Source organism: Ammospiza caudacuta, chromosome 18 (assembly GCF_027887145.1).
Source record: "Ammospiza caudacuta isolate bAmmCau1 chromosome 18, bAmmCau1.pri, whole genome shotgun sequence".
In the NCBI taxonomy this organism is placed as follows: Eukaryota; Metazoa; Chordata; class Aves; order Passeriformes; family Passerellidae; genus Ammospiza; species Ammospiza caudacuta.
This window is the reverse complement of record NC_080610.1, coordinates 15,894,368-15,966,456: the sequence shown is the minus strand read 5'-3', so window position 1 is coordinate 15,966,456 and position 72,089 is coordinate 15,894,368. Positions and strand designations below refer to the sequence as shown.

At 47.7% G+C, this 72,089-nt stretch overlaps 3 long non-coding RNA genes across 5 annotated transcripts; all 3 read right to left on the bottom strand.

The window, feature by feature from the left end:
- Window positions 1-17,498: 17,498 nt before the first annotated feature.
- On the bottom strand, window positions 17,499-21,080 carry LOC131565778 (uncharacterized). Of its 3 annotated transcripts, XR_009275473.1 has the most exons (5): window positions 20,839-21,080; window positions 20,151-20,214; window positions 19,378-19,453; window positions 18,492-19,259; window positions 17,499-17,897 (listed from the first exon to the last, which is right to left on the bottom strand). It is a non-coding gene; the product is annotated as an uncharacterized LOC131565778 (long non-coding RNA). The 3 variants fall into 3 exon arrangements; XR_009275472.1 differs by having other exon boundaries at window positions 18,492-19,453; XR_009275474.1 differs by having other exon boundaries at window positions 17,499-17,808; window positions 18,492-19,453.
- A 19,340-nt stretch (window positions 21,081-40,420) lies between these two features.
- On the bottom strand, window positions 40,421-43,840 carry LOC131565802 (uncharacterized). Its single transcript, XR_009275478.1, has 4 exons — window positions 43,599-43,840; window positions 42,911-42,974; window positions 42,138-42,213; window positions 40,421-42,020 (listed from the first exon to the last, which is right to left on the bottom strand). It is a non-coding gene; the product is annotated as an uncharacterized LOC131565802 (long non-coding RNA).
- Window positions 43,841-63,558: 19,718 nt separating this feature from the next.
- LOC131565801 (uncharacterized) lies at window positions 63,559-66,978 on the bottom strand. The gene is made up of 4 exons (XR_009275477.1): window positions 66,737-66,978; window positions 66,049-66,112; window positions 65,276-65,351; window positions 63,559-65,158 (listed from the first exon to the last, which is right to left on the bottom strand). It is a non-coding gene; the product is annotated as an uncharacterized LOC131565801 (long non-coding RNA).
- Window positions 66,979-72,089: the final 5,111 nt, after the last annotated feature.

Below are 72,089 nucleotides of genomic sequence, written 5' to 3'. Positions count from 1 at the left end.
TTTTACAAATTAACTAAAAGCATAAAAATAAAAAAAAATCTAAACTATTAAAATACTACAAAATATCACTAACTAAATTTAAAAAATATTGCCTATAAAAACCCACCATATCAATGCCCCTCTCCCCAACAATAAAACTAAAAACACCTAACGAACCAGAAAGAAATCGGAACTTAGGAACACTAAAACCATAGCGTTCAAGAAGTCACACCACATCCCTTATCATACACCAACTACAAACAACATAAAACAATACAGTGAATTCTTAAAAACCACCTTAAAACCACTACATTGAAAAACATTTCAAAAATGAAAAACTGCATTTAACAAAAGCCATCTAATAAATTCACACCCAAAACTCCAGCAGCCCAGCTGGCCCTACCAAAGCTGTATGTTTATACATAAATTAAACAAAACCAAAATGCCAGTAATACCTATCAGAAGTCTATGAAAGAAACCTCTTGAAATTAATCCTAGCTCAAATACAAACCAACCCATCCAGAAAGTCAGCTTCACCCAAAAAACAACTTACACAGAGTTAATAATACCAAGAAATAAAACAACACACCATATACCACCAATGAATATAATAGTGTAGGAAAAAAAATACTCCACTTTTTTTTTTTTTTTTTTTTTTATTTAAACTAACTTATTTTATTAGCTAGAACAGAAGCTTTTGCCAAGACTGTAACAACAACTTCTTTTTCTTCTTCTCCTTCTGAAATATCCCTTCTCACTCCCAAATTCCTCACAACTTCTGAGTTTAAATCCAAGCCAAAAGCAAAATTCGTGCACTTGTGCGTTCGATGCTCCTGCCAGATTCTCTGTTTCCCTCCACATCTTCTTACACTTTCAGTCTTCAGGCTGTCCTGCCGTGAAGAATGGGTAAAGAGAGGATTTCCCTGCCTCCCCCCCAGAGCTGGTTTCCTCAGCCATTTCACTCAATCCCAAACCGGCAATGATGCACGCTCACCTGAAGCAGGGGAATAAATCTCTAAATGTCACTAAATACATAAAATGTACACAAAAATACATAAATGTCACTAAATACATAAAAGCGCATCCCCATTGTTCCAACACTCGGCAGCCCATGCGGCCAAGGTCAGAACTCTCTGCCCCCCGAGGACACGGCAATCAGCGGGGCCCTTTGTCCCTCTCTCCAGCACGGACCTATGAAGCCAGAGAGGAGTTTACAGAGACCGGGAGGCAGCGGGACGGGGCGGGCGCCCGGCCCGACCTTCCAAAGCTGGCGGCAGCGAGGGCGGGGAGCGCCACGGCCCCGCTCCGCCGCCTGCCCGCCGCCCCGGGGCCGCCCCGCCGGGATTGTCCGGCCCGCGGTCGCTCCCAGCGCCTGGAGCGGGGCGGGCGCGGGCTCGGGAGCTGCCGCCCTGTTCCGACGCCGCTCGCCCGCCCCCGCCCGCTGCCCCGGCCCGCGGAGCGCTGCGACCGCACCTCCGCCGCCCGCCGAAACCGGCCCCGCCCGGCCGCCCCCGCCGCGGCCGTTCTCCTCGGCCATCGCATCCCTTTGCATGACCGAATGTCCTTCACCCGCCCCCGCCATTTACAGACCCTGGCCCGACCGCCGCTGGCTCCAGCGCCCTTCCCTCGCTCGGCAGCCGCGTCCTTGCCCCGCCCCCGGCACTCAGCGGCGAGGGGCAGGGCGCTGGCTCGGGGGGGTGCGATCCCGCTCTGTGGCCACAGGGGGAGGAGATTTATGGGGGCGTGCGATTTCCCCGCCCATTTCGCCGCCATCTTGAGAAGGTCAAAGAACGCCCGCGACATTTGCGACGCGCCCCTCCCAAAATGGCGGCCGAGGAGGACCCTCGGAAGAAATAGGGTTTTACCCAGATGCCTCTCAGCAACCCGCCTAAATATGTTCGCCCACGGCGCCGCTGACCACATAGGCCGTGACTTATACACTTAAAATGCCACATAAAAATCCATCGGGGCCGCCGTGGCGTCGGTGTTTCATGCAGGCAGCCGATTCGACCGACGCTGGCCCTCGACTTCCCCGCCCTTCTCGCTGCCATGTTAAGAAGGTCAAGGAAAAGTCCGTGACATCCGCGACTCGCCACTCCCAAGATGGCGGCCTCGCGGCTGCCGGTAGCGACAGAGCTGCAGTACCGCGCTCTGCCCACAAGGCGGCAGCACTGCCGCCCGCCCCAGCCGGGGGCGCAGCGCGCCTCGGGGCTGCGGGCAGGCAAGGTGGCAAAAAAGAACAGGGGCGACCCCCGCCAAAAACTGCTCTGAAATAAATGCCAAAAACCTGCCTCTTATCCCACCAGAATCAAACAAGGCCCCTTGCTTTAAAGCCATGTTTAAATAAATTTTTTATTTCCATTTTTCGTATTTATATTCACATGCATAGCTATAGTGGACATTGATGTAGCATGTAATTTATATAACATTATTCTATTTCTATTATTTATATTTACTTATATTTTGTGCTTTTATAAATATCTTTCCACATTGATTGTATATTTCTATGTCTAAAATTACATTTCTATCATGCTTTCACTATTTAAAATACAAATCCCATCCTAACTAAATAAATACAAAAAAGCTCTATTCTTTTAAACTACATTGAAATATTTTTATATTTATAGCGCTCATGACTACACTCACATTTATATTTGTAGTTTATACTTAAGTATTATATTAATCATTATGTATAACATGTATCCTATTCAAATAAGAGATAAATTATTTTCCTAATTATGTACCATATCTACTGCTACAACTTATTTTTCCTTACATTTTTAATTTTTATATTAACCTTCAGCTATTTATGATCTATTTCTATTCTTAGATTTCTACCTTTATATTATTTGTATTTATAATGTTTATACTAAAACACCTGCTTTTGCCAAATAAAAAAAAAAATCCCCTTTATTTTAAACTACTTAAAAAAACCTAGAGTATATCAATCTGGTATAACATATAACAAATGATAGATATGATAGATGTAAAATTGATATAAATATTGTAGTGTATTATAGGAAATAAATAAAAATCAATATGATCCATAACACAAGTAATACTGTATAAATGTTATATTTATGTTATTTTATATTTCAAATAATTTAACATTTCTTTATATATTTGCATATACTTGACAAACATTTCTATATTTATACTTGGGTTGCGATTTTTTTCTGGGTGTTTTCTGGGTCTTTTCTTGCCCTTCTTCGAATTTTTTTCTGGGTTATTTCTTGTCCATCTTGGGGGTTTTTTCTGGGTTTTTTCTTGCCCATCTTCAGACTTTTTTCTGGTTTTCTTCTTGCCCATCTCAGAGTTTTTTTTTGGGGGTTTTTTCTGGGTTTTTTTCTTGCCCATCTTGGGTGATTTTCTGGGGTTTTTCTACGTTTTTTTCTTGCCCATCTGGGATTATTTTCTGGGGTTTTTTTCTCGTTGCTTTCTTGCCCATCCTGGGCTTTTTCTGGGTTTTTTTCTTGTCCATCATGTGGTTTTTTTCTGGTTTTTTCCTGCTCATCTTCGTCTGGTTTTCTGGGTTTTAAGCCAAAATCGGTACATATCATGTCAGTTCATGCAATACAACCCGGCTGGGGATTTTTTATTCTAAATTTAACAAGGAGTCGCAAAACCTGGAAAGCAAAAGTCACACACACAAGGTTAAATCCAGTCAGCATGCACTCACACACGCAGAAACGAGCAGACACAGACAGACACAGCCACGTGCTCTCACACACGCTCACACAATCTTTCCACTTAAATGCTCACTGCGGCCCTTACTCGAGATGCTGAAGAACGTGCTGTGACACATCTTCTGGCTGCCGCTCCTTGAGGTAAAATGGCAGATCCTGGGGAAATCAGCAGCCTCGGGGACCTGTGAGACGACAGGAAGGGTCAACGAGTGGCTATCTGACAGCTAGGACTTGTCTCCTCTCTGGACTGATAAATTTTCTACCCAAAATCCAACAGAAGACAGATGTATAGGTACATAGAACATAAGCCACCATAGGCAGATACAATACAAGCCAGGACTTGCAAAAATTCTCTGGAAGATGAATTCTAGCGCCCTATTCCCTTTCAGAAGAAGGAACCTACACAACTACTGCAGTCATCTGAGGAGGTGCATCTGAAAAAAAAGTTAGGACAACAGTCAGACGGTTCAATGATAACTGAAGAGCTCCAGATATCCTGTGTCCATCTACAAATCCCATCTAGAGTCCAACTACACCCCACACTGCACATTACAAATCCCCGGGCCCTCTCCTATTGCACCAGGCTATGCGGCAGGGCAGAGCAGCTCGGGCACAAATGTGTGCTGACAGCCGTGACACAGGATGGACAGGACAGGACAGACAACGGGGACACAACACAGACAGAAAATTCTAGGCAAGGAAAATGGCTGCAAGGACTGAGAGAATGCAAAAGGAGATGACCGAGTTCAAACTGATGGTGAGCTGATGAGGCTCAGAGAACCCCGAAGGAAGAAGATGATAACTGAATGATTTCTTCTAAGAACTGCAAAGATGGATGCCTAGGAATCCTACGGTCAGAATCCTCTACCTAACCTCATATTACGCCAAATCCTAATCCACCAAAATGGATCCAGGTGAGGGCATAGCTGTCCATACAGCCCAGACCAAGACCTGACAAGACATCAGATGCGATGCTTCCAAAGAGAGAAGAGAGTCTGACGCCTGTCTGAGCTCCCCAGTCAAAAGTTCTGTGGCCTGGGTGCCAGGCCAGGGCATGCAGAGATCACAGATGCTAACAATGATGCCAAGATTAATGACAGGCACCCCTAAGGTAAAAGACATGGGATACACAAACAACACACAATTCACAACAGACAAGTGACACGAGACACACCGGGACTGCTCTGCCCTGCTGCACACCTCAGCACTGTGATCAAAAGTGAGACTTGGCTTCTATGGGGCCTAAGGGGCCACTTCATTAACACCCCCCCACCTCCAAACTGGACTCAAAACCCCCTCCCTGTAATCCCCAAACCAGCACCGTGCTTTCAGCCCCTCTGTGGGTCACGGCCCTCTACTTATCTCTCATACAGCTGGGGATGCTGGTCCCTGTCAGGTGCAAAGAAAGGCCACCTCATCAGATGGGAAGGTCCTGCTGGCACCGGGCTGGTGTCTCTCAGACAGCTAGATTAAAGAGAACCAAACATCAGTGCCTGAACTTGGCACCGCATCGGCCAAAACCCCACCGCTCTGCTACTCACCGCGCTCCTAAGAAGGCCCGGCACCTCCTGACCCTGACCCTCTGCCACACGTGGAATGCGTCTGCACCTGAAAGAAAGTTAGAACACATGTCGAACATCACCAGGATAACTCACAAGCTGCAAACACCATATGTCAATCTAGGAACAACATCTAGAGCCCAAGTACAGCCCACATTACAAATTTCAACTCCCCAAGGCTCGTCCTATTGCAGCAGGCCATGCGGCAGGGCAGAACAGCTCCGGCAAAAAATGTGTGCACACACCCGTGACACAGAAAGTGACAAACAGGGGGGACATGAAACACGACACATCATGCTTGTGGTGAGGGCCTCGAGGGGAAAAGGCAAAAGGGACCCCAAAGACACACCAGGGAGCACGGCACACCGGACAACAGGACACAGATCGGAGCTGTTCTGCACTGCCCGCCTGAAAGCTGCCATCAAAAGTAGAGCCTCTCCCTTTAGCTGTCCTAAGAGGCCCTTGGAGAAGATTGCTTTCCCCTCTGCTCATTTTTGAATCTGTCCCAAGAACTCCCAATCTGCTACTCCGCCATCTCCAGACCGCGGCCCCCGACTTATCTTTTGGATGATCGGTGAGGGGAATCCACGCTGCACCTGAAATGAGTCTGCCTTGGAGGGCTCTGTGACGGCCTGTGAGCCTCTCGGTCAGCTGCAATCAAGAAAACCAAAACCAAAGTATGAGTCCAGAGTTATGTGGGCCAAATCCCTGCAAGTCAGCTACTTGCCCTCTCCTGAGTGTGCCTGGCTCCTTCAGGCTCCAGCTTCATCCTGATTCCAAGGCTGTGGCCTTCATTAGGAGTGGCACCTGGGTTACAGAAAGACAAAGTTAAATGGCTCTGAGTGCAGTGGATCACCTTGTATGCTGTAAGCCATGGGAATGCCTCTGCTAGGCTTCTGAACAGCCTTGTGTGGGGGGGCCCTCAAATAAACACCCTTTCTCACCCTGCTGCTTGCAAACCCGCTCCCAAGAAATCCTAAACTGGATACCTGATCACCCTCCCTCTCCCAGGCACCATCCTCAACTCACCTGAAGCCTCAATCTCAAACATCATCCTTGACACTGGGCAGATCCCTCTTGTGACACGACGAATCTGCTGAAAAATTGTTGTGCTTGAGAGCTGAGCAATAACAGCCAATTCTCTCCACTGCTCACCTTGACTGCTGGCATCCAGATTGACTTCCTGAAAAGAAAGACAAAGAACAGAGCTGTAACACACTCACCATACACACTTCTGCTGCAGAGACAAATGGGGCCTCACCGGCTCGGGGCAATCCCCTCACCCGGGATGGGGCCCTCTGGCACACATTTAATCCATCTGAATCTGAAAAAAAAGTTAGGACAAGAGTCACACTGTTGCAGGATAACTGATGAGCTCCAGATGCCCTGTGCCCATCCACAGATCCCATCTAGTGTCCAACTACACCCCACATTACACATTCCAAGTCTCCAAGACTTCTCCTATCGCACCAGGCTGTGCAGCACGGCAGAGCAGCCCCATCCCAAATGTGTGCTGACACCCGTGACACAGGACAGACAGGACAGACAACAACAGGGGACACAACAGGAAAAGAAATCTCTTGGCAAGGAAAATGGCTGCAAGGACTGAGAGAATGCAAAAGGAGATGAGTGAGCTGAGACCGATGGTGAGCTGATGAGGCTCAGAAAACCCTGGGGGACGAAGATGATAACTGAATGATTAATTCCAAGAACAGCAAAGATGGATGCCTAGGAATCCTACGGTCAGAATGCTGTACCTAACCTCATATTATTACAAGTCCTAATCCACCACAATGGATCCAGGTGGGGCATAGCTGTCCATACAGCTCAGAACTAGACCTGACAAGAAATCTGACTGGATGCTTCCAAAGAGGTAACTTTTGACTGGGGAGCTCAGACAGGTATCAGAAACTCATATATGGCCTGGGTGCCGGGCCAGGGAATGCAGAGATCAGAGATGCTAACAATGATGCCAGGGGTACTGACAGGGCCCTCCAAAGGTAAAAGACATGGGATACACAAACAACACATAATGCACAACAGACAAGTGACACGAGACACACCGGGACTGCTCTGCCCTGCACACCTCAACACTGTGATCAAAAGTGAGACTTGGCTTTTATGAGGCCTAAGGGGCCACCTCATGAACATCCCCCACCGCCAAAGCTGAATCAAAAACTCCACCCAGTATTTCCCGAAACAGCACCATGACTTCATCCCCACTGTGGGTCGTAGCCCTCTACTTATCTCTCATACAGCTGGGGATGCGGGTCTCGGGTGCAAAGAAAGCTCACCTTGTCAAACGGGAAGGTCCTGCTGGCACCGGGCTGGTGTCTCTGAGACAGCTAGAGTAAAGAGAACCAAACATCAGTGCCTGAACTTGGCACCGCATTGGCCAAAACCCCACCGCTCTGCTACTCACCGCGCTCCTAAGAAGGCCTGGCACCTCCTAACCCTGACCCTCTGCCACACGTGGAATGCATCTGCACCTGAAAGAAAGTTAGAACATATGTCAAACACCACCAGGATAACTCACAAGCTGCAAACACCTTATGTCAATCTAGGAATAGCATCTAGAGCCCAAGTACAGCCAACATTACAAATTCCCCCTCCCTATGGTTCGTCTTATTGCAGCAGGCCATGCGGCAGGGAAGAACAGCTCTGGCACAAATCTGTGCACACACCCGTGACACAGAAAGTGACAAACAGGGGGACATGAAACACGACACATCATGCTTGTGGTGAGGGTCTCGAGGGGAGAAGGCAAAAGGGACCCCAAAGACACACTAGGGAACACAGCACACCGGACAACAGGATACAGACCGGAGCTGTTCTGCACTGCCCGCCTGAAAGCTGCCATCAAAAGTAGAGCCTCTCCCTTTAGCTGTCCTAAGAGGCCTTTGGAGAAGATTGCTTTCCCCACTGCCAATTTTTAAATCTGGCCAAAGAACTGCCAACCTGATACTCTCCCATCGTCTCATCTCCAGACCGCGGCCCCCGACTTATCTTTTAGATGATCGGTGAGGGGAATCCACGCTGCACCTGAAATGAGTCTGCCTTGGAGGGCTCTGTGATGGCCTGTGAGCCTCTCGGTCAGCTGCAATCAAGAAAACCAAAACCAAAGTATGAGTCCAGAGTTATGTGGGCCAAATCCCACCAAGGCAGCTACTTGCCCTCTCCTGAGTGTGCCTGGCTCCTTCAGGCTCCAGCTTCATCCTGATTCCAAGGCTGTGGCCTTTATTAGGAGTGGCACCTGGGTTACAGAAAGACAAAGTTAAATGGCATTCCTCTGAGTGCAGTGGATCACCTTGTGTGCTCTGAGACATGGCAATGCCTCTGCTAGGCTTCTCAGCCTTGTGTGGGGTGCCCTCAAATAAACACCCTTTCTCAACCTGCTGCTTGCAAACCCCCTCCTAAGAACTCCTAAACTGGATACCTGATCACCCTCCCTCTCCCAGGCACCATCCTCAACTCACCTGAAGCCTCAATCTCAAACATCATCCTTGACACTGGGCAGATCCCTCTTGTGACACGACGAATCTGCTGAAAAATTGTTGTGCTTGAGAGCTGAGCAATAACAGCCAATTCTCTCCACTGCTCACCTTGACTGCTGGCATCCAGATTGACATCCTGAAAAGAAAGACAAAGAACAGAGCTGTAACACACTCACCATACACACTTCTGCTGCAGAGACAAATGGGGCCTCACCGGCTCGGGGCAATCCCCTCACCCGGGATGGGGCCCTCTGGCACACATTTAATCCATCTGAATCTGAAAAAAAAGTTAGGACAAGAGTCACACTGTGGCAGGATAACTGATGAGCTCCAGATGTCCTGTGTCCATCTACAAATCCCATCTAGAGTCCAACTACACCCCACATTACAAACTCCAAGTCTCCAAGACTTCTCCTATCGCACCAGGCTGTGCAGCACGGCAGAGCAGCCCCATCCCAAATGTGTGCAGACACCCGTGACACAGGACAGGACGTGACAAACAATAGGCACAAGACACAGACAGAAATCTCTTGGCAAGGAAAATGGCTGCAAGGACTGAGAAGATGCAAAAGGAGATGACCGAGCTGAGACCGATGGTGAGCTGATGAGGTTCAGAGAACCCTGGAGGAAGAAGATGATTACTGAATGATTAATTCCAAGAACAGCAAAGACGGATGCCTAGGAATCCTACAGTCAAAATCCTCTACCTAACCTCGTAATATTACAAGTCCTAATCCACCATAATGGATCCAGGTGGGGCACAGCTGTCCATACAGCTCAGAACAAGACCTGAAAAGACGTCTGACTGGATGCTTCCAAAGAGAGAAGAGAGTCTGATGCCTGTCTGAGCTCGCGAGTCAAAAGCTCTGTGGCCCGGGTGCCAGACCAGGGAATGCAGAGATTACAGATGCTAACAATGATGCCAGGGGTACTGACAGGGCCCTCAAAGGCCTAAGGTAGAAGACAGGAGATACACAAAACAACACACAATGCACAACAGACAAGTGACACGATGCACACGGGGACTGCTCTGCCCTGCACACCTCAGCACTGTGATCAAAAGTGAGACTTGGCTTTCATGGGGCCTAACGAGCCGTTTAATGAACACCCCCCGCTCCAAACTGGACTCAAAAACCCCTCCCAGGAATTCCCAAACAAGCACCATGCCTTCATCCCCACTGTGGGTCGCAGCCCTCTACTTATCTCTCAGACATCTGGGGATGCCAGTCTGTGTCAGGTGCAAAGAAAGGCCACCTCGTCAGCTGGGAAGGTCCTGCTGGCACCGGGCTGGTGTCTCTCAGACAGCTAGATTAAAGAGAACCAAACATCAGGGCCTGATCTTGGCACCGCATTGGCCAAAACCCCACCGCTCTGCTACTCACCGCGCTCCTAAGAAGGCCCGGCACCTCCTAACCCTGACCCTCTGCCACACGTGGAATGCATCTGCACCTGAAAGAAAGTTAGAACATATGTCAAACACCACCAGGGTAACTCACAAGCTGCAAACATCTTATGTCAATCTAGGAACAACATCTAGAGCCCAAGTACAGCCAACATTACAAATTCCCCCTCCCTATGGTTCGTCCTACTGCAGGAGGCCATGCGGCAGGGCAGAACAGCTCCGGCAAAAAATGTGTGCACACACCCGTGACACAGAAAGTGACAAACAGGGGGGACATGAAACACGACACACCATGCTTGTGGTGAGGGCCTCGAGGGGAAAAGGCAAAAGGGACCCCAAAGACACACCAGGGAACACAGCACACCGGAAAACAGGATACAGACCGGAGCTGTTCTGCACTGCCCGCCTGAAAGCTGCCATCAAAAGTAGAGCCTCTCCCTTTAGCTGTCCTAAAAGGCCTTTGGAGAAGATTGCTTTCCTCTCTGCTCATTTTTGAATCTGTCCCAAAAACTCCCAACCTGCTACTCCACCATCTCCAGGCTGTGGCCCCCGACTTATCTTTTGGATGATCGGTGAATGGAATCCACGCTGCACCTGAAATGAGTCTGCCTTGGAGGGCTCTGTGATGGCCTGTGAGCCTCTCGGTCAGCTGCAATCAAGAAAACCAAAATCAAAGAGTGAGTCCAGAGTTATGTGGGCCAAATCCCTGCAAGTCAGCTACTTGCCCTCTCCTGAGTGTGCCTGGCTCCTTCAGGCTCCAGCTTCATCCTGATTCCAAGGCTGTGGCCTTTATTAGCAGTGGCACCTGGGTTACAGAAAGACAAAGTTAAATGGCATTCCTCTGAGTGCAGTGGATCACCTTGTATGCTGTAAAGCCATGGGAATGCCTCTGCTAGGCTTCTGAACAGCCTTGTGTGGGGGGGCCCTCAAATAAACACCCTTTCTCACCCTGCTGCTTGCAAACCCGCTCCCAAGAAATCCTAAACTGGATACCTGATCACCCTCCCTCTCCCAGGCACCATCCTCAACTCACCTGAAGCCTCAATCTCAAACATCATCCTTGACACTGGGCAGATCCCTCTTGTGACACGACGAATCTGCTGCGAAATTGTTGTGCTTGAGAGCTGAGCAATAACAACCAATTCTCTCCACTGCTCACGTTGACTGCTGGCATCCAGATTTACTTCCTAAAAGAAAGACAAAGAACAGCAGTGTAACAGAGTCAGTTGAGAGGTGTAACAGAGTCTGCTGCAGAGGCAAATGGGGCCTCACCTACTCAGGAGAATCCCCACACCTGGCATGGGGCCCTCTGGCACACATTTAATCCATCTGAACCTGAAAAAAAAGTTAGGACAAGAGTCACACTGTGGCAGGATAACTGATGAGCTCCAGATATGATGTGCCCATCTACAAATCCCATCTAGAGTCCAACTACACCCCACATTACAAACTCCAAGTCCCTGGGACTTCTCCTATCGCACCAGGCTGTGCAGCACGGCAGAGCAGCTCCGGCACAAATGTGTGCTGAGAGCCATGACACAGGATAGGACAGACAACGGGGACACAACAGGAACAGAAATCTCTTGGCAAGGAAAACGGCTGCAAGGACTGAGAGAATGCAAAAGGAGATGAGTGAGCTGAGACCGATGGTGAGCTGATGAGGCTCAGAGAACCCTGGAGGAAGAAGATGATTACTGAATGATTTATTCCAAGAACAGCAAAGACTGATGCCTAGGAATCCTACAGTCAAAATCCTCTACCTAACCTCGTAATATTACAAGTCCTAATCCACCATAATGGATCCAGGTGGGGCACAGCTGTCCATACAGCTCAGAAAAAGACCTGAAAAGACGTCTGACTGGATGCTTCCAAAGAGAGAAGAGAGTCTGATGCTTGTCTGAGCTCCCTAGTCAAAAGTTCTGTGGCCTGGGCGCCAGGCCAAGGAGTGCAGAGATCACAGAGGCTAACAATGATGCCAGGGTTTCTCACAGGCCCCCCTAAGTGAAAGATATGGCATACGCAAACAACACATAATGCACAATAGACAAGTGACACGATGCACACCGGGACTGCTCTGCCCTTCTGCACACCTCAGCACTGCAATCAAAAGTGAGACTTGGCTTTTATGGGGCCTAAGGGGCCACTTCATGAACACACCACACCCCCCCCCCCCAAAACTGGACTCAAAACCCCCTCCCAGGAATTCCCAAACCAGCACCCTGCTTTCATCCCCTCTGTGGGTCACAGCCCTCTACTTATCTCTCAGACATCTGGGGATGCTGGTCCCTGTCCGGTGCAGAGAAAGGCCACCTCGTCAGCTGGGAAGGTCCTGCTGGCACTGGGCTGGTGTCTCTGAGACAGCTAGAGTAAAGAGAACCAAACATCAGTCCCTGATCTTGGCACCGCATCGGCCAAAACCCCACCACTCAGCTACTCACCGCACTCCTAAGAAGGCCCGACACCTCCTAACTCTGACCCCCTGCCACACATGGAATGCGTCTGCACCTGAAAGAAAGTTACAACATATGCCAAACACCACCAGGATAACTCAAAAGGTGCAAACACCTTATGTCAATCTAGGAATAGCATCTAGAGCCCAAGTACAGCCAGCATTACAAATTCCAACGCCCCACGGTTTCTCCTACTGCAGCAGGCCATGCGGCAGGGCAGAACAGCTCCGGCAAAAAATGCGTGCACACACCCGTGACACAGAACGTGGCAAACAGGGGGGACATGAAACACGACACATCATGCTTGTGGTGAGGGTCTCGAGGGGAGAAGGCAAAAGGGACCCCAAAGACACACTAGGGAACACAGAACACTGGACAACACAACACAGACCGGAGCTGTTCTGCACTGCCCGCCTGAAAGCTGCCATCAAAAGGAGAGCCTCTCCCTTTAGCTGTCCTAAGAGGCCCTTGGAGAAGATTGCTTTTCCGGCTGCCAATTTTCAAATCTGCCCCAAGAACTCCCAACCCACTATTCTCTCATCTCCAGGCCAAGGCCCTCGACTTATCTTTTGGATGATCGGTGATGGGAATCCACGCTGCACCTGAAATGAGTCTGCCTCGGAGGGCCTCGTGATGGCCTGTGAGCCTCTCGGTGAGCTACAATAAAGAAAACCAAAACCAAAGTATGAGTCCAGAGTTATGTGGGCCAAATCCCACCAAGGCAGCTACTTGCCCTCTCCTGAGTGTGCCTGGCTCCTTCAGGCTCCAGCTTCATCATGATTCCAAGGCCTTCATTAGGAGTGGCACCTGGGTTAGAGAAAGGCAAAGTTAAATGGCATTCCCCTGAGTGCAGTGGATCACCTTGTGTGCTGTAAGACATGGGAATGCCTCTGCTAGGCTTCTGAGAAGCCTTGTGTGGGGGAGGCCTCAAATAAACAAATAAAGACCCTTTCTCACCCTGCTGCCTGCAAACTCCCTCCCAAGAACTCCTAACTGCTCACCCTCCCTCTCCCAATCACAATCCTCAACTCACCTGAAGCCTCAATCTCAAACATCATCTTGGACCTTGGGCGGATCCCTCTTGTGACATGATCAATCTGCTGAATAAAATGTTGTGCTTGACACAGCTTGGAATTTCAGGGAGTTGCACTCCTCAATTAAAAAAAAACAAAACAAAACAAAAAAAACCCAACAAAACCAATCCCAAAAACAAACAAAGAAAAAAACCAAACAAACAAAACCCACACAAACAATAAATCCCAAAACACCTAACTCCCCACAGAAACAAAAAAACCACAGAAAACATCAAAAAATCCAAAACCCCCACAAAAACCAACTAAAAACCCCAAAATGAAAACCAAAAAAAACCAAAAATTCCACCAAAAGAAATCCATCCAAAAAAACAACCAGAGCAAAACTACAAATTACAAAAGCACCTTACCACTCCTAAACACAAAACCCAAAATCACAAACCTAAATACTCCCTGTATTCCATGCTGTTTTCTTCACAGAATCTTCCAAGCCTCTGTGCTTTAGATGCCCAGAAACACCTGCTGAAAAGATGCTGAGACGGGCTGAAAAAGCCTCTTCACTGAAATGAGGAGAGCTCTTACCCCAGCACATCCCAGAGAGGGAATGAAGCCCCTCAGCCACGGCTGGGGTTAATATACCCCTGATTGTGCCCGCCTCTCGTTCCCATGCCACCCGGGAAAAGGGAGGGGGCGAATCCCACCAAGCCCTCAGAGCAGCTACAGCTGTTTGGCTCCTCTGACTCACGTTCAAGGGCAGTAAAGGGCTTGTTATAGAAGAAAACTTTTCAGAAAAGTAACAGTGCTTTCTTTTTTTGCAACAACTACTTGGAGCAGAAGAACAGAAAACTGGCAAGATATAAAACTTTGTGGTAAGGTTACATAGCTAGATCAATTGGGTAATTGGGTAATTTGCTGTTACCTTACATAATTATTCTGTGTTTACCAAAAGCCATCTAATAAATTCACACCCAAAACTCCAGCAGCCCAGCTGGCCCTACCAAATCTCTATGTTTATGCATACAGTAAACAAAACCAAAATCCCAGTAATACCTATCAGAAGTCTGTGAAAGAAACCTCTTGAAATTGATCCTACCTCAAATACAAAACAACCCATGCAAAGTTAGCTTGACTCAATAAACAATTTACACAGAGCTAATAACACCAAGAAATAAAACAGCACACCATATACCACCAAAGAATATAATAGTGAAGAAAAAAGAAACCACTTTTTTTTTTTTTTTAAAGCTTTTGCCAGGACTCCAACAACAACTTCTTCTCCTTCTGAAATGTCCCTTCTCCTTCCCAAATTCCTTACAACTTCTGAGTTTACATCCAAGCAAAAAGCAAAATTCGTGCACTTGTGCGTTCGATGCTCCTGCCAGATTCTCTGTTTCCCTCCACATCTTCTTACACTTTCAGTCTTCACTCTGTCCTGCCGTGATGAGTTTGACGGACGAATTGGTAAACGTTAAGAGAGGATTTCCCTGCCTCCCTCCCCAGAGCTGGTTTCCTTAGTGCATTTCACTCAATCCCAGGCCGGCAACGATGCACGCTCACCTCAAGCGTGCAAGGCTCACAGCTGCTCGGCTAAACTCGGCTCTAATCGGCTAAACTCGGCCATTGTCATCTGCATTCGGCTGGACTCGACCCTTCGGCACGGCTCGGCTCGCTTCGGCCGAACTCGGAGCCGCTCTCTGCGCTCGGCGCGCCTCGGCTCGCTTCGGCCGAACTCGGAGCCGCTCTCTGCGCCCGGCGCGGCTCGGCTCGCTTCGGCCGAACTCGGAGCCGCTCTCTGCGCTCGGCGCGCCTCGGCGCTCTTCGGCCGAACTCGGAGCCGCTCTGTGCGCCCGGCGCGGCTCCGAGTTCGGCCGAACTCGGAGCCGATCAGTGCGCCCGGCGCGGCTCGGCTCTCTTCGGCCGAACTCGGAGCCGATCTCTGCGCCCGGCGCGGCTCGGCTCGCTTAGGCCGAACTCGGAGCCGCTCTCTGCGCTCGGCGCGGCTCGGCTCGCTTCGGCCGAACTCGGAGCCGCTCTCTGCGCTCGGCGCGGCTCGGCTCGCTTCGGCCGAACTCGGAGCCGATCAGTGCGCCCGGCGCGGCTCGGCTCGCTTCGGCCGAACTCGGAGCCGCTCTCTGCGCCCGGCGCGGCTCGGCTCGCTTCGGCCGAACTCGGAGCCACTCTCTGCGCGGCCCGGCTCGCCTCGGCCGAACTCGGAGCCGATCAGTGCGCTCGGCGCGCCTCGGCTCTCTTCGGCCGAACTCGGAGCCGCTCTCTGCCCTCGGCGCGGCTCGGCTCACTTCGGCCCAACTCGGAGCCGCTCTCTCCGCGTTCGGCTGAGCTCGCCTCGGCTCGGCTCCCTGACGGCGGGCAAGCGGCGCCGCCTCACGTTAAACTCGCCCGGCTCGGGGCTCTCCTGCTGCCGCGTCCCGCGGGCGGCCCGGCCATCGCACGGACACGATCGGGAGCGCGGCGTGGCACAGGAGCTCATTGGGCAGTGACCGCACTCGCGCTAATTAGCGCGCACGAGAGCAGCGGGCTCGGTTCGGCTGAGCTCGGCTCCGTTCAGGCAGCCTCGCAAGCCTGGCCTCGGTTCGCTCGAGGCCGTCAGGTTCCGCGGTCTCGCCTTGGTTCGGCCGAAGGAGGCGTCGTTCGCTCGTGTTTTTACAAATATCTTTCTATATTGACTGTATATTTCTATATTTAATTTTATACTTCTATAATACTTCCATTATTCCAAATAAAAACCCCGTCTCTAACCAAATAAATAAAAAAACCCTTCTTTTAAAGGATACTGAAATATTTTTTATTTATACTTTGTATAATTATACATTCATATTTTAATTTATCGTTTCTTTGGATGTATTACATTAATAATGATATATTATATATATAAAATTTTAAAATAGATTTAAATCATTATTTAAATTATGTATAATATCTACTGCTACAACTAATTTTTTCTGATATTTTAAATTTTTATATTTATCTGTATGTATTTATTATATATTTCTAAACTTAGATTTCTACCTTTATATTATTTGCATTTATAATTTTTACAATCAAAACACTGCCTATTGACCAATAAAGAAAACCCGCTTTATTTAAGTATTTTAAAAATATTTTCATGTTTATAATTTTCATATTTATATTTATAATTTGTTCAATATTACATGAGAACACACCTGCTCCTGCACCGCAGTGGGGCCCCCTCTCCTGGGGACCTTGGGGTGCCCCAACGGCATCAGAGCCCCGAGTCTTCACCCCCTTCTCCTCTATTTAGAAACTACACTGGAACTTTTTTCTGGAAATAAAGACATTACCTAAATCCTCTCCCCGTGTCCTAGACAGATGGATATTCAGTTATTAGTTGGCTGGGCAGCAGTTTCTTAAATAGAATGATAAACAAGATGTGAACATTTCAGCTACAAGCAAATAGGCAAATCTGAACAAGGTACTGGTGGGCGACCACTGAAGTTATTTTGAAGGAATTTTTTAAACAATAACATATTGATACCACAAAAATAAAGCAAAAAGCTAACTACTGGCTAAGAAAAAATTAACTTTTGACAGCAACAACATTCCAACCACACAGGCTTTTTCCCGATGTCATACCTTATAACTACCTCTCTTGGGAATTCTCATCATGTATCCCAAAAGGAATAAATACCTCAGAGCGTCCTAAAGCAAAAAGTAGCACACATGAGCTCCTCACACTCCCGGGAGGCCTGCACAGCGTGCACTGAGTCTGCAACAAATTCTGCTCAGTGAGAGTCTGCAAACAAAGGTTCAATTGATGAATTGAACTGATTGTAAAGGGAGGTTTTCTAAGCACAGAAGCACAACAAAGAACAAGCAAAAACAATTCTTAAAAAAAACCTGCAAGTTTTATTTAGCATATATGCGACTGATTTCCACCCTGTGGCTTCTCACTTTGATTCGCGTCTGTAGGTTCAGGAAGATGACAATGCACACTCTGCCCTCCCTGAGCCCCCCACAGCAGCTGAGCGCTGCTCCGTGCGCTCAGATCGTCAGGAACTGGATTGCCCGCATGGACTGGAACTGCTCTGCTGCAGATTCAGGAGAGAGAGGCTGGCTGAGGCGTCGTCCCAATTCCATTTCTGTGTGACGAGAAGCGGTTTGTTCCCAACGGGTGCAACAATCCCCAGCTCGCTTCCACGGTGAGTACCGATGGCACACAAATGGCAGCCTGAGGAAATCGTGTTCTGGGCTCTAAGTGGTCGGGACAGGGTCTGATTTTTTGTTTTGCATCTGTATGATGATTAGTACGACAGGGCCCTGATCGATGACATGGCAGCACAGAATTAAAAACTCCTCAATAGGATTACATCGACTTCTAGGAAAAGACAAAAGCCTAGGACCCTTCTGAAATCTATTTTTAATGCGAAGCACACGGATTGTCACTATGCTGTGCCTTCCAGCTTTTCAAAGCAGCTTACCTCTGAAGACCAGAAAACATTTATTTCTACAGAAACAACGGGCAACCCCCAGGCTAATCTCAGCGCTACTGTTTAATAGGGGATCTGCCAGCGTGCCAGTCCAGCTTCAAGTGTGCTTTATTTCAGTCTAACATCCCCTCAAAATTCTTCTCACATCTCCCAACCCTGACATCTTATTTTTCCCTAAAGCTTCTCATCATTAGCAATTTCCAAGTAACATGGTATTTTTACAACATTCAAAAATGTCATGCTGGACTGTGCTAGAGAGTAATTTGCAAATATAAGCTTAGCAAAGTTTGAATTGACTTGTCCAGAGAAAAAACCTACAAGTGAACACCTACACCTGCCTACAAAGAGCTAACAAGCCCCTGGCAGCTGCCAGCATCAAAGCACAGCGGATGTTTCTAATACAGGGTAAGGATAACAATATCACCTTTTGTTCTCTCCAGCTTGTTTTCCCTGCAGTCATATTTTGCTTCTTATGATTTTTTTAGTCTCTGCATCTTCTTGGACAGCACCGAGCCCGACGACAAGGATACGAGAGTCTTTCCCTGCCGTAGGGAGAGAACCAGGAAAACAGTTAAAATAAGAACAGGGTAGTTTGAAATTCATACTTCCAATGAGAAGCAGCGCCTAACAAACAGAACAAAAGTAAACAAAGCATGGTACCTCCCTGGGGACAGAAGACTTACAAACTCTCCAGGATTTACAATTCTAGCGACCAACCCCTTCAGGACGGCAGCCAAGTGTCCCATGAGGTGGTGCTGCACCAAAGAACCATCTGAGAGGTTCCAAAGAGTGAAACGCACAATATTTTGCAAAGCCGTAAAATCTTGCAAAATAACAAAAATACAATAGATGTAAACTACAGGGTAAGAGTACAAGTGTTCACTTTAAGAGCTGGAACCATCCAGGTGAGCACCTGATAACTGGATCCTCACCAGAGTTTGAACCCTTCAGGACACAGAAGGGTTTTCCCCAGAAATTTCACAGACTGAGTTTTGATACAAGTATACTTGCCAGACCCTCAGAAACATCACCCATTCTCCAGGTGTCTGGAGAGAACTGCAAATGGCTCTCACGTAGTTTGAGCTAGCTCTGTAAGGTCTCAGGGTGAATTTCACCAGATGCAACCAAACTGGGCAACTCCCAGTGGGACAGAAGGAACCCAAAGCTTGGGCTCGCAGAGCTGCAGCAAATACTGAGGAAACAAACATAACAGCGTAAAAAATAATAAACCATCCTTTTTTTTTTCTCTTGCTTTTGTTTTTTTCTTATTCAGATCAGCATAGCAATTAAAGAGAAGGTGAAAAACTCACCATTACTGAACATTTCATCATCTGTAGGCTGAGCATCCTTAGCACAGAGGACTCCAAAGTTAAAATTCACCGATCCCTGGGAAATAAAACCAAATATTGTATGATAAACAATCAAACAGCAGACGTAAAAATTTGTTTCCTCTAAGGACTTTCGGGTACGTATGTACCTTTGCATACATCCAACACATTGGAACATACACTTTATACCATCTCCTAATAAGTAAAAATTTACCTTTAAACTTTGATAGTACAGCATAAAATTATGAACTTAAATTGGTGATCTGTTATTATTAAGTTGGTGCCTAAAGTTATTTCTGCTGTCAGGTTCAAAAAAACATTAATTTTTTTTACTGGAATGAGCAATTGATTTCAAAGTCATCACAAGCCCACCAAAACACAAAGCAGTATTCACTGGATGGGTCTGTGAGCTAGAAGTAGTTAGGCTTGTACTTCCCTCTTGCTATTCCAGAACCAATAAATCCTGTCAACAAAACCAGGATCTATAGCCCACTGCTGTGAAAGATTCTACGAGGATGATGGTTTGATTTGTGTTTAGAAGTTTTGATTTGAAATGGCCAGTTCAATGGATAAAGACAGTTTAAGTAGTATTACATTGCTATTATTATTATTTCTATTATTATTTTTACTATTACTACTGCTATTGTTATCATCTGCTACTGGAAGAAACAAACCAGTAGTACCTATACTTAATTACTTTTATTTCCAGGAAATAATAAAGAAAAAGAACCAAACCAAAAAAAGTCACTTCCTACCTTTTATATCAAGGGATGAAAAATTTCTCTTGGGCTCTTCTCCAATTTATCAAGACTCATAGCACTGAAAGGCAAACAAAACAGTGCTTTATAGAAGGGCAAGTGCACATTTCAAGGCTGAACCACCAACTGATTGCAGTGACAGCAGTTACAACATGAATCGTTCCCAGAGCCTCTGTTAAATGGAATGTTCTGTGGAACTGCCGTTTCTTTCCCAAAACACTAACTTCCAACACTTCCTAATAATATTTTGTATTTTAAAACAAAAGAAGTTAGTGAGACTCTGTGCGGAGGTCAGGTTTAAATTTATTTCCTTCTAAAGCACAGAGCTCTGTTCCATCACCCTTCACTTCGGCTCTACACTGAATCGTGGTGAGCATTTGAGGAGTGCTCCATAATCAATTCTATTTCTCTCTTTTTCTAGCTCTCTCTATTCCTAAATCATTCCAGACAAGTCAAATGAAAAATGAAAAAAACAAGTTCAGCATCAAAGTCACACTTTTTCCCGTTGTCTGGTCAAGAACAGGCTCTAAATCCACTTACTGCTGCCTTCAACGATTCAGACTTGCAAAAGCATTCTTACATATTTTACAGGTTTATCATAAAACCCACAGAACGCAAGCTCTGAATTACAGGAAAAGGTACACAGGCAAATATCTAAAGGGATCACTTATTAGTAAATACATACCTTGGTAGAGATCGCACTGAGAACCTTTCTGAGGGACTCTAAGGGACGCATGTTTTCTGAGCACCCTATAAACAAGAAAAGCTAGGATATAGTACAGGACATCCCCACTTTTTCTACATATTCAAATAGTATTTTTAATAAAAACAATTCAGTTAAAAAAGAAGGAAGAAAACCAAGCTAATTTTACTCAGCTGTATTTACTGCCGATTTAGAGAACAATGCCGGGCAGCGTCGGCCGTTGCGGCACACGTCGCGCCGGCAGCAGGGCCTGCCGGGAGTTGGAGTCTCGGGCTGGTAGCCACTCATGTGCCGCGATAGCCGTTGCGTCACACGCCGCGCCGGCAGCAGGGCCTGCCGGGAGTTGGAGTCTCGGGCTGACAGCCACGGCTCCGTCCCCCGCCACCGGGAGCTGCAGTCCCTCCCGGGCATCAAACGGGTCCTTCGCCCCAGGGCGGGGAAGGACCTGAGGCAGGACCGCTCCTCCCGAATGCCCTCTCTTTTCCCCTCCAACTCTTTTTCTTTTTTTAACGCTGTTTTTCACCCCTTTCCCTTCCCTTCCCTTCTGCTCTCCTGCTTTCTTTCCTTTCCTTTTTTTCCCCTTCCCTTTCCCTTTCTTTTTCTTGTATTTGTAATCTTGGTTTTCCTTCCTAGCTTTAGAATCAAAAAGCAGCAGTAGTAACTTTCAGGCTACCTGGGAGTAAAAAAAACCCCAAAACTATAATGATTGAAAGAAAACTATTTATTCCCTGGGAGCCTGAAATTTTCTACTGCTGCACATGACACAGAGCTTTTTATTCCTTCTTATATACAGTTGATATTTTATACTCGCTTTATACACCGCCCCCTGCCGTCTGCACCGGCGCTCTGCAGGCAGAGTGCTGCGGCGTCGTTCGGTTCTGTTTAAATAAACTCGGCTAAATTAGGCTTGGTTCGGCTTAGGTCTAAAATCGTTTCGGTTCGGCTTTTCGTCTAAATTCGGCTTTTCCGGCTCTTCGGCTGAACTCGGCCCGGTTGGGCTAAAGTCGGTCATATTCGGCTCTTTGTCTAAATGCGGCCAATGTCGGCTACAGTCGGCTATCGGTTACACTCGGCTATCATCGGCTCTTCGTCTCAAGTCGGCTGTGTTCGGCTACACTCGGCTCTTCGTCTCAAGTCGGCTGTGTTCGGCCACACTCGGCTCTTCGTCTCAAGTCGGCTGTGTTCGGCCACACTCGGCTCTTCGTCTCAAGTCGGCTGTGTTCGGCCACACTCGGCTCTTCGGGGAAACTCGGCTGTTTTCGGCTACACTCGGCTCTTCGGGGAAACTCGGCTGTTTTCGCCCACACTCGGCTCTTCGGCTCTTCGGAACAATTCGGCCCGGCTCGGCTCCCTCAGGGCGGGAAAGCGGCTGTCAGAGGACCCCGGCACAGCGAGGCGTTTCCCCACATGCCTGTCACAAACCCGCCGAAATACGCCCGCCCGCGGCGCCGCTGAGACCACAGCATGTGTCGGGTACACTTGAAACGTCACAGAAAATACCACCGGGGCCGCGCCGGGGTCGGTATTCCATGCAGGCAGTCCACTGACACCCACCCCGGTCCTCCACTTCCCCGCCCTTTTCGCCGCCCTGTTGAGAAGGTCAACCAAAAGTCCGCGACATCCGCGACGCGCCACTCCCAAGGTGGCGGCCTCTCGGCGCAGGGCTGCAGTACCGCGCTCTGTCCACAAGGCGGCAGCACTGCCGCCCGCCCCAGCCGGGGGCGCAGCGCGCCTCGGGGCTGCGGGCAGGCAAGGTGGCAAAAAAGAACAGGGGCGACCCCCGCCGAAAACTGCTCTGAAATAAATGCCAAAAACCTGCCTCTTACCCCACCAGAATCAAACAAGGCCCCTTGCTTTAAAGCCATGTTTAAATAAATTTTTTATTTCCATTTTTCGTATTTATATTCACATGCATAGCTATAGTGGACATTGATGTAGCATGTAATTTATATAACATTATTCTATTTCTATTATTTATATTTACTTATATTTTGTGCTTTTATAAATATCTTTCCACATTGATTGCATATTTCTATGTCTAAAATTACATTTCTATCATGCTTTCACTATTTAAAATACAAATCCCATCCTAACTAAATAAATACAAAAAAGCTCTATTCTTTTAAACTACATTGAAATATTTTTATATTTATAGCGCTCATGACTATATTCACATTTATATTTGCAGTTTATACTTAAGTATTATATTAATCATTATGTATAACATGTATCCTATTCAAATAAGAGATAAATTATTTTCCTAATTATGTACCATATCTACTGCTACAACTTATTTTTTCTTACATTTTTAATTTTTATATTAACCTTCAGCTATTTATGATCTATTTCTATTCTTAGATTTCTACCTTTATATTATTTGTATTTATAATGTTTATACTAAAACACCTGCTTTTGCCAAATAAAAAAAAAAATCCCCTTTATTTTAAACTACTTAAAAAAACCTAGAGTATATCAATCTGGTATAACATATAACAAATGATAGATATGATAGATGTAAAATTGATATAAATATTGTAGTGTATTATAGGAAATAAATAAAAATCAATATGATCCATAACACAAGTAATACTGTATAAATGTTATATTTATGTTATTTTATATTTCAAATAATTTAACATTTCTTTATATATTTGCATATACTTGACAAACATTTCTATATTTATACTTGGGTTGCGATTTTTTTCTGGGTGTTTTCTGGGTCTTTTCTTGCCCTTCTTCGAATTTTTTTCTGGGTTATTTCTTGTCCATCTTGGGGGTTTTTTCTTGCCCATCTTCAGACTTTTTTCTGTTTTTTTTCTTGCCCATCTCAGAGTTTTTTTTTTTGGGTTTTTTTCTGGGTTTTTTTTCTTGCCCATCTTGGGTGATTTTCTGGGGTTTTTCTACGTTTTTTTCTTGCCCATCTGGGATTATTTTCTGGGGTTTTTTTCTCGTTGCTTTCTTGCCCATCCTGGGCTTTTTCTGGGTTTTTTTCTTGTCCATCATGTGGTTTTTTTCTGGTTTTTTCCTGCTCATCTTCGTCTGGTTTTCTGGGTTTTAAGCCAAAATCGGTACATATCATGTCAGTTCATGCAATACAACCCGGCTGGGGATTTTTTATTCTAAATTTAACAAGGAGTCGCAAAACCTGGAAAGCAAAAGTCACACACACAAGGTTAAATCCAGTCAGCATGCACTCACACACGCAGAAACGAGCAGACACAGACAGACACAGCCACGTGCTCTCACACACGCTCACACAATCTTTCCACTTAAATGCTCACTGCGGCCCTTACTCGAGATGCTGAAGAACGTGCTGTGACACATCTTCTGGCTGCCGCTCCTTGAGGTAAAATGGCAGATCCTGGGGAAATCAGCAGCCTCGGGGACCTGTGAGACGACAGGAAGGGTCAACGAGTGGCTATCTGACAGCTAGGACTTGTCTCCTCTCTGGACTGATAAATTTTCTACCCAAAATCCAATAGAAGACAGATGTATAGGTACATAGAACATAAGCCACCATAGGCAGATACAATACAAGCCAGGACTTGCAAAAATTCTCTGGAAGATGAATTCTTGTGCCCTATTCCCTTTCAGAAGAAGGAACCTACACAACTACTGCAGTCATCTGAGGAGGTGCATCTGAAAAAAAAGTTAGGACAACAGTCAGACGGTTCAATGATAACTGAAGAGCTCCAGATATCCTGTGTCCATCTACAAATCCCATCTAGAGTCCAACTACACCCCACACTGCACATTACAAATCCCCGGGCCCTCTCCTATTGCACCAGGCTATGCGGCAGGGCAGAGCAGCTCGGGCACAAATGTGTGCTGACAGCCGTGACACAGGATGGACAGGACAGGACAGACAACGGGGACACAACACAGACAGAAAATTCTAGGCAAGGAAAATGGCTGCAAGGACTGAGAGAATGCAAAAGGAGATGACCGAGTTCAAACTGATGGTGAGCTGATGAGGCTCAGAGAACCCCGAAGGAAGAAGATGATAACTGAATGATTTCTTCTAAGAACTGCAAAGATGGATGCCTAGGAATCCTACGGTCAGAATCCTCTACCTAACCTCATATTACGCCAAATCCTAATCCACCAAAATGGATCCAGGTGAGGGCATAGCTGTCCATACAGCCCAGACCAAGACCTGACAAGACATCAGATGCGATGCTTCCAAAGAGAGAAGAGAGTCTGACGCCTGTCTGAGCTCCCCAGTCAAAAGTTCTGTGGCCTGGGTGCCAGGCCAGGGAATGCAGAGATCACAGATGCTAACAATGATGCCAAGATTAATGACAGGCACCCCTAAGGTAAAAGACATGGGATACACAAACAACACACAATTCACAACAGACAAGTGACACGAGACACACCGGGACTGCTCTGCCCTGCTGCACACCTCAGCACTGTGATCAAAAGTGAGACTTGGCTTCTATGGGGCCTAAGGGGCCACTTCATTAACACCCCCCCACCTCCAAACTGGACTCAAAACCCCCTCCCTGTAATCCCCAAACCAGCACCGTGCTTTCAGCCCCTCTGTGGGTCACGGCCCTCTACGTATCTCTCAGACAGCTGGGGATGCTGGTCCCTGTCAGGTGCAAAGAAAGGCCACCTCATCAGATGGGAAGGTCCTGCTGGCACCGGGCTGGTGTCTCTCAGACAGCTAGATTAAAGAGAACCAAACATCAGTGCCTGAACTTGGCACCGCATCGGCCAAAACCCCACCACTCTGCTACTCACCGCGCTCCTAAGAAGGCCCGACACCTCCTAACCCTGACCCTCTGCCACACGTGGAATGCATCTGCACCTGAAAGAAAGTTAGAACACATGTCAAACATCACCAGGATAACTCACAAGCTGCAAACACCATATGTCAATCTAGGAACAACATCTAGAGCCCAAGTACAGCCCACATTACAAATTTCAACTCCCCAAGGCTTGTCCTATTGCAGCAGGCCATGCGGCAGGGCAGAACAGCTCCGGCAAAAAATGTGTGCACACACCCGTGACACAGAAAGTGACAAACAGGGGGGACATGAAACACGACACATCATGCTTGTGGTGAGGGCCTCGAAGGGAAAAGGCAAAAGGGACCCCAAAGACACACCAGGGAGCACGGCACACCGGACAACAGGATACAGACCGGAGCTGTTCTGCACTGCCCGCCTGAAAGCTGCCATCAAAAGTAGAGCCTCTCCCTTTAGCTGTCCTAAGAGGCCTTTGGAGAAGATTGCTTCCCCCTCTGCTCATTTTTGAACCTGTCCCAAGAACTCCCAATCTGCTACTCCACCATCTCCAGACCGCGGCCCCCGACTTATCTTTTAGATGATCGGTGAGGGGAATCCACGCTGCACCTGAAATGAGTCTGCCTTGGAGGGCTCTGTGATGGCCTGTGAGCCTCTCGGTCAGCTGCAATCAAGAAAACCAAAACCAAAGTATGAGTCCAGAGTTATGTGGGCCAAATCCCTGCAAGTCAGCTACTTGCCCTCTCCTGAGTGTGCCTGGCTCCTTCAGGCTCCAGCTTCATCCTGATTCCAAGGCTGTGGCCTTCATTAGGAGTGGCACCTGGGTTACAGAAAGACAAAGTTAAATGGCATTCCTCTGAGTGCAGTGGATCACCTTGTGTGCTCTGAGACATGGCAATGCCTCTGCTAGGCTTCTGAACAGCTTTGTGTGGGGGGGCCCTCAAATAAACACCCTTTCTCACCCTGCTGCTTGCAAACCCGCTCCCAAGAAATCCTAAACTGGATACCTGATCACCCTCCCTCTCCCAGGCACCATCCTCAACTCACCTGAAGCCTCAATCTCAAACATCATCCTTGACACTGGGCAGATCCCTCTTGTGACACGATGAATCTGCTGAAAAATTGTTGTGCTTGAGAGCTGAGCAATAACAGCCAATTCTCTCCACTGCTCACCTTGACTGCTGGCATCCAGATTGACATCCTGAAAAGAAAGACAAAGAACAGAGCTGTAACACACTCACCATACACACTTCTGCTGCAGAGACAAATGGGGCCTCACCGGCTCGGGGCAATCCCCTCACCCGGGATGGGGCCCTCTGGCACACATTTAATCCATCTGAATCTGAAAAAAAAGTTAGGACAAGAGTCACACTCTTGTAGGATAACTGATGAGCTCCAGATGCCCTGTGCCCATCCACAGATCCCATCTAGTGTCCAACTACACCCCACATTACACATTCCAAGTCTCCAAGACTTCTCCTATCGCACCAGGCTGTGCAGCACGGCAGAGCAGACCCATCCCAAATGTGTGCAGACACCCGTGACACAGGACAGACAGGACAGACAACAACAGGGGACACAACAGGAAAAGAAATCTCTTGGCAAGGAAAATGGCTGCAAGGACTGAGAGAATGCAAAAGGAGATGAGTGAGCTGAGACCGATGGTGAGCTGATGAGGCTCAGAAAACCCTGGGGGACGAAGATGATAACTGAATGATTAATTCCAAGAACAGCAAAGATGGATGCCTAGGAATCCTACGGTCAGAATGCTGTACCTAACCTCATATTATTACAAGTCCTAATCCACCACAATGGATCCAGGTGGGGCATAGCTGTCTATACAGCTCAGAACTAGACCTGACAAGAAATCTGACTGGATGCTTCCAAAGAGGTAACTTTTGACTGGGGAGCTCAGACAGGTATCAGAAACTCATATATGGCCTGGGTGCCGGGCCAGGGAATGCAGAGATCAGAGATGCTAACAATGATGCCAGGGGTACTGACAGGGCCCTCCAAAGGTAAAAGACATTGGATACACAAACAACACATAATGCACAACAGACAAGTGACACGAGACACACCGGGACTGCTCTGCCCTGCACACCTCAACACTGTGATCAAAAGTGAGACTTTGCTTTTATGAGGCCTAAGGGGCCACCTCATGAACATCCCCCACCTCCAAAGCTGAATCAAAAACTCCACCCAGTATTTCCCGAAACAGCACCATGACTTCATCCCCACTGTGGGTCGTAGCCCTCTACTTATCTCTCATACAGCTGGGGATGCGGGTCTCGGGTGCAAAGAAAGCTCACCTTGTCAAACGGGAAGGTCCTGCTGGCACCGGGCTGGTGTCTCTGAGACAGCTAGAGTAAAGAGAACCAAACATCAGTGCCTGATCTTGGCACCGCATTGGCCAAAACCCCACCGCTCTGCTACTCACCGCGCTCCTAAGAAGGCCTGGCACCTCCTAACCCTGACCCTCTGCCACACGTGGAATGCATCTGCACCTGAAAGAAAGTTAGAACATATGTCAAACACCACCAGGGTTACTCACAAGCTGCAAACACCTTATGTCAATCTAGGAATAGCATCTAGAGCCCAAGTACAGCCAACATTACAAATTCCCCCTCCCTATGGTTCGTCTTATTGCAGCAGGCCATGCGGCAGGGCAGAACAGCTCTGGCACAAATCTGTGCACACACCCGTGACACAGAAAGTGACAAACAGGGGGACATGAAACACGACACATCATGCTTGTGGTGAGGGTCTCGAGGGGAGAAGGCAAAAGGGACCCCAAAGACACACTAGGGAACACAGCACACCGGACAACAGGATACAGACCGGAGCTGTTCTGCACTGCCCGCCTGAAAGCTGCCATCAAAAGTAGAGCCTCTCCCTTTAGCTGTCCTAAGAGGCCTTTGGAGAAGATTGCTTTCCCCACTGCCAATTTTTAAATCTGGCCAAAGAACTGCCAACCTGATACTCTCCCATCGTCTCATCTCCAGACCGCGGCCCCCGACTTATCTTTTAGATGATCGGTGAGGGGAATCCACGCTGCACCTGAAATGAGTCTGCCTTGGAGGGCTCTGTGATGGCCTGTGAGCCTCTCGGTCAGCTGCAATCAAGAAAACCAAAACCAAAGTATGAGTCCAGAGTTATGTGGGCCAAATCCCACCAAGGCAGCTACTTGCTCTCTCCTGAGTGTGCCTGGCTCCTTCAGGCTCCAGCTTCATCCTGATTCCAAGGCTGTGGCCTTCATTAGGAGTGGCACCTGGGTTACAGAAAGACAAAGTTAAATGGCATTCCTCTGAGTGCAGTGGATCACCTTGTGTGCTCTAAGACATGGCAATGCCTCTGCTAGGCTTCTCAGCCTTGTGTGGGGTGCCCTCAAATAAACACCCTTTCTCAACCTGCTGCTTGCAAACCCCCTCCTAAGAACTCCTAAACTGGATACCTGATCACCCTCCCTCTCCCAGTCACCATCCTCAACTCACCTGAAGCCTCAATCTCAAACATCATCCTTGACACTGGGCAGATCCCTCTTGTGACACGATGAATCTGCTGAAAAATTGTTGTGCTTGAGAGCTGAGCAATAACAGCCAATTCTCTCCACTGCTCACCTTGACTGCTGGCATCCAGATTGACATCCTGAAAAGAAAGACAAAGAACAGAGCTGTAACACACTCACCATACACACTTCTGCTGCAGAGACAAATGGGGCCTCACCGGCTCGGGGCAATCCCCTCACCCGGGATGGGGCCCTCTGGCACACATTTAATCCATCTGAATCTGAAAAAAAAGTTAGGACAAGAGTCACACTCTTGTAGGATAACTGATGAGCTCCAGATGCCCTGTGCCCATCCACAGATCCCATCTAGTGTCCAACTACACCCCACATTACACATTCCAAGTCTCCAAGACTTCTCCTATCGCACCAGGCTGTGCAGCACGGCAGAGCAGACCCATCCCAAATGTGTGCAGACACCCGTGACACAGGACAGACAGGACAGACAACAACAGGGGACACAACAGGAAAAGAAATCTCTTGGCAAGGAAAATGGCTGCAAGGACTGAGAGAATGCAAAAGGAGATGAGTGAGCTGAGACCGATGGTGAGCTGATGAGGCTCAGAAAACCCTGGGGGACGAAGATGATAACTGAATGATTAATTCCAAGAACAGCAAAGATGGATGCCTAGGAATCCTACGGTCAGAATGCTGTACCTAACCTCATATTATTACAAGTCCTAATCCACCACAATGGATCCAGGTGGGGCATAGCTGTCTATACAGCTCAGAACTAGACCTGACAAGAAATCTGACTGGATGCTTCCAAAGAGGTAACTTTTGACTGGGGAGCTCAGACAGGTATCAGAAACTCATATATGGCCTGGGTGCCGGGCCAGGGAATGCAGAGATCAGAGATGCTAACAATGATGCCAGGGGTACTGACAGGGCCCTCCAAAGGTAAAAGACATTGGATACACAAACAACACATAATGCACAACAGACAAGTGACACGAGACACACCGGGACTGCTCTGCCCTGCACACCTCAACACTGTGATCAAAAGTGAGACTTTGCTTTTATGAGGCCTAAGGGGCCACCTCATGAACATCCCCCACCTCCAAAGCTGAATCAAAAACTCCACCCAGTATTTCCCGAAACAGCACCATGACTTCATCCCCACTGTGGGTCGTAGCCCTCTACTTATCTCTCATACAGCTGGGGATGCGGGTCTCGGGTGCAAAGAAAGCTCACCTTGTCAAACGGGAAGGTCCTGCTGGCACCGGGCTGGTGTCTCTGAGACAGCTAGAGTAAAGAGAACCAAACATCAGTGCCTGATCTTGGCACCGCATTGGCCAAAACCCCACCGCTCTGCTACTCACCGCGCTCCTAAGAAGGCCTGGCACCTCCTAACCCTGACCCTCTGCCACACGTGGAATGCATCTGCACCTGAAAGAAAGTTAGAACATATGTCAAACACCACCAGGGTTACTCACAAGCTGCAAACACCTTATGTCAATCTAGGAATAGCATCTAGAGCCCAAGTACAGCCAACATTACAAATTCCCCCTCCCTATGGTTCGTCTTATTGCAGCAGGCCATGCGGCAGGGCAGAACAGCTCTGGCACAAATCTGTGCACACACCCGTGACACAGAAAGTGACAAACAGGGGGACATGAAACACGACACATCATGCTTGTGGTGAGGGTCTCGAGGGGAGAAGGCAAAAGGGACCCCAAAGACACACTAGGGAACACAGCACACCGGACAACAGGATACAGACCGGAGCTGTTCTGCACTGCCCGCCTGAAAGCTGCCATCAAAAGTAGAGCCTCTCCCTTTAGCTGTCCTAAGAGGCCTTTGGAGAAGATTGCTTTCCCCACTGCCAATTTTTAAATCTGGCCAAAGAACTGCCAACCTGATACTCTCCCATCGTCTCATCTCCAGACCGCGGCCCCCGACTTATCTTTTAGATGATCGGTGAGGGGAATCCACGCTGCACCTGAAATGAGTCTGCCTTGGAGGGCTCTGTGATGGCCTGTGAGCCTCTCGGTCAGCTGCAATCAAGAAAACCAAAACCAAAGTATGAGTCCAGAGTTATGTGGGCCAAATCCCACCAAGGCAGCTACTTGCTCTCTCCTGAGTGTGCCTGGCTCCTTCAGGCTCCAGCTTCATCCTGATTCCAAGGCTGTGGCCTTAATTAGGAGTGGCACCTGGGTTACAGAAAGACAAAGTTAAATGGCATTCCTCTGAGTGCAGTGGATCACCTTGTGTGCTCTAAGACATGGCAATGCCTCTGCTAGGCTTCTCAGCCTTGTGTGGGGTGCCCTCAAATAAACACCCTTTCTCAACCTGCTGCTTGCAAACCCCCTCCTAAGAACTCCTAAACTGGATACCTGATCACCCTCCCTCTCCCAGTCACCATCCTCAACTCACCTGAAGCCTCAATCTCAAACATCATCCTTGACACTGGGCAGATCCCTCTTGTGACACGATGAATCTGCTGAAAAATTGTTGTGCTTGAGAGCTGAGCAATAACAGCCAGTTCTGTCCACTGCTCACCTTGACTGCTGGCATCCAGATTGACATCCTGAAAAGAAAGACAAAGAACAGCAGTGTAACACACTCACCATACACACTTCTGCTGCAGAGACAAATGGGGCCTCACCGGCTCGGGGCAATCCCCTCACCCGGGATGGGGCCCTCTGGCACACATTTAATCCATCTGAATCTGAAAAAAAAGTTAGGACAAGAGTCACACTGTGGCAGGATAACTGATGAGCTCCAGATGTCCTGTGTCCATCTACAAATCCCATCTAGAGTCCAACTACACCCCACATTACAAACTCCAAGTCTCCAAGACTTCTCCTATCGCACCAGGCTGTGCAGCACGGCAGAGCAGCCCCATCCCAAAAGTGTGCAGACACCCGTGACACAGGACAGGACGTGACAAACAATAGGCACAAGACACAGACAGAAATCTCTTGGCAAGGAAAATGGCTGCAAGGACTGAGAGAATGCAAAAGGAGATGACCGAGCTGAGACCGATGGTGAGCTGATGAGGCTCAGAGAACTCTGAAGGAAGAAGATGATTACTGAATGATTAATTCCAAGAACAGCAAAAAGACGGATGCCTAGGAATCCTACAGTCAAAATCCTCTACCTAACCTCGTAATATTACAAGTCCTAATCCACCATAATGGATCCAGGTGGGGCACAGCTGTCCATACAGCTCAGAACAAGACCTGAAAAGACGTCTGACTGGATGCTTCCAAAGAGAGAAGAGAGTCTGATGCCTGTCTGAGCTCGCGAGTCAAAAGCTCTGTGGCCCGGGTGCCAGACCAGGGAATGCAGAGATTACAGATACTAACAGTGATGCCAGGGGTACTGACAGGGCCCTCAAAGGCCTAAGGTAGAAGACAGGAGATACACAAAACAACACACAATGCACAACAGACAAGTGACACGATGCACACGGGGACTGCTCTGCCCTGCACACCTCAGCACTGTGATCAAAAGTGAGACTTGGCTTTCATGGGGCCTAACGAGCCGTTTAATGAACACCCCCCGCTCCAAACTGGACTCAAAAACCCCTCCCAGGAATTCCCAAACAAGCACCATGCCTTCATCCCCACTGTGGGTCGCAGCCCTCTACTTATCTCTCAGACATCTGGGGATGCCAGTCTGTGTCAGGTGCAAAGAAAGGCCACCTCGTCAGCTGGGAAGGTCCTGCTGGCACCGGGCTGGGGTCTCTCAGACAGCTAGATTAAAGAGAACCAAACATCAGGGCCTGATCTTGGCACCGCATTGGCCAAAACCCCACCGCTCTGCTACTCACCGCGCTCCTAAGAAGGCCCGGCACCTCCTAACCCTGACCCTCTGCCACACGTGGAATGCATCTGCACCTGAAAGAAAGTTAGAACATATGTCAAACACCACCAGGGTTACTCACAAGCTGCAAACACCTTATGTCAATCTAGGAATAGCATCTAGAGCCCAAGTACAGCCAACATTACAAATTCCCCCTCCCTATGGTTCGTCTTATTGCAGCAGGCCATGCGGCAGGGCAGAACAGCTCTGGCACAAATCTGTGCACACACCCGTGACACAGAAAGTGACAAACAGGGGGACATGAAACACGACACATCATGCTTGTGGTGAGGGTCTCGAGGGGAGAAGGCAAAAGGGACCCCAAAGACACACTAGGGAACACAGCACACCGGACAACAGGATACAGACCGGAGCTGTTCTGCACTGCCCGCCTGAAAGCTGCCATCAAAAGTAGAGCCTCTCCCTTTAGCTGTCCTAAGAGGCCTTTGGAGAAGATTGCTTTCCTCTCTGCTCATTTTTGAATCTGTCCCAAAAACTCCCAACCTGCTACTCCACCATCTCCAGGCTGTGGCCCCCGACTTATCTTTTGGATGATCGGTGAGGGGAATCCACGCTGCACCTGAAATGAGTCTGCCTTGGAGGGCTCTGTGATGGCCTGTGAGCCTCTCGGTCAGCTGCAATCAAGAAAACCAAAATCAAAGAGTGAGTCCAGAGTTATGTGGGCCAAATCCCTGCAAGTCAGCTACTTGCCCTCTCCTGAGTGTGCCTGGCTCCTTCAGGCTCCAGCTTCATCCTGATTCCAAGGCTGTGGCCTTTATTAGCAGTGGCACCTGGGTTACAGAAAGACAAAGTTAAGTGGCTCTGAGTGCAGTGGATCACCTTGTATGCTGTAAGCCATGGGAATGCCTCTGCTAGGCTTCTGAGACACCTTGGGAGGGGCTCTCAAATAAACAAATAAAGACCCTTTCTCACCCTGCTGCCTGCAAACCCCCTCTCAAGAACTCCTAACTGGATGCCTGCTCACCCTCCCTCTCCCAGTAACCATCCTCAACTCACCTGAAGCCTCAATCTCAAACATCATCCTTGACACTGGGCAGATCCCTCTTGTGACACGATGAATCTGCTGCGAAATTGTTGTGCTTGAGAGCTGAGCAATAACAACCAATTCTCTCCACTGCTCACGTTGACTGCTGGCATCCAGATTTACTTCCTAAAAGAAAGACAAAGAACAGCAGTGTAACAGAGTCAGTTGAGAGGTGTAACAGAGTCTGCTGCAGAGGCAAATGGGGCCTCACCTACTCAGGAGAATCCCCACACCTGGCATGGGGCCCTCTGGCACACATTTAATCCATCTGAACCTGAAAAAAAAGTTAGGACAAGAGTTGCACTGTGGCAGGATAACTGATGAGCTCCAGATGTCCTGTGTCCATCTACAAATCCCATCTAGAGTCCAACTACACCCCACATTACAAACTCCAAGTCCCTGGGACTTCTCCTATCGCACCAGGCTGTGCAGCAGGGCAGAGCAGCTCGGGCACAAACGTGTGCTGACAGCCGTGACACAGGATAGGACAGACAACGGGGACACAACAGGAACAGAAATCTCTTGGCAAGGAAAACGGCTGCAAGGACTGAGAGAATGCAAAAGGAGATGAGTGAGCTGAGACCGATGGTGAGCTGATGAGGCTCAGAGAACCCTGGAGGAAGAAGATGATTACTGAATGATTTATTCCAAAAACAGCAAAGACTGATGCCTAGGAATCCTACAGTCAAAATCCTCTACCTAACCTCGTAATATTACAAGTCCTAATCCACCATAATGGATCCAGGTGGGGCACAGCTGTCCATACAGCTCAGAACAAGACCTGAAAAGACGTCTGACTGGATGCTTCCAAAGAGAGAAGAGAGTCTGATGCTTGTCTGAGCTCCCTAGTCAAAAGTTCTGTGGCCTGGGCGCCAGGCCAAGGAGTGCAGAGATCACAGAGGCTAACAATGATGCCAGGGTTTCTCACAGGCCCCCCTAAGTGAAAGATATGGCATACGCAAACAACACATAATGCACAATAGACAAGTGACACGATGCACACCGGGACTGCTCTGCCCTTCTGCACACCTCAGCACTGCAATCAAAAGTGAGACTTGGCTTTTATGGGGCCTAAGGGGCCACTTCATGAACACACCACACCCCCCCCCCCCAAAACTGGACTCAAAACCCCCTCCCAGGAATTCCCAAACCAGCACCCTGCTTTCATCCCCTCTGTGGGTCACAGCCCTCTACTTATCTCTCAGACATCTGGGGATGCTGGTCCCTGTCCGGTGCAGAGAAAGGCCACCTCGTCAGCTGGGAAGGTCCTGCTGGCACTGGGCTGGTGTCTCTGAGACAGCTAGAGTAAAGAGAACCAAACATCAGTCCCTGATCTTGGCACCACATCGGCCAAAACGCCACCACTCAGCTACTCACCGCGCTCCTAAGAAGGCCCGGCACCTCCTAACTCTGACCCCCTGCCACACATGGAATGCGTCTGCACCTGAAAGAAAGTTACAACATATGCCAAACACCACCAGGATAACTCAAAAGGTGCAAACACCTTATGTCAATCTAGGAATAGCATCTAGAGCCCAAGTACAGCCAGCATTACAAATTCCAACGCCCCACGGTTTCTCCTACTGCAGCAGGCCATGCGGCAGGGCAGAACAGCTCCGGCACAAATGTGTGCACACACCCGTGACACAGAACGTGGCAAACAGGGGGGACATGAAACACGACACATCATGCTTGTGGTGAGGGTCTCGAGGGGAGAAGGCAAAAGGGACCCCAAAGACACACTAGGGAACACAGAACACTGGACAACACAACACAGACCGGAGCTGTTCTGCACTGCCCGCCTGAAAGCTGCCATCAAAAGGAGAGCCTCTCCCTTTAGCTGTCCTAAGAGGCCCTTGGAGAAGATTGCTTTTCCGGCTGCCAATTTTCAAATCTGCCCCAAGAACTCCCAACCCACTATTCTCTCATCTCCAGGCCAAGGCCCTCGACTTATCTTTTGGATGATCGATGATGGGAATCCACGCTGCACCTGAAATGAGTCTGCCTCGGAGGGCCTCGTGATGGCCTGTGAGCCTCTCGGTGAGCTACAATAAAGAAAACCAAAACCAAAGTATGAGTCCAGAGTTATGTGGGCCAAATCCCACCAAGGCAGCTACTTGCCCTCTCCTGAGTGTGCCTGGCTCCTTCAGGCTCCAGCTTCATCATGATTCCAAGGCCTTCATTAGGAGTGGCACCTGGGTTAGAGAAAGGCAAAGTTAAATGGCATTCCCCTGAGTGCAGTGGATGACCTTGTGTGCTGTAAGACATGGGAATGCCTCTGCTAGGCTTCTGAGAAGCCTTGTGTGGGGGAGGCCTCAAATAAACAAATAAAGACCCTTTCTCACCCTGCTGCCTGCAAACTCCCTCCCAAGAACTCCTAACTGCTCACCCTCCCTCTCCCAATCACAATCCTCAACTCACCTGAAGCCTCAATCTCAAACATCATCTTGGACCTTGGGCGGATCCCTCTTGTGACATGATCAATCTGCTGAATAAAATGTTGTGCTTGACACAGCTTGGAATCTCAGGGAGTTGCACTCCTCAATTAAAAAAAAAAACAAAACAAAAAAAACCCAACAAAACCAATCCCAAAAACAAACAAAGAAAAAAAACCAAACAAACAAAACCCACACAAACAATAAATCCCAAAACACCTAACTCCCCACAGAAACAAAAAAACCACAGAAAACATCAAAAAATCCAAAACCCCCACAAAAACCAACTAAAAACCCCAAAATGAAAACCAAAAAAAACCAAAAATTCCACCAAAAGAAATCCAACCAAAAAAACAACCAGAGCAAAACTAAAAATTACAAAAGCACCTTACCACTCCTAAACACAAAACCCAAAATCACAAACCTAAATACTCCCTGTATTCCATGCTGTTTTCTTCACAGAATCTTCCAAGCCTCTGTGCTTTAGATGCCCAGAAACACCTGCTGAAAAGATGCTGAGACGGGCTGAAAAAGCCTCTTCACTGAAATGAGGAGAGCTCTTACCCCAGCACATCCCAGAGAGGGAATGAAGCCCCTCAGCCACGGCTGGGGTTAATATACCCCTGATTGTGCCCGCCTCTCGTTCCCATGCCACCCGGGAAAAGGGAGGGGGCGAATCCCACCAAGCCCTCAGAGCAGCTGCAGCTGTTTGGCTCCTCTGACTCACATTCAAGGGCAGTAAAGGGCTTGTTATAGAAGAAAACTTTTCAGAAAAGTAACAGTGCTTTCTTTTTTTGCAACAACTACTTGGAGCAGAAGAACAGAAAACTGGCAAGATATAAAACTTTGTGGTAAGGTTACATAGCTAGATCAATTGGGTAATTGGGTAATTTGCTGTTACCTTACATAATTATTCTGTGTTTACCAAAAGCCATCTAATAAATTCACACCCAAAACTCCAGCAGCCCAGCTGGCCCTACCAAATCTCTATGTTTATGCATACAGTAAACAAAACCAAAATCCCAGTAATACCTATCAGAAGTCTGTGAAAGAAACCTCTTGAAATTGATCCTACCTCAAATACAAAACAACCCATGCAAAGTTAGCTTGACTCAATAAACAATTTACACAGAGCTAATAACACCAAGAAATAAAACAGCACACCATATACCACCAAAGAATATAATAGTGAAGAAAAAAGAAACCACTTTTTTTTTTTTTTTTAAAGCTTTTGCCAGGACTCCAACAACAACTTCTTCTCCTTCTGAAATGTCCCTTCTCCTTCCCAAATTCCTTACAACTTCTGAGTTTACATCCAAGCAAAAAGCAAAATTCGTGCACTTGTGCGTTCGATGCTCCTGCCAGATTCTCTGTTTCCCTCCACATCTTCTTACACTTTCAGTCTTCACTCTGTCCTGCCGTGATGAGTTTGACGGACGAATTGGTAAACGTTAAGAGAGGATTTCCCTGCCTCCCTCCCCAGAGCTGGTTTCCTTAGTGCATTTCACTCAATCCCAGGCCGGCAACGATGCACGCTCACCTCAAGCGTGCAAGGCTCACAGCTGCTCGGCTAAACTCGGCTCTAATCGGCTAAACTCGGCCATTGTCATCTGCATTCGGCTGGACTCGACCCTTCGGCACGGATCGCCTCGCTTCGGCCGAACTCGGAGCCGCTCTCTGCGCCCGGCGCGCCTCGGCTCGCTTCGGCCGAACTCGGAGCCGCTCTCTGCGCCCGGCGCGGCTCGGCTCGCTTCGGCCGAACTCGGAGCCGCTCTCTGCGCTCGGCGCGGCTCGGCTCGCTTCGGCCGAACTCGGAGCCGCTCTCTGTGCGCCCGGCGCGGCTCGGCTCGCTTCGGCCGAACTCGGAGCCTCTCTGTGCGCCCGGCGCGGCTCGGCTCGCTTCGGCCGAACTCGGAGCCTCTCTGTGCGCCCGGCGCGGCTCGGCTCGCTTCGGCCGAACTCGGAGCCGATCAGTGCGCTCGGCGCGGCTCGGCTCGCTTCGGCCGAACTCGGAGCCGCTCTCTGCGCTCGGCGCGCCTCGGCTCGCTTCGGCCGAACTCGGAGCCGCTCTCTGCGCTCGGCGCGCCTCGGCTCTCTTCGGCCGAACTCGGAGCCGCTCTCTGTGCGCTCGGCGCGCCTCGGCTCACTTCGGCCGAACTCGGAGCCGCTCTCTGCCCTCGGCGCGGCTCGGCTCGCTTCGGCCCAACTCGGAGCCGCTCTCTCCGCGTTCGGCTGAGCTCGCCTCGGCTCGGCTCCCTGACGGCGGGCAAGCGGCGCCGCCTCACGTTAAACTCGCCCGGCTCGGGGCTCTCCTGCTGCCGCGTCCCGCGGGCGGCCCGGCCATCGCACGGACACGATCGGGAGCGCGGCGTGGCACAGGAGCTCATTGGGCAGTGACCGCACTCGCGCTAATTAGCGCGCACGAGAGCAGCGGGCTCGGTTCGGCTGAGCTCGGCTCGGTTCAGGCAGCCTCGCAAGCCTGGCCTCGGTTCGCTCGAGGCCGTCAGGTTCCGCCGGTCTCGCCTTGGTTCGGCCGAAGGAGGCGTCGTTCGCTCGTGTTTTTACAAATATCTTTCTATATTGACTGTATATTTCTGTATTTAATTTTATACTTCTATAATACTTCCATTATTCCAAATAAAAACCCCGTCTCTAACCAAATAAATAAAAAAACCCTTCTTTTAAAGGATACTGAAATATTTTTTATTTATACTTTGTATAATTATACATTCATATTTTAATTTATCGTTTCTTTGGATGTATTACATTAATAATGATATATTATATATATAAAATTTTAAAATAGATTTAAATCATTATTTAAATTATGTATAATATCTACTGCTACAACTAATTTTTTCTGATATTTTAAATTTTTATATTTATCTGTATGTATTTATTATATATTTCTAAACTTAGATTTCTACCTTTATATTATTTGCATTTATAATTTTTACAATCAAAACACTGCCTATTGACCAATAAAGAAAACCCGCTTTATTTAAGTATTTTAAAAATATTTTCATGTTTATAATTTTCATATTTATATTTATAATTTGTTCAATATTACATGAGAACACACCTGCTCCTGCACCGCAGTGGGGCCCCCTCTCCTGGGGACCTTGGGGTGCCCCAACGGCATCAGAGCCCCGAGTCTTCACCCCCTTCTCCTCTATTTAGAAACTACACTGGAACTTTTTTCTGGAAATAAAGACATTACCTAAATCCTCTCCCCGTGTCCTAGACAGATGGATATTCAGTTATTAGTTGGCTGGGCAGCAGTTTCTTAAATAGAATGATAAACAAGATGTGAACATTTCAGCTACAAGCAAATAGGCAAATCTGAACAAGGTACTGGTGGGCGACCACTGAAGTTATTTTGAAGGAATTTTTTAAACAATAAAATATTGATACCACAAAAATAAAGCAAAAAGCTAACTACTGGCTAAGAAAAAATTAACTTTTGACAGCAACAACATTCCAACCACACAGGCTTTTTCCCGATGTCATACCTTATAACTACCTCTCTTGGGAATTCTCATCATGTATCCCAAAAGGAATAAATACCTCAGAGCGTCCTAAAGCAAAAAGTAGCACACATGAGCTCCTCACACTCCCGGGAGGCCTGCACAGCGTGCACTGAGTCTGCAACAAATTCTGCTCAGTGAGAGTCTGCAAACAAAGGTTCAATTGATGAATTGAACTGATTGTAAAGGGAGGTTTTCTAAGCACAGAAGCACAACAAAGAACAAGCAAAAACAATTCTTAAAAAAAACCTGCAAGTTTTATTTAGCATATATGCGACTGATTTCCACCCTGTGGCTTCTCACTTTGATTCGCGTCTGTAGGTTCAGGAAGATGACAATGCACACTCTGCCCTCCCTGAGCCCCCCACAGCAGCTGAGCGCTGCTCCGTGCGCTCAGATCGTCAGGAACTGGATTGCCCGCATGGACTGGAACTGCTCTGCTGCAGATTCAGGAGAGAGAGGCTGGCTGAGGCGTCGTCCCAATTCCATTTCTGTGTGACGAGAAGCGGTTTGTTCCCAACGGGTGCAACAATCCCCAGCTCGCTTCCATGGTGAGTACCGATGGCACACAAATGGCAGCCTGAGGAAATCGTGTTCTGGGCTCTAAGTGGTCGGGACAGGGTCTGATTTTTTGTTTTGCATCTGTATGATGATTAGTACGACAGGGCCCTGATCGATGACATGGCAGCACAGAATTAAAAACTCCTCAATAGGATTACATCGACTTCTAGGAAAAGACAAAAGCCTAGGACCCTTCTGAAATCTATTTTTAATGCGAAGCACACGGATTGTCACTATGCTGTGCCTTCCAGCTTTTCAAAGCAGCTTACCTCTGAAGACCAGAAAACATTTATTTCTACAGAAACAATGGGCAACCCCCAGGCTAATCTCAGCGCTACTGTTTAATAGGGGATCTGCCAGCGTGCCAGTCCAGCTTCAAGTGTGCTTTATTTCAGTCTAACATCCCCTCAAAATTCTTCTCACATCTCCCAACCCTGACATCTTATTTTTCCCTAAAGCTTCTCATCATTAGCAATTTCCAAGTAACATGGTATTTTTACAACATTCAAAAATGTCATGCTGGACTGTGCTAGAGAGTAATTTGCAAATATAAGCTTAGCAAAGTTTGAATTGACTTGTCCAGAGAAAAAACCTACAAGTGAACACCTACACCTGCCTACAAAGAGCTAACAAGCCCCTGGCAGCTGCCAGCATCAAAGCACAGCGGATGTTTCTAATACAGGGTAAGGATAACAATATCACCTTTTGTTCTCTCCAGCTTGTTTTCCCTGCAGTCATATTTTGCTTCTTATGATTTTTTTAGTCTCTGCATCTTCTTGGACAGCACCGAGCCCGACGACAAGGATACGAGAGTCTTTCCCTGCCGTAGGGAGAGAACCAGGAAAACAGTTAAAATAAGAACAGGGTAGTTTGAAATTCATACTTCCAATGAGAAGCAGCGCCTAACAAACAGAACAAAAGTAAACAAAGCATGGTACCTCCCTGGGGACAGAAGACTTACAAACTCTCCAGGATTTACAATTCTAGCGACCAACCCCTTCAGGACGGCAGCCAAGTGTCCCATGAGGTGGTGCTGCACCAAAGAACCATCTGAGAGGTTCCAAAGAGTGAAACGCACAATATTTTGCAAAGCCGTAAAATCTTGCAAAATAACAAAAATACAATAGATGTAAACTACAGGGTAAGAGTACAAGTGTTCACTTTAAGAGCTGGAACCATCCAGGTGAGCACCTGATAACTGGATCCTCACCAGAGTTTGAACCCTTCAGGACACAGAAGGGTTTTCCCCAGAAATTTCACAGACTGAGTTTTGATACAAGTATACTTGCCAGACCCTCAGAAACATCACCCATTCTCCAGGTGTCTGGAGAGAACTGCAAATGGCTCTCACGTAGTTTGAGCTAGCTCTGTAAGGTCTCAGGGTGAATTTCACCAGATGCAACCAAACTGGGCAACTCCCAGTGGGACAGAAGGAACCCAAAGCTTGGGCTCGCAGAGCTGCAGCAAATACTGAGGAAACAAACATAACAGCGTAAAAAATAATAAACCATCCTTTTTTTTTCTCTTGCTTTTGTTTTTTTCTTATTCAGATCAGCATAGCAATTAAAGAGAAGGTGAAAAACTCACCATTACTGAACATTTCATCATCTGTAGGCTGAGCATCCTTAGCACAGAGGACTCCAAAGTTAAAATTCACCGATCCCTGGGAAATAAAACCAAATATTGTATGATAAACAATCAAACAGCAGACGTAAAAATTTGTTTCCTCTAAGGACTTTCGGGTACGTATGTACCTTTGCATACATCCAACACATTGGAACATACACTTTATACCATCTCCTAATAAGTAAAAATTTACCTTTAAACTTTGATAGTACAGCATAAAATTATGAACTTAAATTGGTGATCTGTTATTATTAAGTTGGTGCCTAAAGTTATTTCTGCTGTCAGGTTCAAAAAAACATTAATTTTTTTTACTGGAATGAGCAATTGATTTCAAAGTCATCACAAGCCCACCAAAACACAAAGCAGTATTCACTGGATGGGTCTGTGAGCTAGAAGTAGTTAGGCTTGTACTTCCCTCTTGCTATTCCAGAACCAATAAATCCTGTCAACAAAACCAGGATCTATAGCCCACTGCTGTGAAAGATTCTACGAGGATGATGGTTTGATTTGTGTTTAGAAGTTTTGATTTGAAATGGCCAGTTCAATGGATAAAGACAGTTTAAGTAGTATTACATTGCTATTATTATTATTTCTATTATTATTTTTACTATTACTACTGCTATTGTTATCATCTGCTACTGGAAGAAACAAACCAGTAGTACCTATACTTAATTACTTTTATTTCCAGGAAATAATAAAGAAAAAGAACCAAACCAAAAAAAGTCACTTCCTACCTTTTATATCAAGGGATGAAAAATTTCTCTTGGGCTCTTCTCCAATTTATCAAGACTCATAGCACTGAAAGGCAAACAAAACAGTGCTTTATAGAAGGGCAAGTGCACATTTCAAGGCTGAACCACCAACTGATTGCAGTGACAGCAGTTACAACATGAATCGTTCCCAGAGCCTCTGTTAAATGGAATGTTCTGTGGAACTGCCGTTTCTTTCCCAAAACACTAACTTCCAACACTTCCTAATAATATTTTGTATTTTAAAACAAAAGAAGTTAGTGAGACTCTGTGCGGAGGTCAGGTTTAAATTTATTTCCTTCTAAAGCACAGAGCTCTGTTCCATCACCCTTCACTTCGGCTCTACACTGAATCGTGGTGAGCATTTGAGGAGTGCTCCATAATCAATTCTATTTCTCTCTTTTTCTAGCTCTCTCTATTCCTAAATCATTCCAGACAAGTCAAATGAAAAATGAAAAAAACAAGTTCAGCATCAAAGTCACACTTTTTCCCGTTGTCTGGTCAAGAACAGGCTCTAAATCCACTTACTGCTGCCTTCAACGATTCAGACTTGCAAAAGCATTCTTACATATTTTACAGGTTTATCATAAAACCCACAGAACGCAAGCTCTGAATTACAGGAAAAGGTACACAGGCAAATATCTAAAGGGATCACTTATTAGTAAATACATACCTTGGTAGAGATCGCACTGAGAACCTTTCTGAGGGACTCTAAGGGACGCATGTTTTCTGAGCACCCTATAAACAAGAAAAGCTAGGATATAGTACAGGACATCCCCACTTTTTCTACATATTCAAATAGTATTTTTAATAAAAACAATTCAGTTAAAAAAGAAGGAAGAAAACCAAGCTAATTTTACTCAGCTGTATTTACTGCCGATTTAGAGAACAATGCCGGGCAGCGTCGGCCGTTGCGGCACACGTCGCGCCGGCAGCAGGGCCTGCCGGGAGTTGGAGTCTCGGGCTGGTAGCCACTCATGTGCCGCGATAGCCGTTGCGTCACACGCCGCGCCGGCAGCAGGGCCTGCCGGGAGTTGGAGTCTCGGGCTGACAGCCACGGCTCCGTCCCCCGCCACCGGGAGCTGCAGTCCCTCCCGGGCATCAAACGGGTCCTTCGCCCCAGGGCGGGGAAGGACCTGAGGCAGGACCGCTCCTCCCGAATGCCCTCTCTTTTCCCCTCCAACTCTTTTTCTTTTTTTAACGCTGTTTTTCACCCCTTTCCCTTCCCTTCCCTTCTGCTCTCCTGCTTTCTTTCCTTTCCTTTTTTTCCCCTTCCCTTTCCCTTTCTTTTTCTTGTATTTGTAATCTTGGTTTTCCTTCCTAGCTTTAGAATCAAAAAGCAGCAGTAGTAACTTTCAGGCTACCTGGGAGTAAAAAAAACCCCAAAACTATAATGATTGAAAGAAAACTATTTATTCCCTGGGAGCCTGAAATTTTCTACTGCTGCACATGACACAGAGCTTTTTATTCCTTCTTATATACAGTTGATATTTTATACTCGCTTTATACACCGCCCCCTGCCGTCTGCACCGGCGCTCTGCAGGCAGAGTGCTGCGGCGTCGTTCGGTTCTGTTTAAATAAACTCGGCTAAATTAGGCTTGGTTCGGCTTAGGTCTAAAATCGTTTCGGTTCGGCTTTTCGTCTAAATTCGGCTTTTCCGGCTCTTCGGCTGAACTCGGCCCGGTTGGGCTAAAGTCGGTCATATTCGGCTCTTTGTCTAAATGCGGCCAATGTCGGCTACAGTCGGCTATCGGTTACACTCGGCTATCATCGGCTCTTCGTCTCAAGTCGGCTGTGTTCGGCTACACTCGGCTCTTCGTCTCAAGTCGGCTGTGTTCGGCCACACTCGGCTCTTCGTCTCAAGTCGGCTGTGTTCGGCCACACTCGGCTCTTCGTCTCAAGTCGGCTGTGTTCGGCCACACTCGGCTCTTCGGGGAAACTCGGCTGTTTTCGGCTACACTCGGCTCTTCGGGGAAACTCGGCTGTTTTCGCCCACACTCGGCTCTTCGGCTCTTCGGAACAATTCGGCCCGGCTCGGCTCCCTCAGGGCGGGAAAGCGGCTGTCAGAGGACCCCGGCACAGCGAGGCGTTTCCCCACATGCCTGTCACAAACCCGCCGAAATACGCCCGCCCGCGGCGCCGCTGAGACCACAGCATGTGTCGGGTACACTTGAAACGTCACAGAAAATACCACCGGGGCCGCGCCGGGGTCGGTATTCCATGCAGGCAGTCCACTGACACCCACCCCGGTCCTCCACTTCCCCGCCCTTTTCGCCGCCCTGTTGAGAAGGTCAACCAAAAGTCCGCGACATCCGCGACGCGCCACTCCCAAGGTGGCGGCCTCTCGGCGCAGGGCTGCAGTACCGCGCTCTGTCCACAAGGCGGCAGCACTGCCGCCCGCCCCAGCCGGGGGCGCAGCGCGCCTCGGGGCTGCGGGCAGGCAAGGTGGCAAAAAAGAACAGGGGCGACCCCCGCCGAAAACTGCTCTGAAATAAATGCCAAAAACCTGCCTCTTACCCCACCAGAATCAAACAAGGCCCCTTGCTTTAAAGCCATGTTTAAATAAATTTTTTATTTCCATTTTTCGTATTTATATTCACATGCATAGCTATAGTGGACATTGATGTAGCATGTAATTTATATAACATTATTCTATTTCTATTATTTATATTTACTTATATTTTGTGCTTTTATAAATATCTTTCCACATTGATTGCATATTTCTATGTCTAAAATTACATTTCTATCATGCTTTCACTATTTAAAATACAAATCCCATCCTAACTAAATAAATACAAAAAAGCTCTATTCTTTTAAACTACATTGAAATATTTTTATATTTATAGCGCTCATGACTATATTCACATTTATATTTGCAGTTTATACTTAAGTATTATATTAATCATTATGTATAACATGTATCCTATTCAAATAAGAGATAAATTATTTTCCTAATTATGTACCATATCTACTGCTACAACTTATTTTTTCTTACATTTTTAATTTTTATATTAACCTTCAGCTATTTATGATCTATTTCTATTCTTAGATTTCTACCTTTATATTATTTGTATTTATAATGTTTATACTAAAACACCTGCTTTTGCCAAATAAAAAAAAAAATCCCCTTTATTTTAAACTACTTAAAAAAACCTAGAGTATATCAATCTGGTATAACATATAACAAATGATAGATATGATAGATGTAAAATTGATATAAATATTGTAGTGTATTATAGGAAATAAATAAAAATCAATATGATCCATAACACAAGTAATACTGTATAAATGTTATATTTATGTTATTTTATATTTCAAATAATTTAACATTTCTTTATATATTTGCATATACTTGACAAACATTTCTATATTTATACTTGGGTTGCGATTTTTTTCTGGGTGTTTTCTGGGTCTTTTCTTGCCCTTCTTCGAATTTTTTTCTGGGTTATTTCTTGTCCATCTTGGGGGTTTTTTCTGGGTTTTTTCTTGCCCATCTTCAGACTTTTTTCTGGTTTTCTTCTTGCCCATCTCAGAGGTTTTTTTTTGGGTTTTTTTCTGGGTTTTTTTCTTGCCCATCTTGGGTGATTTTCTGGGGTTTTTCTACGTTTTTTTCTTGCCCATCTGGGATTATTTTCTGGGGTTTTTTTCTCGTTGCTTTCTTGCCCATCCTGGGCTTTTTCTGGGTTTTTTTCTTGTCCATCATGTGGTTTTTTTCTGGTTTTTTTCCTGCTCATCTTCGTCTGGTTTTCTGGGTTTTAAGCCAAAATCGGTACATATCATGTCAGTTCATGCAATACAACCCGGCTGGGGATTTTTTATTCTAAATTTAACAAGGAGTCGCAAAACCTGGAAAGCAAAAGTCACACACACAAGGTTAAATCCAGTCAGCATGCACTCACACACGCAGAAACGAGCAGACACAGACAGACACAGCCACGTGCTCTCACACACGCTCACACAATCTTTCCACTTAAATGCTCACTGCGGCCCTTACTCGAGATGCTGAAGAACGTGCTGTGACACATCTTCTGGCTGCCGCTCCTTGAGGTAAAATGGCAGATCCTGGGGAAATCAGCAGCCTCGGGGACCTGTGAGACGACAGGAAGGGTCAACGAGTGGCTATCTGACAGCTAGGACTTGTCTCCTCTCTGGACTGATAAATTTTCTACCCAAAATCCAATAGAAGACAGATGTATAGGTACATAGAACATAAGCCACCATAGGCAGATACAATACAAGCCAGGACTTGCAAAAATTCTCTGGAAGATGAATTCTTGCGCCCTATTCCCTTTCAGAAGAAGGAACCTACACAACTACTGCAGTCATCTGAGGAGGTGCATCTGAAAAAAAAGTTAGGACAACAGTCAGACGGTTCAATGATAACTGAAGAGCTCCAGATATCCTGTGTCCATCTACAAATCCCATCTAGAGTCCAACTACACCCCACACTGCACATTACAAATCCCCGGGCCCTCTCCTATTGCACCAGGCTATGCGGCAGGGCAGAGCAGCTCGGGCACAAATGTGTGCTGACAGCCGTGACACAGGATGGACAGGACAGGACAGACAACGGGGACACAACACAGACAGAAAATTCTAGGCAAGGAAAATGGCTGCAAGGACTGAGAGAATGCAAAAGGAGATGACCGAGTTCAAACTGATGGTGAGCTGATGAGGCTCAGAGAACCCCGAAGGAAGAAGATGATAACTGAATGATTTCTTCTAAGAACTGCAAAGATGGATGCCTAGGAATCCTACGGTCAGAATCCTCTACCTAACCTCATATTACGCCAAGTCCTAATCCACCAAAATGGATCCAGGTGGGGGCATAGCTGTCCATACAGCCCAGACCAAGACCTGACAAGACATCAGATGCGATGCTTCCAAAGAGAGAAGAGAGTCTGACGCCTGTCTGAGCTCCCCAGTCAAAAGTTCTGTGGCCTGGGTGCCAGGACAGGGAATGCAGAGATCACAGATGCTAACAAGGATGCCAAGATTAATGACAGGCACCCCTAAGGTAAAAGACATGGGATACACAAACAACACACAATTCACAACAGACAAGTGACACGAGACACACCGGGACTGCTCTGCCCTGCTGCACACCTCAGCACTGTGATCAAAAGTGAGACTTGGCTTCTATGGGGCCTAAGGGGCCACTTCATTAACACCCCCCCACCTCCAAACTGGACTCAAAACCCCCTCCCTGTAATCCCCAAACCAGCACCGTGCTTTCAGCCCCTCTGTGGGTCACGGCCCTCTACTTATCTCTCATACAGCTGGGGATGCTGGTCCCTGTCAGGTGCAAAGAAAGGCCACCTCATCAGATGGGAAGGTCCTGCTGGCACCGGGCTGGTGTCTCTCAGACAGCTAGATTAAAGAGAACCAAACATCAGTGCCTGATCTTGGCACCGCATCGGCCAAAACCCCACCACTCTGCTACTCACCGCGCTCCTAAGAAGGCCCGGCACCTCCTAACCCTGACCCTCTGCCACACGTGGAATGCATCTGCACCTGAAAGAAAGTTAGAACACATGTCAAACATCACCAGGATAACTCACAAGCTGCAAACACCATATGTCAATCTAGGAACAACATCTAGAGCCCAAGTACAGCCCACATTACAAATTTCAACTCCCCAAGGCTTGTCCTATTGCAGCAGGCCATGTGGCAGGGCAGAACAGCTCCGGCAAAAAATGTGTGCACACACCCGTGACACAGAAAGTGACAAACAGGGGGGACATGAAACACGACACATCATGCTTGTGGTGAGGGCCTCGAGGGGAAAAGGCAAAAGGGACCCCAAAGACACACCAGGGAGCACGGCACACCGGACAACATGACACAGACCGGAGCTGTTCTGCATTGCCCGCCTGAAAGCTGCCATCAAAAGTAGAGCCTCTCCCTTTAGCTGTCCTAAGAGGCCTTTGGAGAAGATTGCTTTCCCCTCTGCTCATTTTTGAATCTGTCCCAAGAACTCCCAATCTGCTACTCCACCATCTCCAGACCGTGGCCCCCGACTTATCTTTTGGATGATCGGTGAGGGGAATCCACGCTGCACCTGAAATGAGTCTGCCTTGGAGGGCTCTGTGATGGCCTGTGAGCCTCTCGGTCAGCTGCAATAAAGAAAACCAAAACCAAAGTATGAGTCCAGAGTTATGTGGGCCAAATCCCTGCAAGTCAGCTACTTGCCCTCTCCTGAGTGTGCCTGGCTCCTTCAGGCTCCAGCTTCATCCTGATTCCAAGGCTGTGGCCTTCATTAGCAGTGGCACCTGGGTTACAGAAAGACAAAGTTAAATGGCATTCCTCTGAGTGCAGTGGATCACCTTGTATGCTGTAAGCCATGGGAATGCCTCTGCTAGGCTTCTGAACAGCTTTGTGTGGGGGGGCCCTCAAATAAACACCCTTTCTCACCCTGCTGCTTGCAAACCCGCCACCCAAGAAATCCTAAACTGGATACCTGATCACCCTCCCTCGCCCAGGCACCATCCTCAACTCACCTGAAGCCTCAATCTCAAACATCATCCTTGACACTGGGCAAATCCCTCTTGTGACACGATGAATCTGCTGAAAAATTGTTGTGCTTGAGAGCTGAGCAATAACAGCCAATTCTCTCGACTGCTCACCTTGACTGCTGGCATCCAGATTGACTTCCTGAAAAGAAAGACAAAGAACAGAGCTGTAACACACTCACCATACACACTTCTGCTGCAGAGACAAATGGGGCCTCACCTGCTCGGGGCAATCCCCTCGCCCGGGATGGGGCCCTCTGGCACACATTTAATCCATCTGAATCTGAAAAAAAAAGTTAGGACAAGAGTCACACTCTTGTAGGATAACTGATGAGCTCCAGATGCCCTGTGCCCATCCACAGATCCCATCTAGTGTCCAACTACACCCCACATTACACATTCCAAGTCTCCAAGACTTCTCCTATCGCACCAGGCTGTGCAGCACGGCAGAGCAGCCCCATCCCCAAATGTGTGCTGACACCCGTGACACAGGACAGACAGGACAGACAACAACAGGGGACACAACAGGAAAAGAAATCTCTTGGCAAGGAAAATGGCTGCAAGGACTGAGAGAATGCAAAAGGAGATGAGTGAGCTGAGACCGATGGTGAGCTGATGAGGCTCAGAAAACCCTGGGGGACGAAGATGATAACTGAATGATTAATTCCAAGAACAGCAAAGATGGATGCCTAGGAATCCTACGGTCAGAATGCTGTACCTAACCTCATATTATTACAAGTCCTAATCCACCACAATGGATCCAGGTGGGGCATAGCTGTCCATACAGCTCAGAACTAGACCTGACAAGAAATCTGACTGGATGCTTCCAAAGAGGTAACTTTTGACTGGGGAGCTCAGACAGGTATCAGAAACTCATATATGGCCTGGGTGCCAGGCCAGGGAATGCAGAGATCAGAGATGCTAACAATGATGCCAGGGGTACTGACAGGGCCCTCCAAAGGTAAAAGACATGGGATACACAAACAACACATAATGCACAACAGACAAGTGACACGAGACACACCGGGACTGCTCTGCCCTGCACACCTCAACACTGTGATCAAAAGTGAGACTTTGCTTTTATGAGGCCTAAGGGGCCACCTCATGAACATCCCCCACCTCCAAAGCTGAATCAAAAACTCCACCCAGTATTTCCCGAAACAGCACCATGACTTCATCCCCACTGTGGGTCGCAGCCCTCTACTTATCTCTCATACAGCTGGGGATGCGGGTCTCGGGTGCAAAGAAAGCTCACCTTGTCAAACGGGAAGGTCCTGCTGGCACCGGGCTGGTGTCTCTCAGACAGCTAGAGTAAAGAGAACCAAACATCAGGGCCTGATCTTGGCACCGCATTGGCCAAAACCCCACCGCTCTGCTACTCACCGCGCTCCTAAGAAGGCCCGGCACCTCCTAACCCTGACCCTCTGCCACACGTGGAATGCATCTGCACCTGAAAGAAAGTTAGAACATATGTCAAACACCACCAGGGTTACTCACAAGCTGCAAACACCTTATGTCAATCTAGGAATAGCATCTAGAGCCCAAGTACAGCCAACATTACAAATTCCCCCTCCCTATGGTTCGTCTTATTGCAGCAGGCCATGCGGCAGGGAAGAACAGCTCTGGCACAAATCTGTGCACACACCCGTGACACAGAATGTGACAAACAGGGGGACATGAAACACGACACATCATGCTTGTGGTGAGGGGATTGAGGGGAGAAGGCAAAAGGGACCCCAAAGACACACTAGGGAACACAGCACACCGGACAACAGGATACAGACTGGAGCTGTTCTGCACTGCCCGCCTGAAAGCTGCCATCAAAAGTAGAGCCTCTCCCTTTAGCTGTCCTAAGAGGCCTTTGGAGAAGATTGCTTTCCCCACTGCCAATTTTTAAATCTGGCCAAAGAACTGCCAACCTGATACTCTCCCATCGTCTCATCTCCAGACCGCGGCCCCCGACTTATCTTTTAGATGATCGGTGAGGGGAATCCACGCTGCACCTGAAATGAGTCTGCCTTGGAGGGCTCTGTGATGGCCTGTGAGCCTCTCGGTCAGCTGCAATCAAGAAAACCAAAACCAAAGTATGAGTCCAGAGTTATGTGGGCCAAATCCCACCAAGGCAGCTACTTGCTCTCTCCTGAGTGTGCCTGGCTCCTTCAGGCTCCAGCTTCATCCTGATTCCAAGGCTGTGGCCTTCATTAGGAGTGGCACCTGGGTTACAGAAAGACAAAGTTAAATGGCATTCCTCTGAGTGCAGTGGATCACCTTGTATGCTCTAAGACATGGCAATGCCTTTGCTAGGCTTCTCACCCTTGTGTGGGGTGCCCTCAAATAAACACCCTTTCTCACCCTGCTGCTTGCAAACCCCCTCCTAAGAACTCCTAAACTGGATACCTGATCACCCTCCCTCTCCCAGTCACCATCCTCAACTCACCTGAAGCCTCAATCTCAAACATCATCCTTGACACTGGGCAGATCCCTCTTGTGACACGATGAATCTGCTGAAAAATTGTTGTGCTTGAGAGCTGAGCAATAACAGCCAGTTCTGTCCACTGCTCACCTTGACTGCTGGCATCCAGATTGACATCCTGAAAAGAAAGACAAAGAACAGAGCTGTAACACACTCACCATACACACTTCTGCTGCAGAGACAAATGGGGCCTCACCGGCTCGGGGCAATCCCCTCACCCGGGATGGGGCCCTCTGGCACACATTTAATCCATCTGAATCTGAAAAAAAAGTTAGGACAAGAGTCACACTGTGGCAGGATAACTGATGAGCTCCAGATGTCCTGTGTCCATCTACAAATCCCATCTAGAGTCCAACTACACCCCACATTACAAACTCCAAGTCTCCAAGACTTCTCCTATCGCACCAGGCTGTGCAGCACGGCAGAGCAGCCCCATCCCAAAAGTGTGCAGACACCCGTGACACAGGACAGGACGTGACAAACAATAGGCACAAGACACAGACAGAAATTTCTTGGCAAGGAAAATGGCTGCAAGGACTGAGAGAATGCAAAAGGAGATGAGTGAGCTGAGACCGATGGTGAGCTGATGAGGCTCAGAGAACTCTGAAGGAAGAAGATGATTACTGAATGATTAATTCCAAGAACAGCAAAGACGGATGCCTAGGAATCCTACAGTCAAAATCCTCTACCTAACCTCGTAATATTACAAGTCCTAATCCACCATAATGGATCCAGGTGGGGCACAGCTGTCCATACAGCTCAGAACAAGACCTGAAAAGACATCTGACTGGATGCTTCCAAAGAGAGAAGAGAGTCTGATGCCTGTCTGAGCTCGCGAGTCAAAAGCTCTGTGGCCCGGGTGCCAGACCAGGGAATGCAGAGATTACAGACGCTAACAATGATGCCAGGGGTACTGACAGGGCCCTCAAAGGCCTAAGGTAGAAGACAGGAGATACACAAACAACACACAATGCACAACAGACAAGTGACACGATGCACACGGGGACTGCTCTGCCCTGCACACCTCAGCACTGTGATCAAAAGTGAGACTTGGCTTTCATGGGGCCTAACGAGCCGTTTAATGAACACCCCCCGCTCCAAACTGGACTCAAAAACCCCTCCCAGGAATTCCCAAACAAGCACCATGCCTTCATCCCCACTGTGGGTCGCAGCCCTCTACTTATCTCTCAGACATCTGGGGATGCCAGTCTGTGTCAGGTGCAAAGAAAGGCCACCTCGTCAGCTGGGAAGGTCCTGCTGGCACCGGGCTGGTGTCTCTCAGACAGCTAGATTAAAGAGAACCAAACATCAGGGCCTGATCTTGGCACCGCATTGGCCAAAACCCCACCACTCTGCTACTCACCGCGCTCCTAAGAAGGCCCGGCACCTCCTAACCCTGACCCTCTGCCACACGTGGAATGCATCTGCACCTGAAAGAAAGTTAGAACATATGTCAAACACCACCAGGGTTACTCACAAGCTGCAAACACCTTATGTCAATCTAGGAACAACATCTAGAGCCCAAGTACAGCCCACATTACAAATTCCCCCTCCCTATGTTTCGTCTTATTGCAGCAGGAGGCCATGCGGCAGGGCAGAACAGCTCTGGCACAAATCTGTGCACACACCCGTGACACAGAAAGTGACAAACAGGGGGACATGAAACACGACACATCATGCTTGTGGTGAGGGTCTCGAGGGGAGAAGGCAAAAGGGACCCCAAAGACACACTAGGGAACACAGCACACCGGACAACAGGATACAGACTGGAGCTGTTCTGCACTGCCCGCCTGAAAGCTGCCATCAAAAGTAGAGCCTCTCCCTTTAGCTGTCCTAAAAGGCCTTTGGAGAAGATTGCTTTCCTCTCTGCTCATTTTTGAATCTGTCCCAAAAACTCCCAACCTGCTACTCCACCATCTCCAGGCTGTGGCCCCCGACTTATCTTTTGGATGATCGGTGAGGGGAATCCACGCTGCACCTGAAATGAGTCTGCCTTGGAGGGCTCTGTGATGGCCTGTGAGCCTCTCGGTCAGCTGCAATCAAGAAAACCAAAATCAAAGAGTGAGTCCAGAGTTATGTGGGCCAAATCCCTGCAAGTCAGCTACTTGCCCTCTCCTGAGTGTGCCTGGCTCCTTCAGGCTCCAGCTTCATCCTGATTCCAAGGCTGTGGCCTTCATTAGCAGTGGCACCTGGGTTACAGAAAGACAAAGTTAAATGGCATTCCTCTGAGTGCAGTGGATCACCTTGTATGCTGTAAGCCATGGGAATGCCTCTGCTAGGCTTCTGAGACACCTTGGGAGGGGCTCTCAAATAAACAAATAAAGACCCTTTCTCACCCTGCTGCCTGCAAACCCCCTCTCAAGAACTCCTAACTGGATGCCTGCTCACCCTCCCTCTCCCAGTAACCATCCTCAACCCACCTGAAGCCTCAATCTCAAACATCATCCTTGACACTGGGCAGATCCCTCTTGTGACACGATGAATCTGCTGCGAAATTGTTGTGCTTGAGAGCTGAGCAATAACAACCAATTCTCTCCACTGCTCACGTTGACTGCTGGCATCCAGATTTACTTCCTAAAAGAAAGACAAAGAACAGCAGTGTAACAGAGTCAGTTGAGAGGTGTAACAGAGTCTGCTGCAGAGGCAAATGGGGCCTCACCTACTCAGGAGAATCCCCACACCTGGCATGGGGCCCTCTGGCACACATTTAATCCATCTGAACCTGAAAAAAAAGTTAGGACAAGAGTCACACTGTGGCAGGATAACTGATGAGCTCCAGATATGATGTGCCCATCTACAAATCCCATCTAGAGTCCAACTACACCCCACATTACAAACTCCAAGTCCCTGGGACTTCTCCTATCGCACCAGGCTGTGCAGCACGGCAGAGCAGCTCGGGCACAAATGTGTGCTGAGAGCCATGACACAGGATAGGACAGACAACGGGGACACAACAGGAACAGAAATCTCTTGGCAAGGAAAACGGCTGCAAGGACTGAGAGAATGCAAAAGGAGATGAGTGAGCTGAGACCGATGGTGAGCTGATGAGGCTCAGAGAACCCTGGAGGAAGAAGATGATTACTGAATGATTTATTCCAAGAACAGCAAAGACTGATGCCTAGGAATCCTACAGTCAAAATCCTCTACCTAACCTCGTAATATTACAAGTCCTAATCCACCATAATGGATCCAGGTGGGGCACAGCTGTCCATACAGCTCAGAACAAGACCTGAAAAGACGTCTGACTGGATGCTTCCAAAGAGAGAAGAGAGTCTGATGCTTGTCTGAGCTCCCTAGTCAAAAGTTCTGTGGCCTGGGCGCCAGGCCAAGGAGTGCAGAGATCACAGAGGCTAACAATGATGCCAGGGTTTCTCACAGGCCCCCCTAAGTGAAAGATATGGCATACGCAAACAACACATAATGCACAATAGACAAGTGACACGATGCACACCGGGACTGCTCTGCCCTGCTGCACACCTCAGCACTGCAATCAAAAGTGAGACTTGGCTTTTATGGGGCCTAAGGGGCCACTTCATGAACACACCACACCCCCCCCCCCCCAAAACTGGACTCAAAACCCCCTCCCAGGAATTCCCAAACCAGCACCCTGCTTTCATCCCCTCTGTGGGTCACAGCCCTCTACTTATCTCTCAGACATCTGGGGATGCTGGTCCCTGTCCGGTGCAGAGAAAGGCCACCTCGTCAGCTGGGAAGGTCCTGCTGGCACTGGGCTGGTGTCTCTGAGACAGCTAGAGTAAAGAGAACCAAACATCAGTCCCTGATCTTGGCACCGCATCGGCCAAAACCCCACCACTCAGCTACTCACCGCACTCCTAAGAAGGCCCGACACCTCCTAACTCTGACCCCCTGCCACACATGGAATGCGTCTGCACCTGAAAGAAAGTTACAACATATGCCAAACACCACCAGGATAACTCAAAAGGTGCAAACACCTTATGTCAATCTAGGAATAGCATCTAGAGCCCAAGTACAGCCAGCATTACAAATTCCAACGCCCCACGGTTTCTCCTACTGCAGCAGGCCATGCGGCAGGGCAGAACAGCTCCGGCAAAAAATGCGTGCACACACCCGTGACACAGAACGTGGCAAACAGGGGGGACATGAAACACGACACATCATGCTTGTGGTGAGGGTCTCGAGGGGAGAAGGCAAAAGGGACCCCAAAGACACACTAGGGAACACAGAACACTGGACAACACAACACAGACCGGAGCTGTTCTGCACTGCCCGCCTGAAAGCTGCCATCAAAAGGAGAGCCTCTCCCTTTAGCTGTCCTAAGAGGCCTTTGGAGAAGATTGCTTTCCCCACTGCCAATTTTTAAATCTGGCCAAAGAACTGCCAACCTGATACTCTCCCATCGTCTCATCTCCAGACCGCGGCCCCCGACTTATCTTTTAGATGATCGGTGAGGGGAATCCACGCTGCACCTGAAATGAGTCTGCCTTGGAGGGCTCTGTGATGGCCTGTGAGCCTCTCGGTCAGCTGCAATCAAGAAAACCAAAACCAAAGTATGAGTCCAGAGTTATGTGGGCCAAATCCCACCAAGGCAGCTACTTGCTCTCTCCTGAGTGTGCCTGGCTCCTTCAGGCTCCAGCTTCATCCTGATTCCAAGGCTGTGGCCTTCATTAGGAGTGGCACCTGGGTTACAGAAAGACAAAGTTAAATGGCATTCCTCTGAGTGCAGTGGATCACCTTGTATGCTGTAAGCCATGGGAATGCCTCTGCTAGGCTTCTGAGACACCTTGGGAGGGGCTCTCAAATAAACAAATAAAGACCCTTTCTCACCCTGCTGCCTGCAAACCCCCTCTCAAGAACTCCTAACTGGATGCCTGCTCACCCTCCCTCTCCCAGTAACCATCCTCAACCCACCTGAAGCCTCAATCTCAAACATCATCCTTGACACTGGGCAGATCCCTCTTGTGACACGATGAATCTGCTGCGAAATTGTTGTGCTTGAGAGCTGAGCAATAACAACCAATTCTCTCCACTGCTCACGTTGACTGCTGGCATCCAGATTTACTTCCTAAAAGAAAGACAAAGAACAGCAGTGTAACAGAGTCAGTTGAGAGGTGTAACAGAGTCTGCTGCAGAGGCAAATGGGGCCTCACCTACTCAGGAGAATCCCCACACCTGGCATGGGGCCCTCTGGCACACATTTAATCCATCTGAACCTGAAAAAAAAGTTAGGACAAGAGTCACACTGTGGCAGGATAACTGATGAGCTCCAGATATGATGTGCCCATCTACAAATCCCATCTAGAGTCCAACTACACCCCACATTACAAACTCCAAGTCCCTGGGACTTCTCCTATCGCACCAGGCTGTGCAGCACGGCAGAGCAGCTCGGGCACAAATGTGTGCTGAGAGCCATGACACAGGATAGGACAGACAACGGGGACACAACAGGAACAGAAATCTCTTGGCAAGGAAAACGGCTGCAAGGACTGAGAGAATGCAAAAGGAGATGAGTGAGCTGAGACCGATGGTGAGCTGATGAGGCTCAGAGAACCCTGGAGGAAGAAGATGATTACTGAATGATTTATTCCAAGAACAGCAAAGACTGATGCCTAGGAATCCTACAGTCAAAATCCTCTACCTAACCTCGTAATATTACAAGTCCTAATCCACCATAATGGATCCAGGTGGGGCACAGCTGTCCATACAGCTCAGAACAAGACCTGAAAAGACGTCTGACTGGATGCTTCCAAAGAGAGAAGAGAGTCTGATGCTTGTCTGAGCTCCCTAGTCAAAAGTTCTGTGGCCTGGGCGCCAGGCCAAGGAGTGCAGAGATCACAGAGGCTAACAATGATGCCAGGGTTTCTCACAGGCCCCCCTAAGTGAAAGATATGGCATACGCAAACAACACATAATGCACAATAGACAAGTGACACGATGCACACCGGGACTGCTCTGCCCTGCTGCACACCTCAGCACTGCAATCAAAAGTGAGACTTGGCTTTTATGGGGCCTAAGGGGCCACTTCATGAACACACCACACCCCCCCCCCCCAAAACTGGACTCAAAACCCCCTCCCAGGAATTCCCAAACCAGCACCCTGCTTTCATCCCCTCTGTGGGTCACAGCCCTCTACTTATCTCTCAGACATCTGGGGATGCTGGTCCCTGTCCGGTGCAGAGAAAGGCCACCTCGTCAGCTGGGAAGGTCCTGCTGGCACTGGGCTGGTGTCTCTGAGACAGCTAGAGTAAAGAGAACCAAACATCAGTCCCTGATCTTGGCACCGCATCGGCCAAAACCCCACCACTCAGCTACTCACCGCGCTCCTAAGAAGGCCCGGCACCTCCTAACTCTGACCCCCTGCCACACATGGAATGCGTCTGCACCTGAAAGAAAGTTACAACATATGCCAAACACCACCAGGATAACTCAAAAGGTGCAAACACCTTATGTCAATCTAGGAATAGCATCTAGAGCCCAAGTACAGCCAGCATTACAAATTCCAACGCCCCACGGTTTCTCCTACTGCAGCAGGCCATGCGGCAGGGCAGAACAGCTCCGGCAAAAAATGCGTGCACACACCCGTGACACAGAACGTGGCAAACAGGGGGGACATGAAACACGACACATCATGCTTGTGGTGAGGGTCTCGAGGGGAGAAGGCAAAAGGGACCCCAAAGACACACTAGGGAACACAGAACACTGGACAACACAACACAGACCGGAGCTGTTCTGCACTGCCCGCCTGAAAGCTGCCATCAAAAGGAGAGCCTCTCCCTTTAGCTGTCCTAAGAGGCCCTTGGAGAAGATTGCTTTTCCGGCTGCCAATTTTCAAATCTGCCCCAAGAACTCCCAACCCACTATTCTCTCATCTCCAGGCCAAGGCCCTCGACTTATCTTTTGGATGATCGGTGATGGGAATCCACGCTGCACCTGAAATGAGTCTGCCTCGGAGGGCCTCGTGATGGCCTGTGAGCCCTCGGTGAGCTACAATAAAGAAAACCAAAACCAAAGTATGAGTCCAGAGTTATGTGGGCCAAATCCCACCAAGGCAGCTACTTGCCCTCTCCTGAGTGTGCCTGGCTCCTTCAGGCTCCAGCTTCATCATGATTCCAAGGCCTTCATTAGGAGTGGCACCTGGGTTAGAGAAAGGCAAAGTTAAATGGCATTCCCCTGAGTGCAGTGGATGACCTTGTGTGCTGTAAGACATGGGAATGCCTCTGCTAGGCTTCTGAGAAGCCTTGTGTGGGGGAGGCCTCAAATAAACAAATAAAGACCCTTTCTCACCCTGCTGCCTGCAAACTCCCTCCCAAGAACTCCTAACTGCTCACCCTCCCTCTCCCAATCACAATCCTCAACTCACCTGAAGCCTCAATCTCAAACATCATCTTGGACCTTGGGCGGATCCCTCTTGTGACATGATCAATCTGCTGAATAAAATGTTGTGCTTGACACAGCTTGGAATTTCAGGGAGTTGCACTCCTCAATTAAAAAAAAACAAAACAAAACAAAAAAAAACCCAACAAAACCAATCCCAAAAACAAACAAAGAAAAAAACCAAACAAACAAAACCCACACAAACAATAAATCCCAAAACACCTAACTCCCCACAGAAACAAAAAAACCACAGAAAACATCAAAAAATCCAAAACCCCCACAAAAACCAACTAAAAACCCCAAAATGAAAACCAAAAAAAACCAAAAATTCCACCAAAAGAAATCCAACCAAAAAAACAACCAGAGCAAAACTACAAATTACAAAAGCACCTTACCACTCCTAAACACAAAACCCAAAATCACAAACCTAAATACTCCCTGTATTCCATGCTGTTTTCTTCACAGAATCTTCCAAGCCTCTGTGCTTTAGATGCCCAGAAACACCTGCTGAAAAGATGCTGAGACGGGCTGAAAAAGCCTCTTCACTGAAATGAGGAGAGCTCTTACCCCAGCACATCCCAGAGAGGGAATGAAGCCCCTCAGCCACGGCTGGGGTTAATATACCCCTGATTGTGCCCGCCTCTCGTTCCCATGCCACCCGGGAAAAGGGAGGGGGCGAATCCCACCAAGCCCTCAGAGCAGCTACAGCTGTTTGGCTCCTCTGACTCACGTTCAAGGGCAGTAAAGGGCTTGTTATAGAAGAAAACTTTTCAGAAAAGGAACAGTGCTTTCTTTTTTTGCAACAACTACTTGGAGCAGAAGAACAGAAAACTGGCAAGATATAAAACTTTGTGGTAAGGTTACATAGCTAGATCAATTGGGTAATTGGGTAATTTGCTGTTACCTTACATAATTATTCTGTGTTTACCAAAAGCCATCTAATAAATTCACACCCAAAACTCCAGCAGCCCAGCTGGCCCTACCAAATCTCTATGTTTATGCATACAGTAAACAAAACCAAAATCCCAGTAATACCTATCAGAAGTCTGTGAAAGAAACCTCTTGAAATTGATCCTACCTCAAATACAAAACAACCCATGCAAAGTTAGCTTGACTCAATAAACAATTTACACAGAGCTAATAACACCAAGAAATAAAACAGCACACCATATACCACCAAAGAATATAATAGTGAAGAAAAAAGAAACCACTTTTTTTTTTTTTTTTTAAGCTTTTGCCAGGACTCCAACAACAACTTCTTCTCCTTCTGAAATGTCCCTTCTCCTTCCCAAATTCCTTACAACTTCTGAGTTTACATCCAAGCAAAAAGCAAAATTCGTGCACTTGTGCGTTCGATGCTCCTGCCAGATTCTCTGTTTCCCTCCACATCTTCTTACACTTTCAGTCTTCACTCTGTCCTGCCGTGATGAGTTTGACGGACGAATTGGTAAACGTTAAGAGAGGATTTCCCTGCCTCCCTCCCCAGAGCTGGTTTCCTTAGTGCATTTCACTCAATCCCAGGCCGGCAACGATGCACGCTCACCTCAAGCGTGCAAGGCTCACAGCTGCTCGGCTAAATGCGGCTGTAATCGGCTAAACTCGGCCATTGTCATCTGCATTCGGCTGGACTCGACCCTTCGGCACGGATCGCCTCGCTTCGGCCGAACTCGGAGCCGCTCTCTGCGCTCGGCGCGCCTCGGCTCGCTTCGGCCGAACTCGGAGCCGCTCTCTGCGCCCGGCGCGGCTCGGCTCGCTTCGGCCGAACTCGGAGCCGATCAGTGCGCCCGGCGCGGCTCGGCTCGCTTCGGTCGAACTCGGAGCCGCTCTCTGCGCTCGGCGCGCCTCGGCGCTCTTCGGCCGAACTCGGAGCCTCTCTGTGCGCCCGGCGCGGCTCGGCTCGCTTCGGCCGAACTCGGAGCCGCTCTCTGCGCTCGGCGCGGCTCGGCTCTCTTTGGCCGAACTCGGAGCCGCTCTCTGCGCCCGGCGCGGCTCGGCTCGCTTCGGCCGAACTCGGAGCCGCTCTCTGCGCTCGGCGCGCCTCGGCTCGCTTCGGCCGAACTCGGAGCCGCTCTCTGCGCTCGGCGCGGCTCGGCTCGCTTCGGCCGAACTCGGAGCCGCTCTCTGTGCGCCCGGCGCGGCTCGGCTCGCTTCGGCCGAACTCGGAGCCGCTCTCTGCGCCCGGCGCGGCTCGGCTCGCTTCGGCCGAACTCGGAGCCGATCAGTGCGCCCGGCGCGGCTCGGCTCGCTTCGGCCGAACTCGGAGCCGATCAGTGCGCCCGGCGCGGCTCGGCTCGCTTCGGCCGAACTCGGAGCCGCTCTGTGCGCCCGGCGCGGCTCGGCTCGCTTCGGCCGAACTCGGAGCCGCTCTCTGCGCTCGGCGCGGCTCGGCTCGCTTCGGTCGAACTCGGAGCCACTCTCTGCGCGGCCCGGCTCGCCTCGGCCGAACTCGGAGCCGATCAGTGCGCTCGGCGCGCCTCGGCTCTCTTCGGCCGAACTCGGAGCCGCTCTCTGCCCTCGGCGCGGCTCGGCTCGCTTCGGCCCAACTCGGAGCCGCTCTCTCCGCGTTCGGCTGAGCTCGCCTCGGCTCGGCTCCCTGACGGCGGGCAAGCGGCGCCGCCTCACGTTAAACTCGCCCGGCTCGGGGCTCTCCTGCTGCCGCGTCCCGCGGGCGGCCCGGCCATCGCACGGACACGATCGGGAGCGCGGCGTGGCACAGGAGCTCATTGGGCAGTGACCGCACTCGCGCTAATTAGCGCGCACGAGAGCAGCGGGCTCGGTTCGGCTGAGCTCGGCTCGGTTCAGGCAGCCTCGCAAGCCTGGCCTCGGTTCGCTCGAGGCCGTCAGGTTCCGCCGGTCTCGCCTTGGTTCGGCCGAAGGAGGCGTCGTTCGCTCGTGTTTTTACAAATATCTTTCTATATTGACTGTATATTTCTATATTTAATTTTATACTTCTATAATACTTCCATTATTCCAAATAAAAACCCCGTCTCTAACCAAATAAATAAAAAAACCCTTCTTTTAAAGGATACTGAAATATTTTTTATTTATACTTTGTATAATTATACATTCATATTTTAATTTATCGTTTCTTTGGATGTATTACATTAATAATGATATATTATATATATAAAATTTTAAAATAGATTTAAATCATTATTTAAATTATGTATAATATCTACTGCTACAACTAATTTTTTCTGATATTTTAAATTTTTATATTTATCTGTATGTATTTATTATATATTTCTAAACTTAGATTTCTACCTTTATATTATTTGCATTTATAATTTTTACAATCAAAACACTGCCTATTGACCAATAAAGAAAACCCGCTTTATTTAAGTATTTTAAAAATATTTTCATGTTTATAATTTTCATATTTATATTTATAATTTGTTCAATATTACATGAGAACACACCTGCTCCTGCACCGCAGTGGGGCCCCCTCTCCTGGGGACCTTGGGGTGCCCCAACGGCATCAGAGCCCCGAGTCTTCACCCCCTTCTCCTCTATTTAGAAACTACACTGGAACTTTTTTCTGGAAATAAAGACATTACCTAAATCCTCTCCCCGTGTCCTAGACAGATGGATATTCAGTTATTAGTTGGCTGGGCAGCAGTTTCTTAAATAGAATGATAAACAAGATGTGAACATTTCAGCTACAAGCAAATAGGCAAATCTGAACAAGGTACTGGTGGGCGACCACTGAAGTTATTTTGAAGGAATTTTTTAAACAATAAAATATTGATACCACAAAAATAAAGCAAAAAGCTAACTACTGGCTAAGAAAAAATTAACTTTTGACAGCAACAACATTCCAACCACACAGGCTTTTTCCCGATGTCATACCTTATAACTACCTCTCTTGGGAATTCTCATCATGTATCCCAAAAGGAATAAATACCTCAGAGCGTCCTAAAGCAAAAAGTAGCACACATGAGCTCCTCACACTCCCGGGAGGCCTGCACAGCGTGCACTGAGTCTGCAACAAATTCTGCTCAGTGAGAGTCTGCAAACAAAGGTTCAATTGATGAATTGAACTGATTGTAAAGGGAGGTTTTCTAAGCACAGAAGCACAACAAAGAACAAGCAAAAACAATTCTTAAAAAAAACCTGCAAGTTTTATTTAGCATATATGCGACTGATTTCCACCCTGTGGCTTCTCACTTTGATTCGCGTCTGTAGGTTCAGGAAGATGACAATGCACACTCTGCCCTCCCTGAGCCCCCCACAGCAGCTGAGCGCTGCTCCGTGCGCTCAGATCGTCAGGAACTGGATTGCCCGCATGGACTGGAACTGCTCTGCTGCAGATTCAGGAGAGAGAGGCTGGCTGAGGCGTCGTCCCAATTCCATTTCTGTGTGACGAGAAGCGGTTTGTTCCCAACGGGTGCAACAATCCCCAGCTCGCTTCCATGGTGAGTACCGATGGCACACAAATGGCAGCCTGAGGAAATCGTGTTCTGGGCTCTAAGTGGTCGGGACAGGGTCTGATTTTTTGTTTTGCATCTGTATGATGATTAGTACGACAGGGCCCTGATCGATGACATGGCAGCACAGAATTAAAAACTCCTCAATAGGATTACATCGACTTCTAGGAAAAGACAAAAGCCTAGGACCCTTCTGAAATCTATTTTTAATGCGAAGCACACGGATTGTCACTATGCTGTGCCTTCCAGCTTTTCAAAGCAGCTTACCTCTGAAGACCAGAAAACATTTATTTCTACAGAAACAATGGGCAACCCCCAGGCTAATCTCAGCGCTACTGTTTAATAGGGGATCTGCCAGCGTGCCAGTCCAGCTTCAAGTGTGCTTTATTTCAGTCTAACATCCCCTCAAAATTCTTCTCACATCTCCCAACCCTGACATCTTATTTTTCCCTAAAGCTTCTCATCATTAGCAATTTCCAAGTAACATGGTATTTTTACAACATTCAAAAATGTCATGCTGGACTGTGCTAGAGAGTAATTTGCAAATATAAGCTTAGCAAAGTTTGAATTGACTTGTCCAGAGAAAAAACCTACAAGTGAACACCTACACCTGCCTACAAAGAGCTAACAAGCCCCTGGCAGCTGCCAGCATCAAAGCACAGCGGATGTTTCTAATACAGGGTAAGGATAACAATATCACCTTTTGTTCTCTCCAGCTTGTTTTCCCTGCAGTCATATTTTGCTTCTTATGATTTTTTTAGTCTCTGCATCTTCTTGGACAGCACCGAGCCCGACGACAAGGATACGAGAGTCTTTCCCTGCCGTAGGGAGAGAACCAGGAAAACAGTTAAAATAAGAACAGGGTAGTTTGAAATTCATACTTCCAATGAGAAGCAGCGCCTAACAAACAGAACAAAAGTAAACAAAGCATGGTACCTCCCTGGGGACAGAAGACTTACAAACTCTCCAGGATTTACAATTCTAGCGACCAACCCCTTCAGGACGGCAGCCAAGTGTCCCATGAGGTGGTGCTGCACCAAAGAACCATCTGAGAGGTTCCAAAGAGTGAAACGCACAATATTTTGCAAAGCCGTAAAATCTTGCAAAATAACAAAAATACAATAGATGTAAACTACAGGGTAAGAGTACAAGTGTTCACTTTAAGAGCTGGAACCATCCAGGTGAGCACCTGATAACTGGATCCTCACCAGAGTTTGAACCCTTCAGGACACAGAAGGGTTTTCCCCAGAAATTTCACAGACTGAGTTTTGATACAAGTATACTTGCCAGACCCTCAGAAACATCACCCATTCTCCAGGTGTCTGGAGAGAACTGCAAATGGCTCTCACGTAGTTTGAGCTAGCTCTGTAAGGTCTCAGGGTGAATTTCACCAGATGCAACCAAACTGGGCAACTCCCAGTGGGACAGAAGGAACCCAAAGCTTGGGCTCGCAGAGCTGCAGCAAATACTGAGGAAACAAACATAACAGCGTAAAAAATAATAAACCATCCTTTTTTTTTCTCTTGCTTTTGTTTTTTTCTTATTCAGATCAGCATAGCAATTAAAGAGAAGGTGAAAAACTCACCATTACTGAACATTTCATCATCTGTAGGCTGAGCATCCTTAGCACAGAGGACTCCAAAGTTAAAATTCACCGATCCCTGGGAAATAAAACCAAATATTGTATGATAAACAATCAAACAGCAGACGTAAAAATTTGTTTCCTCTAAGGACTTTCGGGTACGTATGTACCTTTGCATACATCCAACACATTGGAACATACACTTTATACCATCTCCTAATAAGTAAAAATTTACCTTTAAACTTTGATAGTACAGCATAAAATTATGAACTTAAATTGGTGATCTGTTATTATTAAGTTGGTGCCTAAAGTTATTTCTGCTGTCAGGTTCAAAAAAACATTAATTTTTTTTACTGGAATGAGCAATTGATTTCAAAGTCATCACAAGCCCACCAAAACACAAAGCAGTATTCACTGGATGGGTCTGTGAGCTAGAAGTAGTTAGGCTTGTACTTCCCTCTTGCTATTCCAGAACCAATAAATCCTGTCAACAAAACCAGGATCTATAGCCCACTGCTGTGAAAGATTCTACGAGGATGATGGTTTGATTTGTGTTTAGAAGTTTTGATTTGAAATGGCCAGTTCAATGGATAAAGACAGTTTAAGTAGTATTACATTGCTATTATTATTATTTCTATTATTATTTTTACTATTACTACTGCTATTGTTATCATCTGCTACTGGAAGAAACAAACCAGTAGTACCTATACTTAATTACTTTTATTTCCAGGAAATAATAAAGAAAAAGAACCAAACCAAAAAAAGTCACTTCCTACCTTTTATATCAAGGGATGAAAAATTTCTCTTGGGCTCTTCTCCAATTTATCAAGACTCATAGCACTGAAAGGCAAACAAAACAGTGCTTTATAGAAGGGCAAGTGCACATTTCAAGGCTGAACCACCAACTGATTGCAGTGACAGCAGTTACAACATGAATCGTTCCCAGAGCCTCTGTTAAATGGAATGTTCTGTGGAACTGCCGTTTCTTTCCCAAAACACTAACTTCCAACACTTCCTAATAATATTTTGTATTTTAAAACAAAAGAAGTTAGTGAGACTCTGTGCGGAGGTCAGGTTTAAATTTATTTCCTTCTAAAGCACAGAGCTCTGTTCCATCACCCTTCACTTCGGCTCTACACTGAATCGTGGTGAGCATTTGAGGAGTGCTCCATAATCAATTCTATTTCTCTCTTTTTCTAGCTCTCTCTATTCCTAAATCATTCCAGACAAGTCAAATGAAAAATGAAAAAAACAAGTTCAGCATCAAAGTCACACTTTTTCCCGTTGTCTGGTCAAGAACAGGCTCTAAATCCACTTACTGCTGCCTTCAACGATTCAGACTTGCAAAAGCATTCTTACATATTTTACAGGTTTATCATAAAACCCACAGAACGCAAGCTCTGAATTACAGGAAAAGGTACACAGGCAAATATCTAAAGGGATCACTTATTAGTAAATACATACCTTGGTAGAGATCGCACTGAGAACCTTTCTGAGGGACTCTAAGGGACGCATGTTTTCTGAGCACCCTATAAACAAGAAAAGCTAGGATATAGTACAGGACATCCCCACTTTTTCTACATATTCAAATAGTATTTTTAATAAAAACAATTCAGTTAAAAAAGAAGGAAGAAAACCAAGCTAATTTTACTCAGCTGTATTTACTGCCGATTTAGAGAACAATGCCGGGCAGCGTCGGCCGTTGCGGCACACGTCGCGCCGGCAGCAGGGCCTGCCGGGAGTTGGAGTCTCGGGCTGGTAGCCACTCATGTGCCGCGATAGCCGTTGCGTCACACGCCGCGCCGGCAGCAGGGCCTGCCGGGAGTTGGAGTCTCGGGCTGACAGCCACGGCTCCGTCCCCCGCCACCGGGAGCTGCAGTCCCTCCCGGGCATCAAACGGGTCCTTCGCCCCAGGGCGGGGAAGGACCTGAGGCAGGACCGCTCCTCCCGAATGCCCTCTCTTTTCCCCTCCAACTCTTTTTCTTTTTTTAACGCTGTTTTTCACCCCTTTCCCTTCCCTTCCCTTCTGCTCTCCTGCTTTCTTTCCTTTCCTTTTTTTCCCCTTCCCTTTCCCTTTCTTTTTCTTGTATTTGTAATCTTGGTTTTCCTTCCTAGCTTTAGAATCAAAAAGCAGCAGTAGTAACTTTCAGGCTACCTGGGAGTAAAAAAAACCCCAAAACTATAATGATTGAAAGAAAACTATTTATTCCCTGGGAGCCTGAAATTTTCTACTGCTGCACATGACACAGAGCTTTTTATTCCTTCTTATATACAGTTGATATTTTATACTCGCTTTATACACCGCCCCCTGCCGTCTGCACCGGCGCTCTGCAGGCAGAGTGCTGCGGCGTCGTTCGGTTCTGTTTAAATAAACTCGGCTAAATTAGGCTTGGTTCGGCTTAGGTCTAAAATCGTTTCGGTTCGGCTTTTCGTCTAAATTCGGCTTTTCCGGCTCTTCGGCTGAACTCGGCCCGGTTGGGCTAAAGTCGGTCATATTCGGCTCTTTGTCTAAATGCGGCCAATGTCGGCTACAGTCGGCTATCGGTTACACTCGGCTATCATCGGCTCTTCGTCTCAAGTCGGCTGTGTTCGGCTACACTCGGCTCTTCGTCTCAAGTCGGCTGTGTTCGGCCACACTCGGCTCTTCGTCTCAAGTCGGCTGTGTTCGGCCACACTCGGCTCTTCGTCTCAAGTCGGCTGTGTTCGGCCACACTCGGCTCTTCGGGGAAACTCGGCTGTTTTCGGCTACACTCGGCTCTTCGGGGAAACTCGGCTGTTTTCGCCCACACTCGGCTCTTCGGCTCTTCGGAACAATTCGGCCCGGCTCGGCTCCCTCAGGGCGGGAAAGCGGCTGTCAGAGGACCCCGGCACAGCGAGGCGTTTCCCCACATGCCTGTCACAAACCCGCCGAAATACGCCCGCCCGCGGCGCCGCTGAGACCACAGCATGTGTCGGGTACACTTGAAACGTCACAGAAAATACCACCGGGGCCGCGCCGGGGTCGGTATTCCATGCAGGCAGTCCACTGACACCCACCCCGGTCCTCCACTTCCCCGCCCTTTTCGCCGCCCTGTTGAGAAGGTCAACCAAAAGTCCGCGACATCCGCGACGCGCCACTCCCAAGGTGGCGGCCTCTCGGCGCAGGGCTGCAGTACCGCGCTCTGTCCACAAGGCGGCAGCACTGCCGCCCGCCCCAGCCGGGGGCGCAGCGCGCCTCGGGGCTGCGGGCAGGCAAGGTGGCAAAAAAGAACAGGGGCGACCCCCGCCGAAAACTGCTCTGAAATAAATGCCAAAAACCTGCCTCTTACCCCACCAGAATCAAACAAGGCCCCTTGCTTTAAAGCCATGTTTAAATAAATTTTTTATTTCCATTTTTCGTATTTATATTCACATGCATAGCTATAGTGGACATTGATGTAGCATGTAATTTATATAACATTATTCTATTTCTATTATTTATATTTACTTATATTTTGTGCTTTTATAAATATCTTTCCACATTGATTGCATATTTCTATGTCTAAAATTACATTTCTATCATGCTTTCACTATTTAAAATACAAATCCCATCCTAACTAAATAAATACAAAAAAGCTCTATTCTTTTAAACTACATTGAAATATTTTTATATTTATAGCGCTCATGACTATATTCACATTTATATTTGCAGTTTATACTTAAGTATTATATTAATCATTATGTATAACATGTATCCTATTCAAATAAGAGATAAATTATTTTCCTAATTATGTACCATATCTACTGCTACAACTTATTTTTTCTTACATTTTTAATTTTTATATTAACCTTCAGCTATTTATGATCTATTTCTATTCTTAGATTTCTACCTTTATATTATTTGTATTTATAATGTTTATACTAAAACACCTGCTTTTGCCAAATAAAAAAAAAAATCCCCTTTATTTTAAACTACTTAAAAAAACCTAGAGTATATCAATCTGGTATAACATATAACAAATGATAGATATGATAGATGTAAAATTGATATAAATATTGTAGTGTATTATAGGAAATAAATAAAAATCAATATGATCCATAACACAAGTAATACTGTATAAATGTTATATTTATGTTATTTTATATTTCAAATAATTTAACATTTCTTTATATATTTGCATATACTTGACAAACATTTCTATATTTATACTTGGGTTGCGATTTTTTTCTGGGTGTTTTCTGGGTCTTTTCTTGCCCTTCTTCGAATTTTTTTCTGGGTTATTTCTTGTCCATCTTGGGGGTTTTTTCTGGGTTTTTTCTTGCCCATCTTCAGACTTTTTTCTGGTTTTCTTCTTGCCCATCTCAGAGGTTTTTTTTTGGGTTTTTTTCTGGGTTTTTTTCTTGCCCATCTTGGGTGATTTTCTGGGGTTTTTCTACGTTTTTTTCTTGCCCATCTGGGATTATTTTCTGGGGTTTTTTTCTCGTTGCTTTCTTGCCCATCCTGGGCTTTTTCTGGGTTTTTTTCTTGTCCATCATGTGGTTTTTTTCTGGTTTTTTTCCTGCTCATCTTCGTCTGGTTTTCTGGGTTTTAAGCCAAAATCGGTACATATCATGTCAGTTCATGCAATACAACCCGGCTGGGGATTTTTTATTCTAAATTTAACAAGGAGTCGCAAAACCTGGAAAGCAAAAGTCACACACACAAGGTTAAATCCAGTCAGCATGCACTCACACACGCAGAAACGAGCAGACACAGACAGACACAGCCACGTGCTCTCACACACGCTCACACAATCTTTCCACTTAAATGCTCACTGCGGCCCTTACTCGAGATGCTGAAGAACGTGCTGTGACACATCTTCTGGCTGCCGCTCCTTGAGGTAAAATGGCAGATCCTGGGGAAATCAGCAGCCTCGGGGACCTGTGAGACGACAGGAAGGGTCAACGAGTGGCTATCTGACAGCTAGGACTTGTCTCCTCTCTGGACTGATAAATTTTCTACCCAAAATCCAATAGAAGACAGATGTATAGGTACATAGAACATAAGCCACCATAGGCAGATACAATACAAGCCAGGACTTGCAAAAATTCTCTGGAAGATGAATTCTTGCGCCCTATTCCCTTTCAGAAGAAGGAACCTACACAACTACTGCAGTCATCTGAGGAGGTGCATCTGAAAAAAAAGTTAGGACAACAGTCAGACGGTTCAATGATAACTGAAGAGCTCCAGATATCCTGTGTCCATCTACAAATCCCATCTAGAGTCCAACTACACCCCACACTGCACATTACAAATCCCCGGGCCCTCTCCTATTGCACCAGGCTATGCGGCAGGGCAGAGCAGCTCGGGCACAAATGTGTGCTGACAGCCGTGACACAGGATGGACAGGACAGGACAGACAACGGGGACACAACACAGACAGAAAATTCTAGGCAAGGAAAATGGCTGCAAGGACTGAGAGAATGCAAAAGGAGATGACCGAGTTCAAACTGATGGTGAGCTGATGAGGCTCAGAGAACCCCGAAGGAAGAAGATGATAACTGAATGATTTCTTCTAAGAACTGCAAAGATGGATGCCTAGGAATCCTACGGTCAGAATCCTCTACCTAACCTCATATTACGCCAAGTCCTAATCCACCAAAATGGATCCAGGTGGGGGCATAGCTGTCCATACAGCCCAGACCAAGACCTGACAAGACATCAGATGCGATGCTTCCAAAGAGAGAAGAGAGTCTGACGCCTGTCTGAGCTCCCCAGTCAAAAGTTCTGTGGCCTGGGTGCCAGGACAGGGAATGCAGAGATCACAGATGCTAACAAGGATGCCAAGATTAATGACAGGCACCCCTAAGGTAAAAGACATGGGATACACAAACAACACACAATTCACAACAGACAAGTGACACGAGACACACCGGGACTGCTCTGCCCTGCTGCACACCTCAGCACTGTGATCAAAAGTGAGACTTGGCTTCTATGGGGCCTAAGGGGCCACTTCATTAACACCCCCCCACCTCCAAACTGGACTCAAAACCCCCTCCCTGTAATCCCCAAACCAGCACCGTGCTTTCAGCCCCTCTGTGGGTCACGGCCCTCTACTTATCTCTCATACAGCTGGGGATGCTGGTCCCTGTCAGGTGCAAAGAAAGGCCACCTCATCAGATGGGAAGGTCCTGCTGGCACCGGGCTGGTGTCTCTCAGACAGCTAGATTAAAGAGAACCAAACATCAGTGCCTGATCTTGGCACCGCATCGGCCAAAACCCCACCACTCTGCTACTCACCGCGCTCCTAAGAAGGCCCGGCACCTCCTAACCCTGACCCTCTGCCACACGTGGAATGCATCTGCACCTGAAAGAAAGTTAGAACATATGTCAAACATCACCAGGATAACTCACAAGCTGCAAACACCATATGTCAATCTAGGAACAACATCTAGAGCCCAAGTACAGCCCACATTACAAATTTCAACTCCCCAAGGCTTGTCCTATTGCAGCAGGCCATGTGGCAGGGCAGAACAGCTCCGGCAAAAAATGTGTGCACACACCCGTGACACAGAAAGTGACAAACAGGGGGGACATGAAACACGACACATCATGCTTGTGGTGAGGGCCTCGAGGGGAAAAGGCAAAAGGGACCCCAAAGACACACCAGGGAGCACGGCACACCGGACAACATGACACAGACCGGAGCTGTTCTGCATTGCCCGCCTGAAAGCTGCCATCAAAAGTAGAGCCTCTCCCTTTAGCTGTCCTAAGAGGCCTTTGGAGAAGATTGCTTTCCCCTCTGCTCATTTTTGAATCTGTCCCAAGAACTCCCAATCTGCTACTCCACCATCTCCAGACCGTGGCCCCCGACTTATC